The sequence below is a fragment of the Somniosus microcephalus genome, chromosome 1 (genome assembly GCF_052327205.1).
Source record: "Somniosus microcephalus isolate GS21.2 chromosome 1, FLI_Smic_1.0, whole genome shotgun sequence".
NCBI classification, from domain to species: domain Eukaryota; kingdom Metazoa; phylum Chordata; class Chondrichthyes; order Squaliformes; family Somniosidae; genus Somniosus; species Somniosus microcephalus.
Window position 1 is genome coordinate 356838309 of NC_140987.1, and position 72089 is coordinate 356910397.

Consider the following 72089-nt stretch of genomic DNA (forward strand, 5'->3'; position numbering starts at 1 on the left):
CACCACTACCTTCTCAAGGGCAGGTAGGGCTGGGCAATAAATACTGGCCTTGCCAACGACGCCCACATCCTGTGAATGAATATATAAAACAAAAATCTCACTTTCCAGCTTAGCTTAGGTGTACTTATTGATGATAAGATGACAGACAATGTGCACTTATATAGCTTCTTGATGAAGGAAATTATCCCAAGGCACTTCATAAGAGGTGTCAGAGGGGAAAATGATTGCTGAGTCAAAGGAGGAAGGGATTAGGAAGGGTAACCAAAAGTTTGGTCAAAGAGGTATGTTTTAAGGAGGGTCTTAAAGAGGAGAGGTGGAGAGGTTTAGGGAGGGAATTCCAGAGAATAGGACCTAAGTAGCTAAAGGCACAACCTCTAATGATGGGGTGAAGGGAGGAAAGAATGCACAAAAGGCCAGAGTCACATGGACAGATAATTGGGGGTGGGGGTGGTCGGGCTTCCAGAGGCAATGAAGATGGAAAGGTGGGAAAGGCCATGCAGAGATTTAAAGACAAGGGGAAGAACTTAAAGTTTGAGGTGTTGTGCACTAAGTGCCAGTGTCGGCCAGCGAGGACAGGTGTGATGGGGAAGTGGAATTTGGTGCAGGATAGGACACAAGACACATGGGTAACAATCTAACACTGGAGGCAGTGCAGCTATGAGGCTGATCCCTAGTGTCAAAGGTCTGAGTTATGAGGAAAGTCTGGAGAAACTTGTGCTTTTCAGCCTTAAAGATCTAAGAGGTGATCTCAAAAAGATATACAAGAAAAGGTAAATCTGCAATATTAATTTGAATTAAATTGTGAGAGTAGGACAAGGGTTCAAACTATAAAGATTTCAGGAATTTTCTTCACACAGAGACTGATCAATACATGGAATGAACTCCCAGATAGAGTAGTGGAGGTGAAAAACCTGGAATCATTTAAGAAAGGATTGGATGCTGCAATGGGAGAACTTCAGGGTCATTCTGGATGAATAAATTAAAATAGGCCAAATGGACTTCATCATCCATAATTATCTTGTGAACTTTTGATGAATCTTACTCCTTCCTGTTCAACCCCTCCCATAATTCATGAACTAAGGCAGAATCTACAAAGTGAATCCATGGATCTTAAAGAAATTGCATCCTAAAACCAGGTATCTATGATGCAAGACTCTAGGGGCTAGATTTTCAGTTGCTTGCGCCAGCAGTTAGCGCCTTAAGAGAAGTGATTTTCGGGCGCTATGCGTGTAGCGCCTGGGCGCAGCGCAGTTTGCGCCCCGCCCCAAATTAAGTTGCCCGTTAGCGCCGGCGCAAAGTTTAGCGGCCCGCCCGGATGCGCGCGCAGAAAATGACGTCACATCCTCGTGCAACGCCCTTTGGCCGCCCCGAATCCAAACTTCAGTCGGACCGCCCGATTGAGCGGCTGGCGTCCAGTGCGTTTGTAAAATGGAACGCAACACACCCTGGGGAGCAGCGTCGTCGTCGTCGTCGTCGTCGTCGTCGTCGTCGTCGTCGTCGTCGTCGTCGTCGTCGTCGTCGTCGTCGTCGTCGTCGTCGTCGTCGTCGTCGTCGTCGTCGTCGTCGTCGTCGTCTTTTCCCCCCCCCCCCCCCAGACTCTGCCTTTGCAAATAAACACATGCACCCTTCCCCTTTAAGAGCTCACTGGCACCAGAGTGTCTGCCGTGCGCTGCGCCCGAGCTCGGGTGTTGCGCTCTGCACCGCCGGCTTAGCGCCTAAAGATAGTAGTGGAACGCCTCTTTTAGCGCTCCACCAACCTCTTAGGGCGAAGCCACTGAATTTCCGGCAACGGGGCGCTACTTTGTGGCGGGCGCTAACTTCGGGCGGGCGCTAACCTTAGCGCCCCAAAACTGTCTATACTGAAAATCTAGCCCTTGTTCTTCTTGCCTCTCCTGGGTAATTTCTATGATCAGATATAGTATTAAATGCATCAAGGTCTTGGCTCACTGGTAGCACTCTCACCTCTGAGTCAGAAGGTCATGGGTTCAAGCCCAACTACAGAGACTTGAGCCCATAATCTAGTGAACTACTGAGGGAGTGCTGCACTGTCAGAGGTGCTGTCTTTCAGATGAGATGTTAAACTAAGGCCCCATCTGCCCTTGCGGGTGGATGTAAAAGATCCCATGGCATTATTCAAAAATTGGGGAGTTTTCCCAATTTCCTGGCCAACATTTATCCCTTAAAAAATACCAAAAAACAGATGATGTATTCATTTATTTTACTGCTGTTTGTGGGACCCTGCTGTGCGCAATTTGGCTGCTGCATTTCCTACAACAGTGACTATACTTGAAAAAGAACATCATTGGCTGTAAAGCACTTTGCGATGACCTAAGGTTGTGAAAGGCACTATATAAAGTTCTATCATTAAATTTAACAAGACCTGTTCACAATTTATAAGTTATTACACCATAGAATTATTTGAATAAATTTAAACTAATTTTGCCTAAGGGTTTTCATTATAATTTAGGCAGCATAGACTCATAATAAAATAACATTAGGCGGTTGGCATGTTCAGTCTTTTTCCTAAAACTGCATATGTTCCATAACAAAGTAACATTTCTTAGAACTGATATGCATACAATGGAGGGGAAATATGGAACTAATTTGCTATGGATTTTAAATACGTGTGTGGTAGAACCTGTTGATGTGTTTTGACAAAAATAATCAGTTTCTAAACAATAATTGGATTAAAATAACCTTTGTGCCCAGGGATCAGATTAAACTACAGGTACTTTCAGCTTGTTTTGGGAAGTAGCTTTTTGAATAATTTCCAATTACCTACTGCTGATAATAAGAAAAACAGGGGGAGGAGGGAGCAAGAATAATTAAAGCTAGTATTAAGTCAAAGAAGGAAGCTTATAGTTGCCAGAAAAAGCTGTCAGCCTGAGGATTGGGATCTTTTTAGAAATCAGCAAAGGGGGACCAAGAAATTGATAGAGAGGGAAAATGGAATATGAGCACAAACTAGCGAAAAATATAAAAACAGATTGTAAAAGCTTCTATAGGTATGTGAAAAGGAAAAGACCGGCGAAGGTAAATGTAGGTCCTTTACAGTCAGAGATGGGAAAATTTATAATGGGGAATGAGGAAATGGCAGAGAAATTAAATAAATACTTTGCTTCTGTCTTCACAGAGGAAGACACAAAAAACCTCCCAGAAATATGAGAAAACCAAGGGTGTGACAAGAATGAGGAACTTAAAGAAATTATTATTAGTAAAAAAACAGTACTAGCAAAATTAATGGGACTAAAAGTCGATAAATCCCAAGGACCGGATGACCTACATCCTAGGGTTTTGAAAGAGGTGGCCATTGGAATAGTGGACGCATTGGTTGTCATCTTCCAAAACTCTATAGATTCTGGAACGGTTCCTGCAGATTGGAGGATAGCAAATGTAACCCCACTATTTAAGAAAGGAGGGAGAGAGAAAACAGGGAACGACAGACCTGTTAGCCTCACATCAGTAGTTGGGAAAATGCTGGAATCTATTATAAAGGATGCAATAACTGGGTACCTAGAAACTAATAGTAAGATTGGGCAGAGTCAACATGGATTTATGAACGGGAAATCCTGTTTAACAAACCTATTGGAGTTCTTTGAAGGTGTAACTAGTGGAGTAGACAAAGGAGAACTGGTAAATGTGGTGTATCTGGATTGTCAGAAGGCCTTATAAAGTCCCACACAAGGGGTTGGTGAACAAAATTAGGGCACATGGAATTGGGGGTAATATACTGGCATGGATTGAGAATTGGTTAACAGACAGAAAACAAAGAGTAGGGATAAACAGGTCTTTTTCAGGATGGCAGGCTGTGACTAGTGGGGTACCGCAAGGATCGGTGCTTGGGCCCCAGCTATTCACAATTTATATCAATGATTTGGATGAGGGGATTAAATGTAACATTTCCAAATTTGCTGATGATACAAAGCTAGGTGGCAGTGTCAGTTGCGAAGAGGATGTGAAGAAACTTCAAGGGGATCTTGACAGGCTCAGTGAGTGGGCAAGAACATGGCAGATGGAATATAATGTGAATAAATGTGAAGTTATTCATTTTGGTAGAAAAAACAGAAAGGCAGAGTATTTCCTAAATGGTGAAAGATTGGGGAATGCAGATGCTCAAAGGGACCTGGGTGTTCTTGTACATGAATCACTGAAAGTGAATGTGCAGGTGTAGCAAGCCATTCGGAAGGCAAATGGTATGCTGGCCTTCATTATAAGAGGATTTGAGTACAGGAGTAAAGAAGTCTTACTCCAAATATATAAAGGGCCTTGGTGAGACCACACCTGGAGTACTGTGTATAATTTTGGTCTCCTTACCTAAGGAAGGATATACTTGCCATAGAGGGAGTGCAACGAAGGTTCACGGGATTGATTCCTGGGATGGTGGGACTGTCGTATGAGAAGAGATTGAGTAAACTAGGCCTGTAATCTCTTGAATTCAGAAGAATGACAGGGGATCTCATGGAAGCATACAAAATTATTACAGGGCTTGATAGGATGGATGCTGGGAGAATGTTCCCCTTGGCTGGGGAGTCTAGAACCAGGCAGCACAGTCTCAAGATAAAGGGTAGGCCATTCAGGACTGAGATGAGAAGAAATTTCTTCACACAGAGGGTGGTGAATCTTTGGAATTCTCTACCCCAGAGGGCTGTGGAGGCTCAGTCATTGGGTATATTCAAAACAGAAGCCGATAGATTTCTGACTAGTAAGGACATCAAGGGATATGGCGATAGGGCCGGTGAATGGAATTGAGGCAGAAGATCAGCCATGATCTCATTGAATGGCAGAGCAGGCTCGAAGGGCCAAATGGCCTACTCCTGCTCCTATTTCTTATGTTCTCATGGTCCCATCCTGTAGACCTATGCAGTGATTTGAAACCAATTTTTCCATCTCTTCTTTTTGATGTGACCTCACCATTTCTGATTTATGAGTAAGATCTTCTTGGTGATTCATATAAAGCAGATATCTCACCAAAACATACACACTCCTGCTTCATGGTATTTGCTAAATGTTTATGATGTTCAACTCATCGGCTCCCCCTTGGATAATGCTTACTCTATGCCAGCTCCAAAAGCAGATTTTCAATACAAGAGTTCTTGGGAAGCACTGAAGCCAACTAAAAATTAAACAACTAAAATTGGCAGTAGATAATGTTTAGCTCAATGTCACCAGTGCTATCTTGAAGTTAGCTTTGTTAACATTTTAAAGAATTTAAGCAATGTGCCATTTCTAGTTAACAATATGAAAACTGCATAATTGCCTGCTGCCTTGGGAGTTCCTGATGTGTTTGATGCAATATTCACTGCAGCATGTGCTCTAACCTTCCCGTTTTTGTAGCCATGACTCAGTGGCAGCACTCTCACCTTTGAGTCAGAAGGTTGTGGGTTCAAGTCCCACTCCAGAGACTTAAGCACATAATCCAGGCTGACACTTCAGTGTCGTACTGAAGGAGTGCTACACTGTTGAAGGTACTGTCTTTCAGATAAAATGAGGTTCTGTCTGCCCTTGCAGGAGGTCACAGAAGATTCCACGGCACTATTTCGAAGAAGAGCAGGAAATTTCTCCACGGTGTCCTGGTCAATATTTATCCCTCAACCAACCTGCTAAAACAGATTATCTGATTATTATCTTCTTGCTGTTTGTGGGTCCATGCTGTGTGCAACTTGGCTGCTACGTTTCCTACATTACAACAATGACTACACTTCAAAGCAAGTACTTCATTGGATGTAAAGCACTATGTGATGTCCTGAGGTCATGAAAGGTGCTACACAAATGCAAATCGTTCTTTCTTACTTTAGTCTCGCTTAAAACAGATGAATATATAAAAAATTCTAGCATCAAATCATTGAGTTGCCTTTTGTGCACAAGCAAGATGCCTTTCAAGAAATGTAACTGATGAAATAGTTAAATATAATTAAATATTTAATAGCCACAAGCTGTACATCATAGTTTGCACCAAAGAAACTCCAATTTAATTCTGACTTATGATGCTCAAAAAGAGTCTGGGGTTGGTTAGACCTGGAGTTTGCAAAATGTACTACCTGTAGAGAACCAAGAGATCTGGGATTCAATACCTGATCTATGCTGAGTGAACTGATTTTAGAGAGATGAAGCACTACAATTGTGCTAGTAAGTGGCGAGAACAAGTGAGTTCTAGTTCCTATTCCTGTTTGAGTCAGAAGGTTGTGGATTCAAATCTCACTCCAGAGACTTCAGCACTGAAGGACATGAAACAGTTAACCTCAATGTACAGAGGGAATGAGTTACCTGAAAACCCTGATTCATGATCGGTTTGGAGAACATTAACAACTGGGCAATGCCACAAGTTGACTGCAATTACGAACAACGATCAGTTCCTGACAAGAAAGGAAGGAGCATTAACACCTGAACAATGCTATGAGCTAAGCGCCCATCACCGTAAGGGGAATCACATTATCTTTCTGCTGTGTAAAAGGAGTTGTCTCTGACCTTGCAGTTCTGCATAGCTCAGGAGATTGGAAGAACAAGATAACGAGATGTGAAGACCAAGCATTCCTGTAGGCTGTTAGCTGAATCTACGCCTGAGGCCCAGGTGTGTGTGATAGCAGGACTGGGACACTATAAGAAAGGACAACATCGAAGCATGGGCACTGCAGTCAGGTGAAGAAGGACGGAGATCCGTCATCTCTGGGTCCAGCCTACAATCAACACTTGTAACGACCAGCCGCGTGGGTGATTGTCTCTCTCTTCTTAGGCAGTCCCTCGGAACCGAGGATGACTTGCGTCCACATTAAAAATGAGTTCTCAGGTGACTGATGAGTCCAATGTGGGTCCTACAGTCTCTGTCACAGGTGGGGCAGACAGAGGTTGAAGGGGCAGGTGGGTGGGGTGCTTGTGTTGACATGCGCCCCTTGTGCTGCTTGCGCTTGGCTTCTGCTTGCTCCCGGCGAAGAGACTCGAGGTGTTTGGCGCCTTCCCGGATGCTTCTCCTCCACTTTGTGCAGTCTTGGGCCAGGGATTCCCAGGTGCCGGTGGGGATGTTGCACTTTTTCAAGGAGGCTTTGAGGGTGACCTTGAAGCATTTCCTCTGCCCACCTGGGGCTCTCTTGCCGTGTCAGAGCAGCATTGGTGGTACCTCTCCAGTGCTTTGAGGTGCCTGCTGTACATGGTCCATGTCTCTGAGGCATACAGGAGGGCGGGTATTACTACTGCTCTGTAGACCATGAGCTTGGTGCCGGGTTTGAGGTCCTGGTACTCAAACACTCTCTTCCTCAGGTGACCGAAGGCTGCACTGGCACACTGAAGGCAGTGTTGGACTTCATCATCGATGTCTGCCCTTATTGACAGTAGGCTCCCGAGGTATGGAAAGTGGTCCATGTTGTCCAAGGCCACATCGTGTATTTTGATCATCGGGGGGGCAGTACTGTGTGGTGGGGGCAGGTTGGTAGAGGACCTTTGTCTTACAGATGTTTAGTGTAAGGCCTATGCTCTCGTGCGCTTCAGTGAAGGTGTTAACGATGGTTTGGAGTTTGACCTCCGAGTGTGCGCAGACGCAAGGTTCGTCTGCATACTGTAATTCGACGACAGAGGATGGGACGACCTTGGATCTGGACTGGAGGCAACAGAGGTTGAACAGTTTCCCGTTTGTTCTGTAAATTAGCTCCACTCCAGCGGGGAGCTTACTGAGGGTTTGATGGTAAGTTTCAGTCAAATCATAAAGGGGTTTGTACTTGTTTGTAATAATTAAGTTTCAGTCAAGTCAATCATAAAAGGGGTTTGTACTGTGGTTTTGTTGGTTTAATAAACTAACGAATTTAAGGTTGAGCCAAAACCTGTTTGTCGCGTGTATTCTGTTCTTGTAATTCCAGGGTCCAAGAAACATTGTAAGGAGGAAGGGAATGAACCCCCTTACAGCACGTAATGCAGGCTGATGCTCCAGTGCAGTGCTGAGGGAGTGCTCCACTGTCAGAGATGCCTTCCTTTGGATGAGATGTTAAACAGAGGCCTCGTCTGTCCTCTCAGGTGGACGGAAAAGATCTCATGGCACTAATTTGAAGAAGAGCAGGAGAGTTCTGTCCAGTATCCTGGTCAACATTTATTCCTCAACCAGAACCTAAAACAGAATAACTGGACATTATCTCATTGCTGTATGTGAGATCTTGCTGTGTGCACATTGGTTGCTGCATTTCCCTACTTTACAGCAGTGACTACATTTCAAAAGTATGTCATTAGTTGTGAAGTGCTTTGGGACGCACTGAGGTCATATAAATGCAAGTTTTTTTTTAACACCTGCTGGGAAGTGTATCTGTGTGGGTGTTACGAAGAAACGATTAAGTTTCATTGGCCACTTACAAGAAGTACGTGAGGTCTCTCTGCAGACTGTGTCACTAGTCCTGTACCACGATCACTATCATACCTGTATGTGCGTGCTTGTGGTATAGATCTGATTTTTATTGCAACTACAGGATAATGGGGCAGATTTTGTGATAGGTACGTCGCCAGCATCAGAATAAAATACGAACTTACCTGATGGGGATCCTTTCTCTGTCGCCGCGTACTCGAGGGCAGCGTAATGGCCCCCGAATCCCAGGGGCACAGAGTGTGCGGAAGTATACCTGGGATCACTTGGGCCTGATGCTCCAATCAGTGGAAGCGCCGAGTTTCCACTTGACAGAAAAGTGGGAACCAGCATCAGGCTTTTACAGCTAATTGTTCAGTGGGATACTGGTACACAGGGGAATAAAGTTACAGTTTAAAGGTAAAATCCTGTTCATAGAAGTCTGTCACTTCATTCACTGCGGTTACATTCAGAGACAAGAGTGTTGTAATGTATGTACCTTTAAGGGGAGAACTACTTTTTACAGCTCCTGTATACTGTAGTACCGGCAGTGACCACACCTGTATATAAACCCTGAGTAGTGATCTGTACGGTTAGTTCTAGAGTAACCCTCATTCAGTAAACACCTGTTGAATCGTTCCCTGCAGCCTGTTGTCTGATTATTGAAGGACACAACATTATGATACACGGACCTAACATTGGCGATGAGGCAGATTCGAACCTACCTGCAACTCTGCATCACCTCCCAGGGATTCACTCCTGGAGAACAGTGGAAGAAGGTCAAGTCCCGAAGCACGGGCGTCGATCACGGCAACCGCCCAGTCATCCAGCGGAGATTTGAGCATCGCAGGGGAGGCTGTCGAGAGCCAGGCTTGGCTTTCCAGTCACGGTGGTCCAGCGAAATGGGCTGGCAACAGGTACTGCGCAGACCCTTCCCGGACAGCGACGGGCTAGAGCCCGACTGAACGGCACAGAAAAAGGCCGAGCAGCGTCGACGGGGGAGAGAGAGAGGGCAGAGCGCACAGGGCGCAGCTGGTGTTCATGACCGAGCGGCGTCAACGGGGGAGAGAGACGAGAGAGAGCAGAGCGCAGCCGATGTTCAAGGGCCGAGCAGCATCAACGGGGGAGAGAGGCGCGCAGGAAAACGCGAGGCGCTGCCTTGCCACGAGGACCACAGAGAGCGGCATTGGCAGCAGCGCAGGAGCAGCGCACAAAACACACAGGGCGTCGCCATTTGCCACGAGGACCGCCGAGAGCGGCATTGGCAGCAGCATGGGAGACGCCATTTTAAGCCGCAGCGGGGAAGAAAGGAAAGGGTGGGAGACGCCATTTTAAGCCAGTCTAACCACACCCAAAAATGCCGAAGAGTGGCAGTATCACTGCGTTCGACAATGAAGTCGAAGATTGGACGACATATGTCGAACGCATAGAAGTATACTGCAAGGCAAATGAAGTGCCAGATGACAGGAAAGTGCTGGTATTGTTGAATTCAATGGGTGCAAAAACATATGGCTTACTACGAAACCTAGTAACCCAAGAGAAGCCAGTAGAAAAGGATTTTGAAAACATAGTGTCAATCCTACAGGACCACTTAAACCCCACACCGCTGCTGATAGCAGAAAGATTTAAGTTTCACAAAAGGAACCAGCATAAAGATGAAAGTAATGCTGAGTATTTAACGGAACTGTGCAAGCTATCGAAACACTACCAGTTTGGAACGGGACTAGCAGATACTTTAAGGGACAAGTTTGTGTGTGGGCTTCAAAGTGAAGGAACCCAGAAACGGCTTCTATCAGAAAAGGATCTTACACTGGACAAGGCTTTCAGCATTGCAGTATCACACGAAGCAGCAGCATGGGGCGCTGCAGAGATACAACGGAGACCGCAAGAATATGGCACAAATGAAATGTCATACGGAACAGTGAAGTGCCATCGCTGCGGCAGAACAACACACGACCATAATGATTGCTGGTTCAAGGACAAAGTGTGCAGACAGTGTGGAAAAGTAGGACACATAGCAAGAGTCTGCAGGTCGGGAAAGAAAACCAGCAGCAAGAAATCTCCACAGGAGAAGTACAAGAAGGTACATAAGGTAACGGAGAGTAGTTCAGATGAACAGAAGAGTGATACAGACTCCGGAAGCAAGGAGCTGGGTTGTCTGAAACTACATAATGTGATCAAAACGGAGGATCACCAAACTATCTGGGTCACGCTCAAGATAGCAGGAGTCCAAGTGAAAATGGAATTGGACACAGGATCAGCCCTAACAGTCATAAACCGACGGGACTACAAGCGGCTATTCTCACATATACCCTTGAGAGATACAAAGATTGTCTTGAAGACGTACACGGGGCAAAAAGTCTACCCCAAAGGAAAAATAAGGGTGAACGTTATGTATAACGGCAAGGAAACACCAAAAATGGACCTATATGTATTGCCAGATGGAGGACCACCACTACTAGGACGTGAATGGATCCAGAAGATACAGCTAGATTGGCATTCCATACAGGCACTGACTGTGGCTGACAAAAAGGATGACGACATCACACCTGGGTGACTGTCAAAGATCCTAACTGACGCGAAAGAAGTGTCCCAGCAAGGACTCGGAACACTAAAAGGCATGACAGCGATGATTAAAATTGAAGAAAACGCAAGCCCAAAATTTTTTAAGGCCAGACCGGTACCTTATGCGATCCGCCCAGCCGTCGAAGCAGAGCTGGAGAGTCTGGAACGTTCAGGTGTACTGTCCAAGGTAGACTGGAGCGAGTGGGCTACACCCATCGTCCCTGTGATGAAAAAGTCATTGAGCAGCACGCCTGGGGAACCAAGGAAGATTCGCATCTGTGGGGACTTTAAGGTAACAGTGAACCCGGTCCTTCACACCGTACAATATCCACTTCTGCGGATTGAAGATATTTTCGCCTCGCTATCTGGAGGGAAACGCTTCACTAAGATTGATCTGGCCCAGGCGTATCGGCAAATGGAGGTAGAAGAAGCATCAAAACAATACCTCACAATCAACACCCATAAAGGTCTCTACCAATACAACCGGCTGGTATTCGGGGTAGCATCAGCTCCGGCTATTTGGCAGAGGGCAATGGAACAAGTCCTGCAAGGGATCCCAGGGACCCAGTGTTATTTGGACGACATCCTGGTCACGGGCGAAAATGACAGTGATCACCTTGCCAACCTGGAGCAGGTGCTCACTAGATTGCAGGAATATGGGCTCCGAGCTAACCGCCCCAAATGCGAGTTTTTTAGAAAACAGATCTCATATTGTGGCCACGTTATCAATAAAGAGGGGTTCCATAAGTCCCCAGAGAAGTTGAGGCAGTAGTCAAGGCTCCAGCACCGGAAAATGTGTCACAACTGAGGTCGTTCCTCGGGCTGGTAAACTACTACCATAAGTTCTTGCCAAATTTGTCTACAATACTACACCCACTGAACACCCTACTGCAAACTGGGGTGCCATGGAAGTGGAATGACGAATGTAGACGAGCTTTCCAGAAGAGCAAAACACTAATCACATCGAAAGAGGTATTGGCCCATTACAACCCGGCATTACCAATTCGGTTGGCATGTGATGCGTCACCCTACGGCATTGGAGCGGTGCTGTCGCACAAATTCTCGGACGGCTCAGAGAGGCCAATAGCCTTTGCATCACGATCACTAACCTCAGCCGAGCGTAACTACGCCCAGATTGACAGGGAGGCCCTCAGCCTAGTGTGGGGAGTGAAAAAGTTCAATCACTATCTGCACGGGCAGAAGTTCACCTTGCTGACTGACCACCAACCACTTATCTCCATCTTTAATCCAAAGAAGGGCGTTCCAGTGATGACTGCGCAACGGCTACAAAGATGGTCCCTTTTTCTAGGGGCGCACCAATATGAAATCGAGTATAAGGGCACGAAACAGCATGGAAATGCTGATGGGCTATCACGCCTGCCACTGCCTACTGCGGATGAAGCACCAGCAGTGGATCCTGTCGAAATATTTCATTCGACTATAATTGAATGCTTGCCAGTAACTAACGCTGGTATAGAGAAGGAGACCCGAAATGACCCGACACTGTCTCGGGTATATGATTTGACGGTGAAGGGATGGCCAGCACATGGCGGCTCACTGTTGCCAGCATTCTCATCCAGAAGAGAACAGCTGTCAGTATGCCAGGGGAGCTTGATGTGTGGATCCCGAGTGGTAATTCCACCCAAGGGAGAGAGTGCTCAATGAGCTTCACGAAGGTCATCTGGAAGAGGTGAAAATGAAAAGCCTTGCTAGGGCTTATGTGTGGTGGCCGGGGATCAATCAGCAAATCGAGGACCTGACAAAGAGCTGCTCAGGATGCCAGAAGGTCCAAAATGCACCACCACATGCCCCTCTACACCCATGGGAGTGGCCCTCATCTCCATGGCAAAGGGTGCATATTGATTTTGCTGGTCCATTCATGGACTCAATGTTTTTAATAGCCGTGGATGCGCACTCGAAATGGCCTGAGATGATCAAAATGTCCTCCACCACCACGGAGAAAACTATTGCAGTCCGACGGACCATTTTTGCCAGGAACGGCTTGCCAGAGCAGATTTGCTCTGATAACGGACCACAATTTGTGTCCGAAGAGTTTCGAAGATTTATGAAAAGGAATGGGGTAAGGCATTACACATCCGCCCCGTATCATCCAGCCACAAATGGATTGGCTGAGAGGTTCGTACAAACCTTTAAGAAGGCAATAAAGGCTATGTACAATGACAACATTCCGCTGCAGCACAAGGTGGACAATTTCCTGTTCACCTACCGGAATGCGACACATGCAGTCACCAACCAGGCCCCAGCCATGATGTTCTTTAACCGAAGGTTAAGATCTCACCTGGATTTGCTCAGACCAAACGTACGAAGAGATGTTGAGAGTAAGCAATTCCAGCACATCCATGAGAAGCCAACAAGGAGCTTCAATGTAGGGCAACCAGTCTTGGCCCATGACTACCGAACAGAAAAATGGCAGCCAGGAACGATATGCACACGGCAGGGCCCACTAATGTACACAGTGGACGTTGGGGAGAGCATCGTGAGGCGCCATGCTGACCAGATCCTAGAGTCACAGGAACAAGTCAACCCCATGCCTTGCCCATACGTACCTGGTGATGAACCTGACGTACAGGTAGCATCTACCCCAGAAACAGTAGCATCAGAAGCTGATGACCCAACCGACGACAGGGGGCCAGAATCGCCTCCGCACCAAGAGCAAGACACTCGGGAAAGACGCTATCCAGAAAGGATCAGGAAGCCTCCCCAAAGACTGAATTTATAAATAGACTATTTTCAGCTAATGTTGCATGTTAAAAGTGTTAATTGTAATTAGTTTGATATTTAATTGTTAAATGAGTGTTATGGTACTGTTAATGTAAAAGGGGAGGAATTGTAATGTATGTACCTTTAAGGGGAGAACTACTTTTTACAGCTCATGTATACTGTAGTACCGGCAGTAACCACACCTGTATATAAACCCTGAGTAGTGATCTGTACAGTTAGTTCTAGAGTAACCCTCATTCAGTAAACACCTGTTGAATTGTTCCCTGCAGCGTTGTCTGATTATTGAAGGACACAACATTAAGATACGTGGACCTAACAAGTGTCTGCTCAGGTTGCTGCTGATTGTGACCGCGATGCTAGACATGATTCTCTTGTCATAAATCACTTGGTATGACCTTCCAGCGACCAAGTCGTTTTTGGTTAGATTTACCCAGGCTGGGACTTGGTCTCTGCTGCCAAATCAGGACATCCCCGGCCTGATCCAGGGTCTACCAGCCGACTTTGGAACTCCTTTCGGGGTTTAAACAGCTAGAGTACAGTCCCTTACGCAAGGGAGCCGAAGCCCTTGCCTTTGCCAGGCGTCAGGCTGCCAATTTTTGTACTAAGGTGACAGAGGAGAAAGGAGAGTGTTTTTACATAAATTGTAGCGTATTTATTCAAGATATCAAATTATATTACTGTCTGTCTAAAATGAAAAATTTTTGATAATTTTAAAAGATCCACTCCTTAAAGCATGTTAGCTGTTGCTGAAACACACTGGTTGGATGCAAACTCTTATTTATTTTCACCATTAACGCGGCTTAACCTGCAAAAGAATGGTGAGGTGGTTCCTTTCGCGGTGAAACAGGCTCCTGCGCCTGCTTTCACTAACCATAACATTTTCAGCTGTAAGTGCTAGGCAATTGGTGGGCAATTAGCCCAACTCTGCGCCAGCAATTAGTATTTTCCCCGTCGGTGCGGGTCAAGGCGTAACTTGACAGATTGCAAGTTCGGCATTTAGGTGCTATGACGGTGCACTCTCAGAGTACGCCATTATACCCACCACAAAATCTGCCTCAATATACACTGCAGGGAAGAAAATAAAACCAGAGAACAAAATAATCTCTGGATAGATATGGATCAATCGGCTTTCTGCAGTTTTTTTCATTCCAGATGTAAAGAACCAGAACAATGGAACTTTATAGTTTTGGATGAAGCTTTATCAACAACAGAATCCCCCCTTGCCCTTCACAGTTTAATAATTAGAATCATGCAGGTGTACTCTCTGACTAGCTCTGTTCCTATCATGCACATTTTAAAACATGGGAATTCAGGGGAAATTTCAATACCCAGTGAGTGGTTAGAATGTGGAACTTGCTACCATAAGCTGTATTTGAGGTGAATAATATCGATGCATTTAAAGGGAAGCTAGATAAGCACACAAGGGAGAATGAAATAGGAGGACATGTTGATAGGGTTAGGTGAAGAAGAGAGGGAAGAGGCTCGTGTGGAGCATAAACACTGGCATGGACCAGTTGGGCTGAATGGCCTGTTTCTGTGCTGTAAATACTTGGGTTGTTATTCCAATTTGCTTAGAATCATGCAGAATTTACAAACAAATTAACTGGCACACAAGGAAAGTCCCTGGATACCAGTCCCTTGGTCACTATAAATTAGGTCAGTCACAGGGCTAGCGGGAAGAATGCATGGTTAAAACTCGACCAATGACAACAAAGAAATTTGGCATTTATCCCTCCATTATTTTTCCCTATTAGAATAGTGCACTCAAAATTTATTCTCTTACCGCTGCAGTGCTGTGATAGCTGCTACATCTAGCTTGATATATTAGACTGGCCCGTATTTTCCGATTCTTATGGGTGTGTACGAGGTGTGCACGCACCCATAGGGACCTCGGAAGTGCCGGTTTCAGGCATGCGAAGCGCATGCGCTGAAAACCAGCACTTCCGATCTGTCAAGATCATCCGCCTGCCCTGGAGAAGGGCCTCCGCGGGCAGAGAGTTCCGCTTTCTGTACAACCTCCGCTCGCTGAAATCCCTTAAAAATCTTACTGGTAAAAAAAATTCACTCGTTTATAATCTTAAAATATTTTTAGCCCCATGAAATGCTTTAATTTTTTGAATTAAAATATTTAATTTAATGTAATTTTAACTCATTTGAAAAATGTGATTTAAAAAATATTTATTTAATGCTTTGATGTGTTTTTTGAGTGATCACCATTCATACTTTTGACGGGTCTAAGCTGAGAGACCTGTCAAAAGTATGAAGGGGGATTCCCTTTTCCCATTGGCTCCCCATGGCCCACGCGATCCCAGGGACGCTTGCGAAACACGTGCCCCTGGGATACATGGGCCCTGCGCATTTTGTAGTGGAGAGGCCCAGGAGCAGAAATGTCCAGACCTCTGGAGCCCTCAGGTAAGGGCGTAGATTTTTTTCCAGATCGGAGGCCTCCACACGCAGGAAGCCTCCGATCGGAAAATACGGGCCAATATTATATGGTTACATTCAAGTTTTTTGTTGTTGTCTTGTTCTCTATTTGATAACTATTTTATGGAATTCTGTCTCCTTTCCCATTTCTGCATCCAAATAAAACAGACTGAAAATGGTGCTCTTACAAAATATCAGACTTTGCATCATGAGACACAAGATCAAGCTCACAAAGTTCTTATTAATACAATTAGCCGATGTATTGAAGAAATATATTTTAATGGCAAAGCTTTATATCTGAATGGCGGACATATGAAATATTAATTTAAAAAATACAACTTTGCGGTGTCAATTAAGATTACTAAGACTTAGCACATTTATTTTTAAAACATTTTAATGCATTTTAAATGCTTTGGTTGAGACGTTAAACCACAGTCCCATCTGCCTGTTCTGGTCATTCAGGTTGATCCCATGGCACTACTTGAAGAGGAGCATGGAGGTTTCCTGGTGTCCTGTTCAACATTCCTCCATCACCAAAAACATTAACTGGCCATTCGTCTCATTGCTGTTTTGCGAGACCTTGATGTGCACAAAATGACTTCTGCATTTACCCACGTAACAGCAGCAGAATTGAATTCACTCCATGTGAAGCGACTTGAGATGTTTCTGAGAGACCCAATTGGGTGCTAGCCCTTTATTGTTTTTTCTCACTTTGCACTTATACAACACAGATGTTCAGCGCAGTATTGTGACCCTGTTAATTCATGAGGGAGACTGCACCAAATGATTTCACAGGGGGCCAGCAAACCTCCTGGAAGTTTTGGCTGCTAATGTTGGGCACACAAACATTCAGTATCTGAAATGTGTTGTGCGGCAAACTATTAACTCGGTACTACTAAACACAGGAGTTAAAAAATACATATACATAAACTGCATTACGGTGCAATTGTAATAATGGCTATAAAACCATAAACAGGAACCAATGATCATCTTCTTCACCTTTTTCTATTGCTTTTGAGCTATAAGACTTGTTACTCTGTTTACAGCAGAAATGATGTAATATATAAAACAGTAATACACAGTCACGAAAACAGTACTCGGTCTTTTTGAATCATAGATGCATTTCATAAATGACTAGCTAAAACTGCAAATAGTTTTCAAAAACTTAACCACAATTATCTATACATAAAAAAATGATTAAGCGCGTATTTCCTGCTAGTCATATTTCCCATTCAACACACTCATATTTATGTTCCACACTTAAAAAAACACATTTTAAAGAAACAAAGGCTTTGGTTTGATGTTACCTATATTTTTAAAAAACAGCCTGAGCAATTAAACTGACCTCAACCAGTGTTTACTTTATAGTAATAATATTTTGTGTCCTTAAAGCAACACAGCTTCATCTTAGGAGAATAGTGGTACATTCTGCATTATCTATATATATAAATGGATATGTCTGTCTGTCTGTCTCTCTGTCTGTCTCTCTGGCCGGCTATACAATCAAAAGTTATAGAGCGTACCTACACATATGTTATATCAAAAGAAAGCTCATCATTAGGGGACTCCTGTAGGCGTATTTACTTTTTGCTCGGACAAAAATTGTGCCAACAGTCGGACAAAAATTGTGCCGACGGTATCCAAAAAACGTTCAAAATTCCTCTCATTATCCGCTCATTTGCATCGAGTGGGGGCGGGTTCATTGTGTGTGCGGGCGGGCCATCCTACAGTTGAGTGACATGATGATTGACCAATCCTACAGTTCAGTGACCTGATGGTTGACCAATCGGTGAGTGTGTGGGCGGGCCTTATCATTCTGAACCGAGGTGAGTCGCCGCCATCTTGATTCCAAAATTTTCATTTCTTTTTCCCACTTTCTACGTGTTTCTTTTCAAATCTACATTTCCAGCAAAAAAAAAGTTGCTTTTAAAACACAAATTGTTTTTAAAAAAAGTTAATTAATTTGTAAATCTTTTCTCTAACATCTAGAATTTTCCTACCTTTCACCGTTTTTCCAGGCCTGTAAGCCTGGGCCTCTGTTGCCCAGCCACGCCTGAACTAGGCACCTCCCGTCGCGCTCAACAAGCGGCTCGCGATCGCCGCCATCTTTGTGAAGGCTGGAGGGGGCGAGTCTGAGCCGAGCATCACCACCGCCGCCATCTTAGTAAAGGCGGGTGGGGCAGGAGTCAGCGCACGCGACTTGAGTCCGGCTGGGCCTCACGCGATAGGTTGCGCGGCGGCATCTCTCTCTCTGCTCTTGAAGCCGGCTCGGATGGGGGGCGGGGCTTGGGAGATCGGGGTTCGGCAGATCGGGGCTCGCGGGAGGGCGGGGCTCGTGAGATCGGGCCTCGGGAGATCGGGGGGGGGGCCAGCCTCGGGAGATGGGGGTGCGGGGCTCAGGAGATCGGAGATCGGGCCTCGGGAGATCGGCGCTCGGGAGATCGGGGGGCGGGGCTCGGGAGATCGGGCCTCGTGAGATCGGGCCTCGGGAGGGCAGGGGGCGGGCCTCAGGAGGGTGGGGGGTGGGGGCTCAGGACATCGGGGGCAGGGCTCGGGAGATCGGGGGCGGGGCTCGGGGACTCCCCCCCTCCTTCCCCCCTCTCCCCCTCCTTCCCCCTTCCCCCCCATCGTTGGCAGAGGGGAGAGGGTCTGCTGGCTTCCCCATCCCTTTCTCCCCCCTCCTTCCCCCACCTCCCCCCCTCCTCTCCCCCTCCCCTCCCCCCTCTCCCCTCCCCTCCCCTCCCTTCCTCCTCCCCCCTTCCTCCCCCCTCCCCCTCCCCCCCTTCCTCCCCCCTCCCTCCCCCCTCCCCTTCCTCCCCCCTCCTCCTCCCCTTCCTCCCCCTCCTCCTCCCCCCTCCTCCCCTCCTCCTTTCCCCCCCTCCTTCCCCCCTCCCTTCCCCCCTCCCCTCCCCTTCCCCCCCTTCCCCCCCTTCCCCCCCAGTCGCGTTCTCTCTTCCCCCCAGTCGTGCTCTCTCTCCCCCCCAGTCGCTCTCTCTCTCTCTCTCTTCCAACAACAACATGCCATCAAAAATCCCTCGGCACCGCCGGGCTCTTCAGCTAGTATTGTATAAAATGATTCTTCTCAAAGAACATACCATCTGACTTATGACCAATATGGAAGATTGTGGTTATATACTTAAAAACATTCTTGGATGTAGCGCATCCTTCAGACATCACATTTTGTATAAAACACCAAAAAGATTCTTTTCAAAAAACAAAAACACAGAAAGAAACCCATTTGTTTTCTGACCTTGAGATAGTCTAGCACTCAACTTCCAATAACAAGATCAATTAGCTTCTAAATGACCTCACGATGTGCCCATTAAGACTACTTCGCCAATGGAGGACCTTAAAGAGACATCCTAGGATAAACACAGGTCATTCTTAGGAGCTGACCACTCCATGCATCATGTGGGGCAGGCTTGATGGACCAGCTGGTCTCTTCCTACCCATCATTTTTGTATGTTTATAACTGTGGTCAACAACTCAAACTATTCAAGAGCAATGGAATGTGAGCTGCACTAGTTTGTGTTCTAATTGGTTGAAGTAAAAAAAAATGGCTGCAGTATTCGCTCCTTGGAATATTCTCCCAATACTTGCAGGATGTGCCTGATAACATTTAAGGAGTTACTGAATTTTCATAGGCTGTTTGAATAAGTGAAAATGCAAGTTAAAAAAGGTATACATTTACTATGCAGTGATTGAGAACTATCAGTATTCAGCAATACTCATTCAGAAAGTATGAGCAATGCTTTAACAGTTAATGCTGCTGCTTTTTTCGATGTTCTTGGTGTAGTCATTGAGCAATATGTTATGCTTCTTTGAAATTGATCTGAGAGAGAAAAATAAAATAATCAAGCATCAGCAAAGTAGTAATTAGCACAAATGGTACAGCACTTTGAACGAGAGTTGCCTTCGATGTTAAGTTGGCATATTCGGATGGCTGGGCCTACATGTAGTTTTCTTTGGTCCTGGAGGGGACCGTTCGATTTGCTTGGTTTGCTACTGCTAGTTGTGATCTAAGATCACGTAACAGGATGGGCCGCGAAAAGGCTGTCATCATCCGCTAGGAGGAGCCTTGTGGAGAAGACTAATTTCACTGGAAAACATGGGCCCTGCTCCGTCAACCTGGCGGGGCAAACCCCACCTATAAACACAGGACGACCATCAGAGCGGACGCCATTGCATTCCACTTGATACAAACATCAGAGGCTCTGGTGGACAAAGTATTTCAACACCAGGTGAAGCGGCAGCTTTCAACAAACTTGATGGCGGCACCAAGATCGTCAACTATGTCTGATCTATTCACCTTGGATGAAGTAAACACAGCCCTGTCGACAACCAAATCTGGAAAAGCTGCTGGTCCAGATGGTGTTTACCCAGAATTCTTAAAAGCACTGGGACCCAAAGCGAAGTGATGGTTGACCTCCTTCTTCTCTGAGGTACTAGCAACTGGTAAAATTCCACCTATTTGGAGGGAGACTAAAATAATTGCCCTCCTGAAGCAGGGGAAGAATGCTTGTGAAGCCTTCAGCTACCACCTGATCTCCTTACTTTGCACTTGCTATAAAGTGCTGGAGAGGCTACTGCTCCACAAACTCGCCCCCATCATCAAGCCAACCATCCCTAAGGAGCAAGCAGGCATCCGGAGCAGCCGTAACTGCTGCGACCAAGTGGTAGCTTTAACAACGCACATCAAAGCAGGTTTCCAGCGCCAGCTCAAGACCGCGGTAGCACTCGTGGACCTGTCAGTGGTGTATGACAGTATGGAAGCATGGACTGCTTTTCAAGCTCTTCACCATTTTACCCTGCAGAACAATGATCCATCTTCTCAACTCCATGTTTAGCAACCGTTGCTTTCGTGTGTACTCTGGCACCCAAAAGAGCAGATATAGGACGTTGAACAACGGACTCCCACAGGGTTCTGTCCTGGCACCCATGCTATTCAACGTTTACACCAGTGACCTGCCCAAAACAGAGTTCCGCAAATTCGTATACGCTGATGACATTGCCTTGGCCACGCAAAACATGTATCTGTCCATCACCGAGGACACCCTGACCAGTGATTTACAGAGGATGGAGGCCAACTTCTGCCAATGGTGACTTCGGCCAAACCCGCAAAAGACTGTCACCTCGACATTCCACCTCAACACCCATCAAGCAAACCAAGCTTTGTAAGTCTCCTTTTGCGGCGCAGCGGTAAACCATGCCAAAAAACCCTCCTATTTAGGAGTCACGCTTGATCACACCCTGACATATAGACAATATCTCTAGAACCTTGGGAAGAATCTAAAGAGTAGGGTCAACTTGATCCAGAAACTTGCCGGATTCACATGGGGAGCAGATGCTCAAACCCTCCGTACAACAGCACTCGCTCTGGTGTACTCTACAGCGGAGTACTGCTCTCTGGCATGACTATCGAGTCCGCATGTCAAATCCGTTGATGTCCAGCTGAATTCTACTATGAGGCTTTTATTGACACCAACATCTTGGCTGCCTGTGCTTGCAAACCTCGCACCACCACACCTACACCGCAAATATGCAGTCTCCAGAGATTACAACCACTACACCAGCAAAGACATGCCGATCCAGGCCACCTTGAACAACCTACCATCAACCTATTTCAACACTAGAAGGCCATTTTGGACCGTCACCGAAGCCTTTCAGCAATCTCCCCTCAGCCTTGATGACCGATGGCGAAATGCTTGACATACAGAATGGATTCCTTATAGAGGACCCCACAGTACAACCTAAAGGATCAAACCTTCCTTGCAAACAGTGGACAACCATCAGCCGCCTCAGAACCGGTCATGGTAGATGTTGCCACCTTCTCCATAGATGGAAGATTAAAGTATCCCCATCATGCGACTGTGGCGCTCCTAAACAGACCCTGGAGCACATCATTGAGCACTGCCCTCAGAGGAAATTCGCAGGCAACATACAAGATATTCAATAGTAAAATACTGCAGATACTGGAAATCCGAAATAACAACAGAAAATGCTGGAAAAACTCAGCAGGCCAGGCAGCATCCGTGGAGAGAGAAACAGAGTTAACGTTTCAGGTCAAAGACCTTTCATCAGAACTGGAAAAAAAGCAGGAAATGGAAAGCAGGTTTAGGGGCTGGGAAAAGGGGGAGGGGATGGAAGAACAAAAGGGAAGGTCAGTGATAGGATAGAAAGCAGGAGAGATTAAGAGACATTGAGAGACATTAAGAGATATTCAAGGCAAGAGGAGGTGGTAATGGGACACGTTAAGAAACAAAGGATGGCTCTAGATGAAGTGTGAATTGCGCTGGCAGAATGAAGGACAGCTGCCATGTGGGAGGGAAGAAAAAAAGGCCAAACAAAAAGTGTGGATTAAAAAAAAAGGAAATATATATATGTGATAGGGGCCGAAGTTATGATCTGAAATTGTTGAACTCTATGTTACAAGATATTCACCCTGTTACACCGGAAGCTTTGACCTGGATATCTGACTTAGGTATTGACATTTGATTTGCTTTGCTACTACCATACGAAAGAAGAAGTAGTACTGCACTTCAATATGAAATGACTTAAACAGGATACACATCAGAGGTGTTCAAGTCATTTTGTGGTCAAGCATGATACCAATCTTTACTAGAATCAATGTGCTTATGAGATAATCACTTTGAATACATGACCTTCCCATTTCATGGTTTATTAGTTCTGCTTCCAGTAACTGACTGGAATTTGGTTATATGTGACACATTACAGCAGCAAAAAATATAATTAAATCACGTAGATATCTAAAAAAAACAAGTAGCTGTGCAGTGGGACAGCAATGATAATGAATATTAAAATTTATGATATTGCTAGCTTCTGAGATGATTATTGTAGAAATAAGTACATTTTACCATATTTTTGAACTCTTAAGGGTGATATTTTAAAAAGCATAACTAATTTGCTGTAAAACAGTAGGCACAGGCCATATTGCCATCGTATTAAACACTCTTACCTTTTCCATCTGATCCAGCAGTAGAGAGTACTCATACATAGTACCAACGTGAGTGATGCTAAAGTTATGAGGACAATCAGTTCTGCCAAGAAGTTAAGTTTGATGATCACATCTCCTCTGTCTGGACGTTCTGCAAGTTCAGAGGTCAAGCATCAGCTCTGTTTCATTTAACACAAGTCACAAGCAGCAGTTCTGACGAAGGGTCAGCGACCTGAAATGTTAACTATTTTTCTCTCTACAGATGCTGCCTGACCTGCTGAGTATTTCCAGCATTTTCTGTTTTTATTTCAGATTTCCTGTGCCATTTTACCACCAGTCTGCATTACTTATATAACCACCCTCTAAGTCCAAAGAACGCTCGATAAGTGTTGCCACCACCATTGTCTGCCTTCCTAAGATTAAGCCACCTGGCCAGTACAGAGAAACTGCAAATGGCTCATTAAATCAGTAATGGTTCCTCTGTCCAAACGTTTTTCCCACAATCTGAACTGTCAACAGCAAAAATATTTTGCCTCAATGGGTTTTAATTTAAAAACAATAAAGGGAAGAGACCTTCACATCTCCAAAGGGTTTGGACTTGAATCATTTTTGTACATTAGCCAGTGAATATAAAGTGATACAGTAATTTTATAGTTTGTTAAATTTGATTAAGGTATCCTTTCCCCCTAAGAATGCAATGATCTTCTTAGTATAATTTGAAATCACTGAAATAGTGGGGAAAATAGATAATTTCATATATTGAAATGAAAAGCTATTTTCTGCTGGAGTTCTTCATGTAACTGAAGTTATTACACAAGGATCTCTCTTAGTCTGGGAATTTAACATTTCCTAATTTCACAGTAACAATAACATAGCTTTCTAAATGAAGACACTACTCTCATCAATAAGTCAAGCAGTCAGAATGCTGACATCCTAGGCAGCAAGTCCCATGATTGCCACCTGGCCTATTTACATCGAAGCAGTCTTGTTCCCGGTGAATTTAAATATATTCTGACACTTTTGATAATTTAGTCCAATATCAGAATGCATTGCTGAAGAAACAAGTCAAATTAACCCAAGAATGTTATACTGGTACTGCAATGTAATATTTTATACTTAAGTGACAGCTGTGGCTCAGTTGGTCGCACTCTTGTCTCTGAGTCAGAAGGTTGTGGGTTCAAGTCCCAGAGACTTGAGCAGTACTGAGGGAGAGCTGCACTGTCGGAGGTGCCGTCTTTCGGATGAGATGTTAAACGTTAAACTGCTCTCTCAGGTGGATGTAAAAGATCTCATGGCACCATTTCAAGTTCTCCCTGGTGCCCTGGCCAATATCTGTCCCTCAGTCAACATCACAAAAACAGATTATCTGGTCTTTATCACATTGCTGTTTGTGGGAACTTGTTGTGTGCAAATTGGCTGGTGTGTTTGCTACATTACAACAGTGACTACACTTCAAAATTAACTAATTGGCTGTAAAGTGCTTTGTGGTGTCCTGAGGTCATGAAAGATGCTATATAAATGCAAGCCTTTCTTTATATAAACTAAATATGCAAAAAAAAATTAAAACTGTAAAGGTTTGTATTAATTTTTGTACAGTGTATTTATCGCAGAATTGTCACAAACATTTCTCATGCTAGACTCAAATTTTTGAGGAGCAGACATACCTGGCAAGCATTGGACAGAGCTCCAATCACTCCAAAAGCTATCATCAGCACAAAACATATTAACAGCGGCTCTCAAACGGACACAGTACATAGGTTTCACTGTCAGATTCAGAAAAGTAGAGGTGGCTCCCTCAGGAATTACTTTAGACTGCAAACAAAACACAGTTTAACAAAAAAGAAACTTCCAAGAATAGGAATTGCAGTATACAATTTAGAATCTTTCCAAGAACTTGTGGCAAAGTTATATTGCTACTTGTACATCTAGTGTGGAGATAAGTGAAGCACAATAAACTGATGCTATATTCCTGATCTGACAAAGGGTTTACAACTGAAATGTTAACCTGGCTTTTCCTTTCATAGGTTCTGGTGGATGTGTTGTGTATTTCCAGCAGTTTCTGTTTTTATTTTGTATTTACAGCATTACTGTTGATATTTATTAGATCGCCGGCAAAATGGCCACACCAGAAAACCGAATGTGTTCAAATGGTGATAACTTGATAACTGACAGCACCTTCCAGGACTTTAGAAAGCACCAATGCTAGCGCAATAGGCATTTCAGGGCAAGAGGAATGACCATTCTTAGGGATAGGGTGAACATTTCTAAAGAGAAGGAAAGGTGGAGAGGGAAGCAAGAAATATTGAAATGATACACAGGATGAGGTTAAATTAGGAGGCACACATCTTGAGGGTGATGCAAGGGAAACTTGTGGATCTTACTGGTGTCCAAAATGTAGAGCAACCAACAGAGCTAGTAGAGATGGAACTGAATATTGGGCAGAATGTTGGAACAGAATGTAGCAATGCAACAATCTTTTTCTCTTGCCAATTTTCTCCATCCCTTCCTCAAGGTTGATTGGGATTGGTCTAGTTCCATGGGTGCCATTTACCCTCCAGTAAATCACCCAAGTGGTCATTCTTCATGTGTGAGTCTTGACAAGCAACCAGTTCAGTCCTGGGGATATCATAGCTGAGCCCAGTCTCATCTTCATCTGATGTCTACAGGTGCACTGTCAGCATGCAAGCAACCAGAAGTGGGAACCCTAACTGATTTCCCTCTCCATAAACCAAGGGCACTGTGGTCAATTGAAGGGCACTTAGCACCATACCAGCTAACTTAATACAAATCAAGGATTGAACATGGACTCAATCACAGTGGAAACAAAGCAGAAAAGTGCACCAAAAAGATCAACTTTCTCAAAGAGAACATAACAGCTGAACCATTAGGGCAGGTGATGGATGGATTCATATAATCCAAGGGATAGCTTTGGCCAGGGACCAGAATGACCAGCTGCTAGAGGAGCAAGACAACAGCAATTGACACTTCTGTTCAATACAATTGCGAGCTGCAGTAGTGGATTTACAGAAGTTGGGAGTAGAGATGATATTGGCTCAGAATGCTTCACATTAATCAAGATGTCAGATGGAATGGCAGAATTTTTACTAGAGAAGAATGCCACACGAACCAAGATACAGTATCAGATCTGATGGGAGGGGAAGTGTGAGCTATGAAACCTTTCATTCCAACTAAAATAGCTTCACTGCCACACAGAGAATAATCAGAAGAGTGAAAGCAGCAGATGGGCCAGGGAGCAGCAAAAAATTCTTGAACATCTTTCCAGTGGCTAAGTGATTGGAGCAAATTTTGCAAGGTAATGCTAGATAAGTACATGAGGGAGAAAGGAATACAAGGATATGCTGATAGGGTGAAGTGTGGAGGGGTGGGAGGAGGCTGGTGTGGCGCATAAACGCCACCATAGACCAGTTGTGCCAAAAGGCTTGTTTCTGTGCTGTACATTTTATGTAAGTTGAGGCCTTTGGTCCAGTCTTGGTTGATGGGAGTGCCGATTGAAGAATCAGGGCACAAAGGTCAGTTTACCAGATTCACGATCATAATGATTGGGAGACTGGGGGCAATGGATCTCACACCTCATTCTTTGATCCATGCACACACTGGGTGAGACTTTATCACCAAAAGCCTTGCCTCAGAATATCTAACTTATTGTGTCAAGCAAGAAGGGACTGTACAGAGTTTTATGCCATTTGTTCAGGTGATTAATTTACCTACCTCCCAGTCAGAGTCTTTTCCTCGGAATTGAACTTCATATTCCAGACACTGAGGCTTGATTTTGCCAGCAGGCGGCTCCCATTGGACATAAATGGTATCTGTTCTTGATAAGGTCAAGTTGACCTCGTCTGGAGCTGCTGCCTTAACTGAAAATGCAACAATTGTACTTCATGAGTACAACCACAAGCGTCTATTCAATGCAAGTTAAACATCTATGAGGCCATTCAATATGACTGAATAAAGTTTGATGATGTTAAATTACATTCATTTAGTATTTAGCTTGTAGGAATCCTCACCCTCCCAACAGAACTTATTGACCCAGTATAACGTACCTGCAGTTCTGTGAGGAGCAGTGCATAAGGAAGCTGCGCTTCTTTAGGGAAGCTGTCACCTCCTGCAACAAGACCTACAACCAGCTGCCACAGCTAGCACAGTATTGCATGTTGTAGTCAAGGTCAAGATAGCTCCCAACTGTGCCTCCGGCTCCTTTCAGGCTTAGTAACATCCATAAGTCTGCAGTCCATGCTTGCACTAAGCAGGTGACTGATGCCATGTTTGCCAGGGCAAACACTTTCATCACTTTTTCTGTGGACAAACGGAAGCAGCAGGATAGGGCTCTGGGGTTCTCACAGATTACAGGCTTCCCCCAAGCCCAAGGCCTCATTGACTATTCCCATGTCATCCTCACACAATCCCACTGCCTTCATGAATTGCAAGAGCTTCCACTCAATTAATGTGCAACTGGTGTGTGCCTGCTTTACTGGCAGCTGTCACAATGCTTTTACCTTGTGCTAAACCTCCATCTCCCCACTCTTTACCCCTGTACACTTGGCTTATGATTTCTCCCAGAAACCAATGCTCGGTGGCCGAACTACAATAAGATCCACGGCTCATCTACAACCCTCACCGAACAGGCCTTTGGAGTCCTCAAGCAATGATTTCTCTACAGTCTGGTTGCTTCCTGCAATACAGCCATTGTGATTGGAGGAGACTCATGGGAAGCAGTTTGAACAATGCACCTCCCTTTAAGGGGCAGCCGTCCTCCACCAGATTTCTCCTACTCTCAATTGGCGAGCTGCCTTTAAGGAGCACAATTAGAGTGGGCAGCTCGCCTTTTCAATGTTAATGAAATCCAACCACAAAAATCAATTAGGCCTCCCTTTGAATTCATCAAGCAGGTAGAACAGACACTCACCCACATTCACCCAATATACGTCTGAAACGAAAATTACCCCCTACTTCTATAAATAATTATTGTTTTGGAGTTCCTGGTGTAAACAAGAGAGAACATCGATGTGATAAGCACCCCCTTTGCAACTAGAAGTGTTGGCTGAGGGATGAACGTTGGCCAGGACACCAGGAGAACTCTCTACTCCTCTTCAAGTAGTGCTTGGGTGACCTGCTGCAGATGGGAAATGCACTATTCGTAAAGTTTTTTCCAATATTAATGTAGATACATTTACATAATTTTCTGTAAAAAAAACCAATTTGGTTGCCCCAAAGATAAAGTGAGTAAATGCAGCACTTATATGTTGTACAGACCAGGAAAATTCTACGTTCATTTGCTGGTTCACACCAAGTTAGCTGATCTCACCCAGGGTGCCAGCTAAGGTTCAATAACTGGGTTTAGCAGCCCTGCACTAGGTCAAATCTCTCTGGATCAGTGTCAAATGATCCTTGAAATCATACATGAAGACATATGAGATGAGGCATAAGTGGTTATTTGGGTGTGGTGCTTAAGGCTTGTTTATACTTGCAGAAATGCAATCAGCATGAATCACTGCCTTCAAGATAGCAAATTGAAAAATAAAATGCTTTCATTAAAAGGTATAAGCTCATCTTACCTAGATCCTGAAGCTGTAACGTGTAGTATGCTGATCTCACCGGCCCCATTTCTGAGGAACCATTTATGTAGATGTTGAAATCACTGAACTCGATGAGGTTGTCACTGTGAAAATGGCAGCCAACACTACGCCCCTGATTTTTAATGTAACTATTACACTCCACTGCTTGCTCTAGCTCTTTATGCCTGTTAATATTGAAAAGTTTATTACTTACAGTAGAGTTCACTGCAATATAACAGTATACAATAATCCTACTAGTTTCCATGTGCACTATTTTCTGGCAAGCAGGCCTTTCTATAAAAATTTAAAATGGTAATTTTAATTCAAAACAGTGAGCTGCTTCCATATTTTGATTCTGTTGCATACATTTTTAATTAATCATTTCTGTTTGGCAATTTTAGCGGTGATCTACTAAGTACTGTGTACGTTCCTTCGGTTTTCTCAAATTGGCACATTAAACATCAACCAGACCACCCTTTCTAAAACAAAAGATGTTGCACCACTGAATTTGTTCATATTAGGTGAATAGTTAAAAATGTCCTTTTAATTTTAAAGTGGCTATTTTTAAATTGGTATATATTTTCTTATATTCCCCACAGCAACACAGGGGGAGCACTTTAACTCGCAAGATGTTGTCTCAGACACACTTCCTCTTTAATTATAAATGTCCATTGATATAATATAAGGTTAACAATATGGATTATATTTCATTTGGTATATTAATAAATGGAGTAATTCTGTGTTCCTTTTTGATGCCTGTGACATCTTGTGTCAGTATACTTCCCTTTACATGACGCTACTGTTTTATTGAGCTGTCAGTGTTGTCGTACATACCAATAATAGAGTGCGTAATTGACATCATGTGGACCACGAGTTCCATTCTGCCATATACAGTCCATATATTCCTGGTTGTAAAATATGCATTGTAACTCCCTAACTTTGGAGTCTGCATGTCCTTTGAGGAAAGAGAAAACATTATTCGCTATATCTAGCATGCAAAGGTATGCATTGACAGGGGAATTAAAAACAGTTCATTATTCTCTTTGAAATATGCCCAAGTGGCTCGCTACATTCTATTCACAGTATTAAGCTGCCTGGTAGATATAATAAGAGTTCACCCTCCTCCACATGGCTGAGCTTGTTCTCACATTGAACACAACTTATTTGAGTTAATTCACTTCCTCCAAATTAAAGGTGTTGCTATGGGAACCCGCATGGATCCTAGCTATGCCTGCCTTTTTGTGGGATATGTGAAATATTCTTTGACCAGTCCTACTTAGGTCCCTTCCCTCACCTCGCTCTCGCCCTTAACTAGAAAATTTCATTCACTTTGCTTCCAATTTCCACCCTGTCCTCACCTTCACATGGTCCATCTCCGACTCTTCTGTTTCCATTTCTGGGGATAGGCTATCGACAAACATCCACTATAAGTCCACTGACTCCCACAGCTACCTGGACTACACTTCCTCCCACCCATCTTCCTGCAAGGACTCGATTCCACTCTCCCAGTTTCTTTGTCTCCGTCGCATCTGTTCCAACAATGCCATCTTCCATACTAGTGCTTCCAACCTGTCTTCCTTTTTCCTCAACCGAGGATTCCCTCAACTGTGTCCGTTCCATTTCCCACACTTTTGCTCTAATCCCTTCCCCTCCCTCCCAGAACCACGATAGGGTTCCCCTTGTCCTCACCTTCCACCCCACCAGCCTCCACATTCAACAGGTCATCCTCCACCATTTCTGCCACCTCCAGCGTGATCCCACTGCCAAACACATCTTCCCCTCACTTCCCCTTTCAGCATTCTGAAGGGACCGCTCCCTCCGCAACACCCTGGTCTACTCCTCAATCACCCCAATGCCTCTTCCCCTTCCCATAACACCCTTCCCGTGCAAGCGCAGGAGATGCAACACCTGCCCTTTTACATCCTCCCTTCCCACTGTCCAGAGCCCCAAACACTCCTTCCAGGTAAAACAGCGATTTATTTGTACTTCTTGCAATTTAGTATACTGTATTCACTGCTCACGATGCGGTCTCCTCTACACTGGGGAGACCAAACACAGAATGGGTGACCGTTCTGCGAAACACCTCCATTCAGTCCGTAAGTGTGACCCCGAGCTTCCGATCGCCTGTCACTTTAATTCTCCACTTCGCTCCCACTCTGACCTCTCTGTCCTTGGCCTCTTACACTGTTCCAATGAAGCTCAACACAAGCTTGAGGAACAGCACCTCATCTTTCAATTAGGCACTTTACAGCCCTCTGGACTCAACATCAAGTTCAACAATTTCAGACCATAACCTCTGCCCCTATTTTTTTTTTTAACATGGCTGCTGTTGATGATTCTGCCATTCCCAGTTACACCTCTTCTAGACTCATCTATTGGTGAATGGTTGTTTATCGGACGGGAGGAAGGTATACAGTGGTGGTCCCCAGGGGTCGGTGCTAGGACCACTGCTTTTCTCGATATATATTAATGACTTGGACTTGGGTATAGAGGGCACAATTTCTGAATTTGCAGATGAGACACAACTTGGAAGTATAGTCAGCAGTGAGGAGGATAGTGATAGACTTCAAGAGGACATGAACAGGCTGGTGGAATGGGCGGACACGTATCAGATGAAATTTAATGCAGGAAGGTGCAAAGTGATACATTTTGGTAGGAAGAACAAGGAGAGGCAATTTAAACTAAAGGGTACAATTCTAAAGGGGGTGTATGAACAGAGACTGGGAGTATATGTGCACAAATTGTTGAAGGTGACAGGGCAGGTTGAGAACGTGGTTAAAAAAGCATACGGGATCCTGGGCTTTATAAATAGGGGCATGGAGTACAAAATCAAGAAAGTAATTATGAACTTTTATGAAACACTGGTTCGGCCTCAACTGGAGTATTGTGTCCAATTCTGGGCACCGCACCTTAGGAAGGATGTGAAGGCTTTAGAGAGGGTGCAGAGAAGTTTTACAAGAATGGTTCCAGGGATGAGGGACTTCAGTTACGTGGATAGACTGGAAAAGCTGGGGTTGTTCTCCTTAGAGCAGAGAAGGTTGAGAGGACATTTGATAAAGGTGTTCAAAATCAAGGGGGCTCTCGACAGAGAGAAACTGTTCCCATTGCCGGAAGGGTCGAGAACCAGAGGACACAGATTTAAGGTGATTGACAAAAGAACCAAAGGCAACATGAGGGGAAACTTTTTTATGCAGCGACTGGTTAGGATCTGGAATGCACTGCCTGAAAAAATGGAGGCAGATTCAATCATGGCTTTTAAAAGGGAATTAGAGAAGGAAAATTTTTTGCAGGGCTACAGGGAAAGGACAGGTGAGTGGGACTAGCTGAAGTGCTCTTGCAGAGAGCCGGCATGGGCTTGACGGGCCGAATGGCCTCCTTCTGTGCTGTAACCATTCTATGATTCTATTCTATGATTCTTTACTTGTCCCATTACCATCTCCTTTTGCTTTGTACTATCATCCCTTTTGTCATTTAACCTCTCCTGCGTTCCATCCTATCACAGACCTTCCTTTTTGTTCTTCCCTCCCCTCCACCCTCTCCCTGCCCCTGCACTTGCTTAAAAATCTGTTACATCTCTAACTTTTTCCAGTTCTGACGAAAGGTCATCGACCTGAAACGTTAACTCTGTTTCTTTTTCCACAGATGCTGCCTGACCAGCTGAGTATTTCCAGCATTTTCTGTTTTTATACTATATAATAGGATGTGCATTCTAAACAGTCTGGTTTCATTGGCTTTACTCAGTATGTCTATGGAAGCAGCAAGCAGAAATGAATGAAAGAAAGAACAACTGCATTTATACAGCGCCTTCATGACCTCAGGGCGCCCCAAAGCACTTTACAGCCAACAAAGTGCTTTTGAAGTGTAGTCACTGTTGTAATGTAGGAAACACGGTAGCCAATTTGCACACAGCAAGGTCTCACAATGAAATAAATGACCAGATAATCTGTTTTACTGGTGTTAGTTGAGGGATAAGTACCAGTTAGGGCACTGGGAGAACTCTCCTGCTCTTTTTGGAATATGGCCATAGGATCTTTTACATGCACCAGAGAGGGCAGATGGGGCCTCGGTTTAATGTCTCATCTAACAGACGGCACATCAGACAGTGGAACTTGGCCTCAGTACTGCACTGAAATGTCAGCCTGCATTATGCGTTCAAATTTCTGGAGTGGGACTTGAACCCCCAACCTTCTGACTCAGGCGAGACTGCAACCACTGAGTCAAGACTGACACCTTAAAGAATCACTTACTCCAAGGCATTCTGTGAGGGCAAGAAATTAAGAAAACAGGAAGTTAACTAGTGTTGCTTTTGATGAACCTTAGACAAGCAAAGAAGAGAACTAGGAGGGCCAGGATAGATAATATAGTAAAAAGCCTTGTTTCCCCATGACCAACCAAGTCTATAAACTTCTATTCCCTGCTCACTCCACCCTCATTTCAAACACTCAGAGCTGGATTTTACCATAGATCTGGAGGTCGAGGTGGGACTGCTGGTTTTCAGATTTCAGTCCCGCCCCCAGCGACGTCTGACGAACAGACACTATTTTGCCATGATTGGTCTTGTTAAGCCCGCCCTGCAGGCTTGCTGGCCAATTAAGGGAAAGCTGGTGTCAGATGATGTCAGTGCATGATGCTTCATCTGCCGGTTTTGTTAAAGTGACAGGCACCATAATTTTTTGACAGATGAATTGTCAGTGTTTGACAGCATTGAGGTGCTGTCAAACACTGACAATCAATGTCCAAAGGTGAGCCCTTGCAACCAGGCTCTCCAATGACTCTCTCCTTAGCAGAAAACAGATGGCAGCTGCATGTGAGATTGCAGAAACCATCTGTCAATTCTCCTGATAAGATGAGGCTTCACAGAAACATCAAATCTTGTCATCTGCAGATACATATAAACAGAATAAAAATATTTCTCACTACATTCTCTCACCTGTCATATTTACTTGTGCACAATTGCACCCATCACACTACCTCTGCAGCTGTCATTTGCACACTTACGCTGCAGCAGACCCACAGCTCGCCTCGCTGACCCGGGTGTGGAGTTTCCCACCGTCAGGAAGCCCACATCAGCAGGCAGAAAATGGGGAAAAGCCTCTAAACTGCCTGTTAACTACCTGTTGACAGGCAGTTAATTGGCTCTAATCCACTTCCTGCTGCTAGGAGATGGGTCCCTGCGCGAGTCGGGGACCCGCGTCCTGGGAAGATGGTTCGGAGGTGGGTTGGGAGCGGGGTTGGGACCCGCTCCCAATTTTTTCCATTTTCCCAGCAGTCCCGTCTTCAAATCCACCTCCTCAGGGCTGGGAAAATTCCCCCCTAAGTGTGAGGAGCTCATGATTTCTTTGAGACCAAGATCAAGGCCATCCATGCACCTGCCCCTGCTGTACTTCTCCCCTTCCTCTCCACTCAGGTCCCAGCTCCACTGAACTCGAGCCCTCTTCTGTCTTTCTGCAGTTTCTCCCACTTCCCCGCCTCCACCCTCTCCAAATTCATCTTGTCCACAAGACCAATGATGTCTTGACCCCTTCCCTACTCAACTCCTCTTCCTGGCTATGTTGATATCGTTAAAAGTTCCTTCTTCTTAATCACCAACTCTTTCCCCTTCAAAACTGTTGTTACCATCCCTTTTCTCAAAACTCCCACCCCAACCCTTCCGATCTCACCAATTGCCAGCGCCTCTCCAATCTCCCATCTCCCTTTTCTCTCTAAAGTCCTCAAATGCATCATCACCTCCCAGCCCCATGCCAACCTTCCCCAAAACTTCCTCTTTTAACTTCCAGTCTGGCTTCCATCCTTCTCCAAACACTGAACTGCCCCTAACCAAAGATACATTCAACATTCTTGAGATTGTGATCATGATACATTATCCCACCTCATCATCTCTACAGCATTCGACATGGGTAGCCAATTCATTGTCCTCCAACACCTTTGTCTCTTGGCTCCATGGAACTACCCTCACATGGTTCCAGTTCTACCTATGCAAAAACATGGCTATTACATCTCCAGCATCAGCTATTCTTCTCTCCTTTGCACCAAACCTTTAAAGTCCCCTAAGGATCTAACCTCGACCCTTCATCTTCCTCAATTACAAGGCTGTCTCTCAGTGATACCATAGACACAGGGTCAGCTTTCACCTGTTCGTTGATGACACCAAGCTCCATCACCTCTCTCAGCCCACAATTGTAACGTCAGACTGCTTATCCGATATCCAGTGTTGGATGAAGTCATAACTTCCTCCAGCTTCACATCGGGAAGACCAAAGCAATCTCTTGGCCCCCGTCACAAACTCTGCTCCCTTGTCATTGATTCCACCCCTCTCCCTGACCGCCATCAGCCCTATATTCCCCCCCCCCCCGACAAACATGACATTCTTCTGACTCCACCTTTTTGTGCAACCCCTCCCTTTGCCCCACCATTGCTATTCTGAGCTTTCAGCTGCCTGGGTCCTACTCTTTGAAATTCCCTCCTAACCTCTATGACTTGCCATCTTTGAAAAACGTCTTAAAACCCGCGGTGACAGCGGCGGACCTGCGAGGAATGCGGCGGCGGTGACTACAAGAGGCGGCGAGGACCAGGTAGGCCTCAGAGCGGCAGCGGACCTGCGAGGAACTCGGCAGCGGTGACTACAAGAAGCGGCAGAGACCAGGTAGGCTTACCAATCTCTGAGTGAGGGGGAGAAGTAAAAAGTAATCGAAGTGTGACGTCACCAGAAAGCAGGTAAGTGATTGGTTGGTGAGTATTTCTCTCTTTTTAAAGTTAAACTCTGTGGTCTATAGTTTAGAGGGTGTCTGTGGTGTAGCGTGGACTGCTGGTAAACCAGGGCCCTTAAGTATATCATTTAACTGCAGTGTAATTGGTGGGATTGATTTGATTTAATTTAATTGCAATTAATTAAAGGGTAAGTCATGGCAGGAGAGCTCGGCCCCATGGTATGCTCCTCCTGCACTATGTGGGAACTCAGGGACACTTCCTGTGTCCCTGACAACCATGTGTGCAGGAAGTGTGTCCAGCTGCAGCTACTGGTAGACCGCATTGCGGCGCTGGAGCTGCAATTGGATACATACTGGACCATTCATGATGCTGAGGATATCGTGGATATCACGTTTAAGCAGTTGGTCACAGGCAAAGGTTGCACAGGCAAAAAGGGAAGGGGTGACCAACAGACAGAGTAGTAGGCACAGGCAGGTAGTGCAGGAGTTCCCTGTGGACATCCCCCTCTCAAACAGATATACCACTTTGAAAACTGTTGAGGGGGATGGCTTATCAGAGGAAGGCAGCAGCAGCCAACTTCCTGGCACCAGGGGTGGCTCTGCTGCACAGGACGGGAGGAAAAAGAGGGGTAGAGCTATAGTAACAGGGGATTCTATTGTAAGGGGAATAGATAGGCATTTATGCAGCCGCAAACGAGACTCCAGGATGGTGTGTTGCCTCCCTGGTGCAAGGGTCAAGGATGTCACAGAGCGGCTGCAGAACATCTTGGAAGGGGATGGTAAACAGCCAGTTGTCATGGTGGATATAGGTACCAACGATATAGGTAAAAAATGGGATGAGGTTCTAAGAGCTGAATATAGGGAGTTAGGAGGTAAATTTAAAAAAAGGACCTCAAAGGTAGTAATCTCAGGATTGCTACCAGTGCCACATGCTAGTCAGAGTAGAAATAGAACGATATTTCAGATGATTACGTGGCTAGAGGAATGGTGCAAGGGGGAGGGATTCAAATTCCTGGGACATTGGAACCGGTTCTGGGGGAGGTGGGACCAGTACAAACCGGACAGTTTGCACCTGGGCAGGGCCGGGACCGATGTCCTAGGGGGAGTGTTTGCTAGTGCTCTGGGGGAGGGTTTAAACTAAAATGGCAGGGGGTTGGGAACCTGAGCAGGGAGACAGAGGAAAGGGAAACAAGGATAAAAGCAAAAGATAGGAAGGAGAAAAACAAAAGTGGCAGTCAGAGAAATCAACGGTTTAAATGAAACATGGCCACAGTAAATAATAATTCTGATAGGTCTAAGAGCGTTAAAAAAACAAGCCTGAAGGCTTTGTGTCTTAATGCGAGGAGCATTCGTAATAAGGTGGATTAATTAGCTGTGCAAATAGAGGTAAACGAATATGATTTGATTGGGATTACGGAAACATGGCTCCAGGGTGGCCAAGGCTGGGAACTCAACATCTAGGGGTATTCAATATTCAGGAAAGATAGGCAAAAAGGAAAGGGAGGTGGGGTAGCATTGCTGGTTAAAGAGGGGATTAACACAATTGTAAGGAAGGATATTAGCTCTGATGATGTGGAATCTGTATGGGTAGAACTGAGAAATACCAAGGGGCAGAAAACATTAGTGGGAGTGGTATATAGACCTCCAAACAGTAATGCGGAGGTTGGGGATGGCATTAAAAGGGAAATTAGAGAAGCGTGCAATAACGGCACAGCAGTCATCATGGGTGACTTTAATCTACATATAGATTGGGCTAACCAAATTAGTAACAATACTGTGGAGGAGGAATTCCTGGAGAGTTTACGGGATGGTTTCCTGGACCAATATGTCGAGGAACCAAACAGAGACCAGGCCATCTTAGACTGGGTATTATGTAATGAGAAAGGATTAATTAGCAATCTTGTTGTACGAGGCCCCTTGGGTCGGAGCAATCATAATATGATAGAATTCTTCATTAAGATGCAGAGTGAAGTAGTTGACTCAGAGACTAGGGTGCTGAATTTAAATAAAGGAAACTACGACGGTATGAAGCACGAGTTGGGTAGGATTGATTGGGGAATGTCACTCAAAGGGTTGACAGTGGATAGGCAATGGCAAACATTCAAAGACCGCATGGAAGAACTACAGAATTTGTTCATCCCAGTTTGGCATAAAAATAAAACACAACAGGTGATTCAACCGTGGCTAACAAGGGAAATTAGGGATAGCATAAGATCCACGGAGAGGACATATAAATTGGCCAGAAAAAGCAGTAAACCTGAGGATTGGGAGCAGTTTAGGATTCAACAAAGGAGGGCAAAGGGTTAATTAAGAAAGGGAAAATAGAATATGAGAGTAAGCTTGCGGGAACATAAAAACTGACTGTAAAAGCTTTTATAGATATGTGAAGAGAAAAAGATTGGTGAAGTCAAGCATAGGTCCCTTGCAGTCAGAATCAGGGGAATTTATAATGGGGAACAAAGAAATGGCAGACCAATTAAATACATATTTTGGTTCTGTCTTCACAACGGAGGACACAAATAACCTCCCAGAGACGTCGGGGATCATAGGGTCTGTTGGAAGGGAGGAATTGAAAGAAATCAGTATTTGTAGGGAAATGGTGTTAGGGAAATTTACGGGATTGAAGGCCGATAAATCCCCAGGGCCTGATAATCTACATCCTAGGGTACTTAAGGAAGTGGCCCTAGAAATAGTAGATGCATTGCTGATCATCTTCCAACATTCAATGGAATCTGGAACAGTACCCATGGATTGGAGGGTAGCTAATGTTACCCCACTATTCAAAAAAGGTGGTAGAGAGAAAACGGGGAATTACAGACCGTTAAGCCTGACATTGGTAGTGGAGAAAATGCTAGAGTCCATTATAAAAGATGTAATAGCAGAGCACTTGGAAAACAGTGACAGGATCGGACAAAGTCAACATGGATTTACAAAAGGTAAATCGTGCTTGACTAATCTACTGGAATTTTTTGAGGATGTAACTGGTAAAATAGATAAGGGAGAACCCAAGGATGTGGTGTATTTGGACTTTCAAAAGGCTTTCGATAAGGTCCCTCATAAGAGATTAGCGTGTAAAGCTAAGACACATGGGATTGGGGGCAAGGTATTGACTTGGATAGAGAACTGGTTGGCAGACAGAAAGCAAAGAGTTGGAATAAACGGGTCTTTTTCCAAGTGGCAGGCAGTGACTAGTGCAGTACCGCAGGGATCAGTCCTTGGACCCCAGCTATTCACAATATATATTAATGATCTAGACAATGGAACTAGATGCAATATCTCCAAGTTTGCAGACGACACAAAGCTGGGTGGGCATGTGTGCTGTGAGGAGGATGCTGAGAAACTACAGGATGATTTGGACAGGTTGGGTGATTGGGCAGAAGCATGGCAGATGCAATATAACATGGATAAATGCAAGGTTATCCACTTTGGTGTCAAAAACAGGAAGGCAGATTATTATCTGAATGGCAATAGATTGGGAGAAGGGGAAGTGCAACGAGACCTGAGTGTCCTTGTGCACCAGTCGCTGAAGGTAAGCATGCAGGTGCAGCAGGCGGTTAAGAGGGCAAATGGTATGTTGGCCTTCGTAGCGAGAGGGTTTGAGTACAGGAACAAGGGTGTCTTGCTGCAGTTGTACAGGGCTTTGGTGAGACCACATCTTGAGTATTGTGTGCAGTTTTGGTCACCTTATCTGAGGAAGGATGTTCTTGCCATGGAAGGAGTTCAGCGAAGATTCACCAGGCTGATACCTGGGATGGCAGGAATGACGTATGAGGAGAGATTGGGTCGATTGGGCTTATACTCGCTGGAGTTCAGAAGAATGAGAGGGGATCTCATTGAAACGTATAAAATTCTGACAGGACTGGACAGACTAGATGCAGGAAGGATGTTCCCGATGGTCGGGGAGTCCAGAACCAGGGGTCACAGTCTAAGGATAAGGGGTAAGCCATTTAGGACAGAAGTGAGGAGGAATTTCTTCACCCAGAGAGTGGTGAACCTGTGGAATTCTCTACCGCAGAAGGCAGTAGAGGCCAATCCATTAAATATATTCAAGAAGGAGTTGGATATATTTCTTAAGGCTAAAGGGATCAAGGGATATGGGGAGAAAGCAGGGACAGGGTACTGAGTTTGCATGATCAGCCATGATCGCATTGAATGGCGGAGCAGGCTCGAGGGGCCGAATGGCCTACTCCTGCTCCTATCTTCCATGTTTCTATGGTTCTATGTTTCTTTCCTTTAGCGAGAGATAACCTGGACCTTTAGGCCCAATTAAGCATCTTATAGAATTCGGCTATCTCTAACTTTATTTAAAGGTGAACGTCTGGGGAATACGCCTGATCTGGGGTAGCCCGAAAAGGGCTAGGACTAGTAATTATCCCTTCACCTGCAATATCATGTCATTCCACCCTCTGCGTACCAGTTGCAACTCATTTGCAAATTTGTTCTCGAAAGCTTTCAAAACACAAAAAGGTAAGGGAGTTACATGTGTCAGTATTTGAGCGTTTGACAAGCCATTTTCAAAAAGAGTTCTTTAGCATGACAGCTCAACATTTCTGCTGAGCATAAGCTTGATCTCAAAGCAGTTTTACAGAACTGTTACAAAGCCAGATGTGCTGTTTAATGTCATTTATATTCTGCCTTTTTCAACCAGGGTCTGGCAGTTATAATTTAAACAAGCAATCATTATTTTTCATCCACTGTTGATGTCTTTATTGCTGTCTCTAATTTATAAAGAGCCAAAAGGTCATATTTTATGCTTCATAAGTTGCAGGACTGTGGAAATATTTATACATAAGTGTGTAAAATATTTTAGCAAATTTTACATGTTTCTATGTATCTCTTTGACCAAGCAATTCTTCCGAACTGGCTGGGGCATCAGCTTTCCTTGGGCTTATCGGTGATGTGCCTAGGGTCATTTTTAACGTTAAAGTGCTATATAAATGCAAGTTGTATGTAACAAAGCTAGATTTTAACCATAAGATGAGAGTACGGATAACTGGGACAGGTAATTCAAACTCACATCAATGAGTTATAAGTAGAGAAAGTAGAAGTGCTGGGCTGGAACCGAGGTTTAAAGGAGAATTACAAAGCTTTAAACCTAGCATAACCAGCCAAGGTTTAAAACTTTGTGGCATTTTAGTTGGTGCATCTCTATAGACTCATTTGGTGCCACATTCACATCAATGATCACAAATGTTACACTAACATTCGAATAAAGACCTCAGACACACCACACTTGTCCCTGTTCTATCTGGAGTGTCTGGCAGTGAATGCTGCATTAGTTTCAGTCTAACATCAGGAGTTGACAATGCTGCACAGATGCAGAAACCACTGTGTGCTACATCATTTCAATGACACAACACATATTAGCACAACTTTTCTCCTATTCCATTTACTCACCAGTGCATCTCCAACTTCTGCGGTGTTCGTCTTTCCTTGACCTAGTCGTACTGATTGACCACACTCAATGCTCCAATCTCTGTCTATAATTGGAACCACCATGACCAATAATTGCACAAGAATGACACTAATCATGGGAATATGTTTATATGTTTACATCAGTTTGTGGTGATCCTTTCTCTTCTGGAAGGAGTCAGAGTGTCTGGGCAGTTTAAGCAGCCATCTTCAAAATCTATCCATCAGAGGAGGTGGCTTGTGCCAGTTAGTAGATACTGAGGAATATAAATTGACCTATATACAGATGCTAGATCTATGTTAGTCCATAATATTTACCAGTTTGGTTAGAACAGACTCCTGAATGAATACATTCAAAGTACAGCAGGTCATCTATCTTGGCGGAATGCAAAAGCAGTTGGGGTTCATAATTTGAAAAAAAAATATTCTTGGGACATGGGTGTCACTGGCAAGGGCAGAATTTATTGCCCATCCCTCGTTGACCTTGAGAAGGTGGTGGTGAGCCACCTTCTTGAACCGCTGCAGTCCATACGATGAAGGTATTTGTTTATTTCACTTATTTATTAAGGAGATTGGAAAAACTGATATATCCAGTATTTCCTGTTATTTATCTATAAATATAATTACATATTTTATAACTAATAAATATCATTAGCATTTATCACTTCACAAAGCAACAGGCGAGAATTGAAACATGATTTCTTGTAGATGCAGCAGTTTACCTTCCATGGGTGGCCAGTATACTATTTCAACCCAATTACTGTGCAGCTCAGTCCCATTTATACATTGTTCTTTTACTAATGTCTGGATTTTCACATTTATTCCCTTGTTGAGGTTAAATCCATCAGTGCACTCCAGTTGCCTAGTGATTACACGCTGTCAAAAGAAACAAATCTATCACAGTTTAAAAGAAAAAAATATTCCCCATTCAACCCTTCTCAAGAATGGTAGAAGACATTTGAATTTACTGTTCCCATAAATGCAGTTCGTTGTTTAAACCAGAATGGCTGTGAGATTATCTCTTGGGGGAGGAAGGATCCAAAACAAATGGAGGATTTTTTTCATTTTTCAAGATGAAGAACATCAGTGATAGGGAATGAAAGATTTTCTTTTCCAATTTGGTCACCCAATGTCACTACCAAACACTCCTATGTGAGGTATGACACAGTCAGCTTCCTTTACCCTGTTCTAACTAGCCTAACTAGTTCCTTAGCTCCAACCTCAGAAGAGAACCCTTTATTGCACTAATGTGAATATCTAAACTTCACACATTAGCCATCCTTTGAGATGAGTTGCCAATTAGTTATCTCCCTCTGAACTTGCAGCACTCCATTCTCCAAGATCCAATCCTAACCTTGTCATTAAACCTGCTGACAAGGGTGCCGGTATTGTTGTTTGGCGAACCAACCTCTACCTTGCGGAGGTTGAACACCAACTCCCTGACACCTCCTCCTACCGCCCCCTGGACCATGACCCCAATCACCAAACATCAATCCATCGTTTCCAAGACTGTCACTCACCTCATCTCCACTGGAGATCTTCCCTCCACAGCTTCCAACCTCATAGTCCCCCAACCTCGCACATCCTGCTTCTACCTCCTTCCCAAGATCCACCAACAGGACTGCCCTGGTAGACCCATTGTTTCAGCCTGTTCTTGCCCCACGGAACTGATTTCTTCCTATCTCGACTCTATTTTTTTCTCTCCTTATCCAATCTCTCCCTACCTACACCCGCAACTCTTACAATGCCCTCTGCCACTTTAACAGTTTCCAGTTTCCTGGCCCTAACCTTCTCCTTTTCACCATGGACATCCAATCCCTCTACACTTCAATCCCCCACCAGGACAGCCTGATTGCTCTCCGCTTCTTCCTTGAACAGAGGCCCAACTGTCCTCATCCACCACCAACCTCCTCCGCCTGGCTGAACTTGTTCTCACATTGAACAACTTCTCCTTTGACTCCACTCACGTCCTCCATCTAAAAGGTGTTGCTATGGGAATCCATTTGTGTCCTAGCTATGCCTGCCTTTTTGTGGAATATGTGGAACATTCTTTGTTCCAGTCCTACTCAGGTCCCCTCCCTCACCTCTTTTTCCAGTACATTGATGAATGTATCGGTGCCATTTCCTGCTCTCGCCACAAACTGGAAAATTTCATCAGCTTTGTGTCCAATTTCCACTCTTACCTCACCTGCACATGGTCCCTCTCCGACTTTTCCCTTCATTGACTTTTCTGTCTCCATCTCTGGGGATAGGCTATCGACAAACATCCACTATAAGCCCACTGACTCCCACAGCTACCTGGACTACACTTCTTCCCACCCCGCTTCCTGTAAGGAGTCTATTCCATTCTCCCAGTTTCTCCATCTCTGCCACATCTGTTCCGAAGATGCCCCCTTTCATACCAGTGCTTCCGATATGTCTTCCTTTTTCTTCAACCGAGGATTCCCCTCCACCATGTTTGACAGGGCCCTCTACCATGTCCGATCTATTTCCTGCACTTCTTCTCTCAGCCCTTCCCCTCCCTCCCAGAACCACGATAGGGTTCCCCTTGTCCTCACCTTCCACCCCACCAGTCTTCACATTCAACGGATCATCCTTCATCATTTCTGCCACCTCCAGCGTGATCCCACCACCAAACACACCTTCTCCTCCCATCCCCTTTCAGCATTCCGAAAGGACCATTTCCTCTGTGACACCCTGGTCCACTCCTCTATCACTCCCATCATCCACTCCCCTTCCCACAACACCTTCCCGTGCAAGCGCAGGAGAAGCAACACCTGCGCTTTTACCTCTTCCCTTCCCACCATCCAGAATCCCAAACACTCCTTCCAGGTGTAACAGTGATTTACTTGTACTTCTTGCAATTTAGTATACTGTACTCACTGCTCATGATGCGGTCTCCTCTACATTGAGGAGACCAAATGCAGCTTGGGTGACTGCTTTGCAGAACACCTGCATTCAATCCATAAGCATAACCCCGAGCTTCTGGTCGTCTGTCATTTTAATTCTCCGCCCCACTTCCACTCTGACCTCTCTGTCCTTGGCCTTCTACACTGTTCCAATGAAGCTCAACATAAGCTCAAGGAACAGCACCTCATCTTTCTATTAGGCACTTTACAGCCTTCCAGACTCAACATTGAGTTCAACAATTTCATAACCTTTGCCTCTATTTTTTCAGACAGCAGCTGTTGATAATGATTCTGATATTTCCATTTTCACCTCCTCTAGTCCCATCTTTTTGTTTCTTTACTTGTCCCATCACCATCTCCTTTTGCCTTGCACCATCATCCCTTTTGTCATTTAATCTCTCCTGCCTTACACCCTATCACCGACCTTTCCTTTTGTTCTTTCCTCCCCTCCCCCTTTCTCTGCCTCTGTACTTGCTTAAAACCTGTTTCTTCTCTAACTTTTTCCTATTCTGACAAAAGGTCATCGACCTGAAACGTTAATTCTCTTTCTCTCTCCATAGACGCTGCCTGACCTGCTGAGTAGTTCCAGCATTTTCTGTTGTTATTTCAGACTTCCAGCATCTGCAGTATTTTGCTTTTGTATTAGTGTCAGTTTTGTACTATGGGCTCATGCGCACTAGAATATGGGTTGACAGTACTCGCATTCATTTCACACAGGACATTACAGCAGACAGAAAGAGAAGGTTTTCATTCCATCATCACTTGGCCAGTGCTGGGACTAGAATCCTGGTGAATCGAATAACTAGGGCTGTAGAGAGGACTTTAAACTAATTAGTGGGGGGGAGGTTTCAAGAGAGCGAAAAATAAAAATGTCAGCAGAGAAGGCAATAGAGCAAAGTAGCAGTGGGGAAATTAAAAACCAGAGCGTGTCAGGAAGGGACAGAATATATAAAGATAAAGGTAAAGTAGTAAAGGGGGTAAAAGCAGGAATAAATTGTCACAAAACATATTTAAAAGTTCTTTATCTGAATGCACGCAGCATTTGTAAAAAAAAATAGACGAGTTGACGGTACAAATAACTACACATGGGTATGATCTGGTGGCCATTAGAGAAACATGGCTGCGAGGTGACCATGACTGGGAACTAAACATCCAGGTGTATTTGACTATTAGGAAGGACAGACAGGAAGGAAAGGGAGGTGGGGTGGCTATGTTAATAAAGGATGGAATCACTGCAATAGTGAGAAATGATATTGGGTCAAAGGATCAGGATAGTGAAACAGTTTGGGTGGAGATAAGGAATAATAAGGGGAAAAAGTCACTAGTGGGCGTAGTCTATAGGCCTCCTAACAGTTGCAACTCTATTGGTTGGAGTATAAATCAGGAAATAATTGGGGCTTGTAATAAGGGAACAGCTATAATCATGGGAGATTTTACCTTTCATATTGACTGGACAAATCAAATTGGGCAGGGCAGCCTTGAGGAAGAGTTCATAGAGTGCATTAGGGATGGGTTCCTTGAGCAGTATGTTACTGAACCAACCAGGGGGCAGGCAATCTTAGATCTGGTCCTGTGTAATGAGACAGGATTAATAAAAAATGTTCTAGTAAAGGATCCCCTTGGTATGAGTGACCATAACATGGTTGAATTCCAAATTCAGTTGGAGGGTGAGAGAGTTGGATCTCAAACCAGCGTACTAAGCTTAAATAAAGGAGACTATGAAGGTATGAGAGCAGAGTTGACTAAAGTGGACTGGGGAAATAGATTACGGTGTAAGACGGTACAGGAGCAGTGGTGTACATTCAAGGAGATATTTCACAACTTTCAAGAAAAACATATTCCACTGAGGAACAAGGGGCATAAAAGAAAAGACAGCCATCCGTGGCTAAGTAAAGTAATAAAGGATAGTATCCGACTGAAAACAAGGACATATAAAGTAGCCAAAACTAGTGGGAGGATAGAAGATTGGGAAGCATTTAAAAGCCAGCAAAGAATAACTAAAAGATTAATTAAGAAAGGGAAGATAGATTATGAAAGTAAACTAGCAAAAAATATAAAAACAGATAGCAAGAGTTTCTACAGTTATATAAAAAGAAAAAGGGTGGCTAAAGTGAATGTTGGTCCCTTAGAGGACGAGACCAGGAAATTAGTAGTGGGGAACATGGAGATGGCAAATACGCTGAACAAATATTTTGTATCAGTCTTTACAGTAGAGGACACTAAAAATATCCCAACACTGGACAAACAGGGGGCTATAGGGGGGAGGAGCTAAACACGATTAAAATCACTAAGGAGATGGTGCTCGGTAAGATAATGGGACTTAAGGCAGATAAATCCCCTGGACCTGATGGCTTACATCCTAGGGTCTTGAGAGAAGTAGCGGTAGGGATTGCGAATGCATTGGTGGTAATTTTCCAAAACTCCCTGGATTCAGGAAAGGTCCCAGCAGATTGGAAAACTGCTAATGTAACGCCCTTATTTAAAAAGGGAGGTAGACAAAAGGCTGGAAACTATAGACCAGTTAGCCTAACATCTGTGGTTGGTAAAATGTTGGAGTCCATTATTAAGGAAGCAGTAACAGGACATTTGGATAAGCATAATTTAATTGGACAGATTCAGCATGGTTTTATGAAGGGGAAGTCATGTTTGACAAATTTGCTCGAATTCTTTGAGGACGTAACAAACAGGGTGAATAAAGGGGAACCAGTGGATGTGGTGTATTTGGACTTCCAAAAGGCATTTGACAAGGTGCCACACAAAAGATTACTGCACAAGATAAAAAATCACGGGATTGGGGGTAATATACTGGCATGGGTGGAAGATTGGCTATCTAACAGAAAACAGAGAGTTGGGATAAATGGTTCATTCTCGGGTTGGCAATCAGTAACTAGTGGTGTTCCGCAGGGGTCAGTGCTGGGACCCCAACACTTTACAATCTATATTAACGATTTGGAGGAGGGGACCAAGTGCAACGTATCCAAGTTTGCCGATGATACAAAGATGGGAGGGAAAGCAGTGAGTGAGGAGGACATAAATAACCTGCAAAAGGACACAGACAGGCTAAGTGAGTGGGCAGAAATTTGGCAGATGGAATATAATGTTGGAAAGTGTGAGGTTATGCACTTTGGCAGAAAAAATCAAAGAGCAAGTTATTATCTAAATGGAAAGAAACTGCAAAGTGCTACAGTACAAAGGGATCTGGGGGTCCTGGTGCATGAAACACAGAAGGTTATTATGCAGGTACAGCAGGTGATCAGGAAGGCCAATGGAATCTTGGCTTTTACTGCAAGGGGGATGGAGTATAAAAGCAGGGAAGTCTTGCTTCAGTTATACAGGGTACTGGTGAGGCCACACCTGGAATACTGCGTACAGTTTTGGTTTCCATATTTAAGAAAAGATATACTTGCTCTCGAGGCAGTTCAGAGAAGGTTCACTCGGTTGATTCCGGAGATGAGGGGGTTGACTTATGAGGAAAGGTTGAGTAGGTTGGGCCTCTACTCATTGGAATTCAGAAGAATGAGAGGCGATCTTATCGAAACACATAAGATTGTGAGGGGGCTTGATTGGGTGGATGCGGGGAGGATGTTTCCACTGATGGGTGAGACTAGAACTAGGGGGCATAATCTTAGAATAAGGGGCTGCCGTTTCAAAACTGAGATGAGGAGAAACTTCTTCACTCAGAGGGTAGTAAATCTATGGAATTTGCTACCTCAGAGAGCTGTGGAAGCTGCGACATTAAATAAATTTAAAACGGAGATAGACAGTTTCCTAGCTGATAAGGGAATTAAGGGTTATGGGGAGCGGGCAGGGATGTGGACGTGAGTCTAGGTTCGGATCAGCCATGATCCTATTGAATGGCGGAGCAGGCCCGAGGGGCCGTATGGCCTACTCCTGCTCCTACTTCTTATGTTCTTATGTTATGTTCTTATGTTGACTATTCACCCAGAAGTGAAAGTGCTGTGTGTTAACTCACTGCACCACCCTGTCTCGAAGTGATTTTAGAAAAGGATAGATAAATAAGTGACTTGTGCCAATCTTCCATATGTCCTAGTGGACTGTCACAAAATGGCCTGCAAAAAGAACTGTGAGCCCACTGTTGATTAGAGAAATCTGTAATGACAGCGAACGAGCCAATACAGAAGCAGGAAATCTTTTGTTATGGTGGGCAATGCAGAAGTAGAAACAAAAATGTACTTCAAATATACTTTAAACCAGTTAGGGACTGTTCTGTTTTGTTGTTCACAATTTTTCAGATATATTTCCTACCACGTCAAAATGATTTGATTTTTCAACTCATATACCTTTGCGAATCAAATGTTGCATGCAAGACACTCTGATATTGCTGAGGGCATTCCATTAATTTAAGGATGTCATCAATGGTCCAGTGAGATAAAAAAAAGGGACACTTAGCTTCCTATCCAAGTTATTATGTTGGTACTGAATGAACAGAATAATATTTGTCTGCAGGCTTTTCCAGGCATAAGTTTCATTAACCTCAGCTGGCCTTGGGAGAATAAGAAAAACTGATGAGGTAATTCCTGCCTACACTTCTCAAAGACGGTTCCTGATGGATCAACCAATTAGTGGCACTGATGTCCTCCATGGAGATATACCATCCTTATCAATGGTATCTATGATAACTCTTGCTGGGCTGGGCAATCATATCCTCCTAACTGTACAGGGTAGTGCAGATGTGAGAAAATTACCATAGAAGATTTCTTTTAAACAGTTAACACACAGCGGGAACTTCTGGCTGGTTGCCCCCATTTCTTTTTAAACTGCTCCTGATTTAGATCACTTTGGGTTTTTTTACACGGATCTAAGTTTACCTTCTTGTACATGGAAATAGTAACTGTATTCTAAAATTATATGTCTGGAAAAGTCACGCTTCATATTCAATGAGTTTCATTTACCTTGCAATTGGTTGAATCTACATTGCAATACCACAACATGTATCGGACCACACACAATTTCTTGCTGGTTAAACTGAGTGGAGCTTTCCAACGTATATGAAGTGGACCCAGATGGCCAGTGTCTGTGATCTGCAGGTCAGTAGGTGGATCAACTGAAACAAGATAACATCTTTTTAAAGAAAGGGGAATTCTGAATTAAAAGATTTTGAAAAGTTACATAATTAAAGAACACGTTTTAGTAATTGTACAGCATCCCATTCTTGTGGTCATACCTGATGTCAGCATCTCTGATCTAACACTTGGCCATAAAATTATAGCAAGAAGAAAAACAGCAGTACTGTTCAGATCCATGGTTCTCAGCTGGCTGATCAATGTTGTGCCCACAAGAACAACTCAATTACCTTGAACAAGAAAATATACATAAATCCATACATATACATATAGCCAGTTAACTATGCAGTATACCACAATTAGGTATGGCTAGATTGAACTATCCATTCCCAATGTCCACATTAGTTACACACTAACATGCTGCTATCTTTGTTTTTAGAGTAAAATATTAAAATATTACAAAAATAATATTTAGGATTGTTTATACAATTGTGCAATGTGAAATGGACATTATATAAATCTGCTTTTGCTCACGTTGAAGTGAAGGTCTTTATTGCACAAATCAAAGTGAATTTGCCCTGATAGTTTCAACTTTTCCTCTCCATTTTATACAATGCCAGTTTGAATTTTGCCTGTGTTCAGACTTGGGATATGCATCCATAATATCCAAATTTGCATCTATTTTGATTTGAAATACTTGGAAAGTGAGATAACCCACCAGCAAAAACATTACACCGGCCACCGCAAGCTTTACTGAACCTGCTAGTTCCTTTGTTCCAACTTTAGTTGTATGATGTATCTGCCAGTTCAAACACCTTCAGCTTGGTTCGGCGCTCTCTCCCTCCTGTCCTGTCCGATCCGTAGCAAAATCAAAATCTTCTGGGGATATTATGGATGCATATCCCAAGTCTGAACACTGACAAAATTCAAAGTGGCATTGTATAAAAAATGGAGAGGAAGTTTAACCACTGTGAGGGAAGAGGGGAATAATTTTCTGACCAAGCCTTCTGTACAACCCGCCCGATTTTTAACTCAGTAATTACCATCCGGGATAACAACAGAAAATGCTGGAAATACTCAGCAGGCCAGGCAGCATCCGTGGGGAGAGAAACAGAGTTAACGTTTCAGGTCTGGGACCCTTCATCAGAACTGGAAAAAGCTGGAGATGTAACAGATATTAAGCAGGTGCAGAGACAGGGCGGGGGGGGGGGGTTAGGAGGGGAGGAAGAAATAGAAAGAACATCCTGTACTTTTGTAAGAGGCAGGAAAGATAAAATGTTGCACATGGGAATGGCAAAAATCATACTGCATGAAAAATGGGGGCAGGGATTGATGTGCCATCAATAACTCAAAGACAAGGAATTAAAGGATTCAACTGAAGGCTTTTAATCACTAAGAACATTGCATGTCTTTCCACATCGGATTCGTCTGGCAGAAATGACTCATACAGCTCTTGAGACCTTTATATGACAAAAGACAGGGGCGGAGCCAATACACACAATAGGAAAAAGGGGGCGGTACACACAATACAATGCAGGTAAAACACAGGGGCTGATGAAGGCATATATTTCATCACAGGGATAATTATCTGAAATTGTTGAACTCAATGTTGAGTCCGGCAGGCTGCAAAGTGCCCGACTCGTGGCTATCCCCTTCGACAGCAGGTATTGGCGCAGTTCGTCGCTCATGAACGACGCCCCCGTCAGTGTGGATGTAGTTAGGCATGCCGAACGTGCAAAACAGGCTGCCGAGGCACTTGATGACCATGGCACTGGTCATGTCTGGGCAGGGGTAGGTGAATGGGAAGCGGGAGTACTCGTCCACAATGTTGAGAAAGAACACATTGCGGTCGGTGGAGGGGAGTGGTCCCTTGAAATCTAAGCTCAGGCGCTCGAATGGCCGTGTAGCTTTGATCAGGTGGGCTCGGTCGGGCCTGAAAAAACGGGGCTTGCATCCCGCACAGGTGCGGCAGTCCCTGGTCATAGACCGGACCTCCTCGATGGAATAGGGCAGGTTACGGGATTTTATAAAGTGGAATAGCCGGGTGACCCCCGGGTGGCAGAGGCCATTGTGGAGGCCCTGTAGCCTGTCCCCCTGGATGCTGGCATACATCTCTCGTGATAGGGCGTCGGGGGATTCGTTGAGGGCCCCCGGCCTATATATTATGTCGTACTCAAACGTGGAGAGTTCGATCCGCCACCTGAGAATTTTGTCGTTCTTGATCTTCCCCCTCTGTTTGTTGTTAAACATGAAGGCTACCGACCGCTGGTCGGTAAGCAGGGTGAAGCGTTTGCCGGCTAGGTAGTGCCTCCAGTGCCGCACTGCCTCCACTATGGCCTGGGCCTCCTTCTCTACCGAGGAGTGCCTGATCTCGGGCCCTTGGAGGGTTCTTGAGAAAAAGGCTACGGGCCGCCCATCCTGGTTGAGGGTGGCTGCTAAAGCGAAGTCGGACGCATCGCTTTCGACCTGGAAAGGGATGTTTTCGTCCACTGCCTGCAGCGCGGCCTTCTCAATGTCGTGTTTAATGCTGTTGAAGGCGGCGTGGGCCTCGGCCGTGAGCGGGAAGGACGTTGATTTCAGGAGGGGACGGGCCTTGTCGGAATAATTGGGGACCCATTGGGCGTAATAGGAGAAAAACCCCAGGCACTTTTTCAGGGCCTTGGGAGTGTTTGGTAGGGGTAGCTCCCGTAGGGGGCGCAATCGGTCGGGGTCCGGACAGATTTCCCTGTTTTCCACCACGCAGCCCAGGATACAGAGGCGTGTGGTGCTAAAGACACACTTATCCTCGTTGTAGGTGAGATTGAGTCTGAGGGCGGTTTTCAGAAATCTCGCGAGGTTCGAGTCGTGGTCTTGCTGGTCATGGCCGCAGATGGTGACGTTGTCTAGGTATGGTTAGGTGGCTGTTAACTGGTTCTCATCGACCATGCGGTCCATCTCCCGCTGGAAGACCGAGACCCCATTCGTTACCCCAAAGGGGACTCTGAGGAAGTGGTAGAGGCGTCCGTTCGCCTCGAAGGCGGTGTATGGATGGTCCTCCGGCCTAATGGGGAGCTGGTGGTATGCCGATTTTAGGTCGATGGTGGAAAACACCCGGTATTGCGCGATTTGGTTAACCATATCCGCTATGCGGGGCAGAGGGTAGGCGTCTAGCTGGGTGTATAGATTAACTGTCTGGTTATAATCTATCACCATCCGCTTCTTTTCGCTACCCTTAACTACTACTACCTGGGTGCGCCACGGGCTGGTACTGCATTCAATGATACCCTCCCGCTTGAGTCTTTCTACTTCCGACGCAATGAACTGTCTGTCCTCCCAGCTGTACCGCCTACTCTTGGTCGCTATGGGTCGACAGTTGGGTGCGAGGTTGGCGAACAGAGAGGGCGGCTTGACCTTCAGGGTAGCCAGACCGCACACTGTGAGGGGCGGCTGGGACCCACCGTAGGTGAGCGTGATACTTTGGTGGTGGCACTGGAAGTCCAGACCCAAGATCACGCTCACACAGAGATCTGGCATTATCAATAGTTTAAAATCTCTGTAATCAGTGCCTTTTACCAACAACATAACCGCGCAGAAACCTGTAATTTTTGAGGTATGGGTCTTATCAGCCATGGCGATTTTGCCCTGTGTAGGGACTATCGTTAGTGAAAGTCGTTTTACCAGGCTAGGATGAATAAAGCTTTCGGTGCTCCCGCAGTCAATCAAGCATTTAACCTTGTTCCCGTTGACCTCTATGTCCATCATCGATCTTGACAACGGATGCGGCCTGGATTGATCCACCGTGATCGAGGCCACCAGTGGGTCCTGGAGGTCCGTGTAGTCGGTGGACTCCATGAGGGTGGACAAGATGGCGTCCAAGATGGCCACCCCCACGGCGCGCACGCGGCGGTGGCAGAGTTGGAGGCGGGGTTCCCTCTGCAGACTTTGCTGAAATGTCCTTTCTTCCCGCATTTAAAACAGAGGGTGCCCTTCGCTGGGCACAGATGCCTGGAGTGTTTGTCCTGGCCGCAGAAGGAGCATTTCGGGCCCCGATGCATCGCGGCAGTAGTGGGGCTCCTGGGTGGAGGCTGGGGCTCCGATGGTGCTGGGCTGGCCTGAGACCTGGGAGGTGAAGATGGCTTCCAAGATGGCGGCCCCCACGGCGTGCACGAGGCGGAGTGGGCCGCGTGGCCTGAGGAACAGGATTCAGAGTTCCTCTGGGCCATATCCAGCGATCGCGCTATGCCCATAGCCTGTTTTAAGTCCAGTCTCTCCTTTTCAAACAGTTTCTGCCGAATGTAATTTGAACTGAGGCCCGCAATAAAGGAGTCTCGGATCAGCTCCTCCGTGTACACAATGGCAGACACGGCCTTACAGTTACAGTCTCTGCCCAGTACTTTTAGGCTTAGCATGAAGTCCTCTAGTGACTCACCATGCCGCTGCGTGCGAGTAGTCAGAAGATGCCTGGCGTACACCTCGTTTATTGGCCGCACGTAGTGGGCCTTCAGAATGGCGCAGGCATCCCCGTAGCTGGTGGCATCTCGGATGAGAGGGGAGACCCGATGACTCACCCAGTTTCGCAGGATTCCCAGTTTCACGTCTCCGGTGGCGGTCGCGGCTGCGATGGCGGTGGCTGAGCTTTCGATGAAAAATTCGAAGCATTGGAACCAGTGTCCGAACTGTGTGGCTGCGCCTGAGGCATGGGGGTCCAGATCCAAGCACTCTGGTTTCAGGAGTCGATCCATCTTGGTGTTTTAGTGATTAAAATTGATGTGCCATCAATAACTCAAAGACAAGGAATTAAAGGATTCAACTGAAGGCTTTTAATCACTAAGAACATTGCATGTCTTTCCATATCGGATTCGTCTGGCAGAAATGACTCATACAGCTCTTGAGACCTTTATATGACAAAAGACAGGGGCGGAGCCAATACACACAATAGGAAAAAGGGGGTGGTACACACAATACAATGCAGGTAAAACACAGGGGCTGATGAAGGCATATATTTCATCACAGGGATAATTATCTGAAATTGTTGAACTCAATGTTGAGTCCGGCAGGCTGCAAAGTGCCCAATCGAAAGATGAGGTGCTGTTCCTCGAGCTTACGTTGAGCTTCATTGGAACAATGCAATAGCCCGAGGACAGAGAGATCAGAGTGGGAGTGAAGCGGTGAATTAAAGTGACAGGCGACCGGAAGCTCAGGGTCACCCGTACGGACTGAACAGAGGTGTTCCGCAAAGCGGTCGCCCAATCTGCGTTTGGTCTCCCCAATGTAGAGGAGACCGCATCGTGAGCAGCGAATACAGTATATTGTATTTAGCCCCGCTGCACCTCACCTGGGAACCTGACACCAATAGATTGCGAGTGCTCAACGGAAGAATATGCCAGTCGTCAGCTCTTTGATAAGAACAGACATTCACAATTCGAAAGAAAAAGTATAAATAGTATAAACAACCAATTGTCCTTTCATGGGTGTAGTCCAGCATTGTTTCGCACACCTTTGGATACAGAGATGTGAAGAGGATTACATCTGTTTTGTTTAATTGTATAAACTGAAGGAAACGTTATCTGGCACGTCTGAATACTAAGATTATCCAGAAGCTCACCTTTCAGCCAAAAGCAAGCCAACGCAGCAAGAAGCCAATTCCTTTCGACACGCAATAGTCCTTCCACCCTACATATCACACAACAATCGTTTTATTTGAATTATTTAATTAAATGATACAGCACCAACAGTACTTGTTGAACACGCTGGAAAAGCCCGATTACACTATCAATATACACCTAACTTTAAACATCAGAGCCGCAAATATTTGACTGGAAAGCGATAAAGGATTTTTTATTGGGCTTCAGAAATTGTTAGGAATACTTTAGGCTGATAAACTACTTACTGCACTAGTGCATTCATGTATCTATCTGCACCGTAGTTATAATGCATGAATCAGTTAACTCGCTGGCGTAATATTCAGTTCGCATGCACTTAACTATTTCAGATACAAAGGAAGACAATATTATGATGAAAAACGTGCTGATCGAAGTGATTCCGCAGAAGATACATATACTGCACGTAATAAACTATAAAGGGGGCAAAGTACTGAACATTGGTTAGTATCAAGTTATAGACCCAAGTTCCATTTATATCTCATCAGAGACTGAGAAACAAAAAAACACTCAATATTCAAAAGGTACTAATACACTGCAGATTCACTGCTTTGATGTTTCATGTAAGATATCACACAACACCAGGTTATAGTCCAACAGCTTTATTTGAAATCACAAGCTTTCGGAGCGCTGCTCCTTCGCGAAAGCTTGTGATTTCAAATAAAGCTGTTGGACTATAACCTGGTGTTGTGTGACTTCTTACATTTGTCCACCCCAGTCCAACTCCGGCATCTCCACACCATTGATGTTTCATTACAGTCCAACTTGATCGATAGAAAAAATAAGTCAACATATTTACAATTCAGACAGCTATTGCACCGATTCTGCTTCACGGAATATATGGGAGAGAAAATAAAGAGTAGAAATGAATTACCACGCGAATCCGTTAAAATTCACAACGTGCCAAATGCGAATCGTGAGCACCCTCGCCTTTTCTGCTCCTGGTTCCGCGATGCAGGTCCCTCTGCCGAGCTGTCAGTCAGTCTATCTAACTGAGCAGAGACAGGATGTGAACAGTTGGGCAGGGCTACCCCCTCCCTCTCTGCTTTTAACTTGAACTGCAAACAGTATCTCTCGTCAAGCCTAAAACAATGGTCCACTTATTTTTTACGTAACTGGTTACGAAATGTATTAACCCGTTTGGAAACATTGTCGCTTTATCAGTTGTTCACTATCTTCCGTGGCTTTATAATATGGGCGGCCTATTTAACAATAAGTTGTCCTAAAATCACCCCCCTCTCCTCCTCTTCTCCTCCCTCCCCGCTCTTCCTCCACTTCCCTTCCCTCCCCCTTCCACCCCTCCATCTCCGCCCCCTCCCTTCCTTCCCCTTCCCTTCCTTTCCCTCTCCCCTTCCTCCCTCCCTCTCCCCTTCCCCTCACAGAATCACAGAAACCCCACAGTGCAGATAGAGGCCATTTCGGCCCATCGAGCCTGCACCGACACATAGCCCACCCAATCCCCGTAACTCCTACACCAACACATATCCCACCCTATCCCCGTAACCCCACGTATTTAATCCCCCTAACACTAAGGGTCAATTTATCATAACCAATCAACCTAAACCCGCACATCTTTGGACTGTGGGAGGAAACCGGAGCACCCGGAAGAAACCCACGCAAACACGGGGAGAATGTGCAAACTCCACACAGACAGTCACCCGAGGCCGGATTTGAACCCGGGTCCCTGGCGCTGTGAGGCAACAGTGCTAACCATTATGCCACCGTGCTGCCCCTCCCTCTCCCCTTCCCTCCCCTTTCTCCCTCCCCCTCCCCATTTCCCTCCCTCTCCCCTCTTCCCCTTCCCTCCCTTACACTTCCCCCCTTTCCCCTTCCTCATCCCCCCTTTCCCCTTCCCCCTTCCTCCTCCCTTCCCTTCCCTCTCTCCCCCTCCCCTCTTCCCCTCCCCCTCCCCTCTTCCCCTTCCCTCCCTTACACTTCCCCTCTTTCCCCTTCCTCATCCCCCCTTTCCCCTTCCCCTTCCCTCCCCTTCCGTCCTTCCCCCCTCCTCCCCTTCCCCCCTCCTTCACCTCCCCCTTCCCCCCTCCTCCCCCTCCCCCTTCCTCCCCTTCCTCCCTCCTCCCCCTCCTTCCGTCCCTCTCCTTCCGCCCCCTTCCCCCTCTCCTCCCTTCCCCTTCCCCACCTCTCCCCTCTTCCCCCTCCCACTTCACCTTCCCCATCTCCCCCTCCCCCTCCCCATCTCCCCCTCCCCCTCCCCCCTCCCCTTACCCCTCCTTCCCCTTCCCCCTCTCCTTCCTCCCATTCCCTCCTTCCCCTGGCCCCTTCCCCTCCCCCTCTCCTTCCTCCCCTTCCCCCCTTTCCCTGCCATCCTCTCCTTCCTTCCCTTACCCCTTACCCCCTTTCCCCCTCCTCCTCACGTTCCCCTCTACACCCTCTCCTCCTCCCCTCCCCCTCCCCCTCCCCTCCTCCTCTCCTCCCTCCACCTTCCTCCTCCTCCTTCCTCCCTCCCACTCCCTCCTCCCCCTCTCCCCCACCTCTTCCCCCCTTTCCCTACTCTCCCCACCCCACTCTCCCCCTCTCTCTCCCTCTCCCCCACTCTCCCTCTCCCCCCTCCCCCCTCTCCCCACTCTCCCTCTCTCCCTCTCCCCACTCTCCCTCTCCCCTCAACACCCCCTCCCCACTCTCCCCCTCCCCTCTCCCCCTCCTCCATCTCTACCTCTCCCCTCCACTCTCCCTCTCCCCCTACACTCGCCCTCTCCCCCCTCCACTCTCCCTCTCCCCAATCCCCCTACTCCCCCTACCGCCTCTCCTCCTCCACTCTCTCCCCACCTCTCTTCCCCCTCCCCTTCCCCCACTCTCCCGAACCTCCTCCCTCTCTCTTCCCCTCCTCCCTCTCTCTTCCCCCTCCCCCTCTCCTCCTCCACTCTCCCCCTCCTCCCTCTCTCTTCCCCCTCCCCCCTCTCCTCCTCCACTCTCCCCCTCCTCCCTCTCTCTCCTCCCTCTACCCACTCTCCCTCTCCCTCCTCACTATCCCCCCTCCGCTGCCCTCCTCCTTCTCCCCCTCTCCTCCCTCTCTCTCCTCCCTCTACCCACTCTCCCTCTCCCCCTTCTCCCTCGCCCCCCTCCACCTGCCCTCCTCCCTCTCCCCCTCTCCTCCCTCTCCTCCCATCTTCCTCCTTCTCCCTCCTCCTCTCCCCCTCCTCTCCCCCTCTCCCCCTCTTCTCCCCTCTCCACCACCTCTTCTCCCCATCCCTCTCCCCACTCTCCCCCCACTCTCCCTCTCCACCTCATCCTCTCCACTCCCCACTCTCCCACTCTCCCTACCCCTGCTCCCATCTCCCTCTCCACCCCTTCCCCTCCTCTCTCCCCACTCTCCCCTCCTCTCCCCCTCCCCACTCTCCCCTCCCCTCTCCCTCTCCCCCTCGCCCCCTTTCCCAAACTTCCCTTCCACCCTCCCCCATCTCTCCCCCTCCTCCCACTCTCAATTCAATTCAGTTCAATTCAAATCGCTTTATTGGCATGACAAGTTACATCTTATGTTGCCAAAGCATCGAAAAACATTCATGTTTGTTCACAAAAATACAGATCTATCCATACAGTGTATAAACAGATATATCCCTGAGTGTATAAATATACATTCATATAATTTATATATACTCTTTTCTTATATTTAGTGGTTGTCCCTCTGTTTATGGCAAGCTGTAACATAGTGTGCCGCTAGTGTTACACAATTTCTCTCTTCCCCTTGTAGGTATGGGAGTTTTTGGTCGTCATTCAAATTTCTGAATTCCGGGCATATTTTTGTGAATTTTGGGTAGAAATTCTCCCTTATGCCCTGATATTTTCTACAAGCTGTGAGGAAGTGCATCTCTGTCTCCACCACTCCCTGACTGCAGTGAGAGCATATCCTGTCCTCTCTTGGTAGCCGGGTCTGCCTGTGTCTACCTTTTTCGATCGCCAGGCTATGTTCACTAAGTCTGTACATTGTCAAGGTTTTTCTCAGTTTGCTATCCTTTACCATGGTCAGGTAATCAGCCATGTTGTATTGTCTGTTTAGGGCCAAGTAGCAATTGAGTTTGCTTTGGGTTTTTGTTGTTTCTGCCCAATATGACAGATATTTTTCCTTTTGCTTAGCGACGATTGTGTTGGGTCGAATTCTTTGTGTTACGCTGTCACTGTCCTGGGGCTGGTTATTGTTAGTAGTATTAGTAGTTACTTCACTGAGTCCCAGGACTAGTTGACTGAGGGTATTCTTCTTTATGGTCCTCTCTTGGCATTTCAGGGCTTTGTAATGATAGCATTGGGGGTTGCTCATTTCTAGGTGTTTCCAAAATTTGGTGGCTCTTTTTTGGATAGTGATTATTAATGGATATTGGCCTAGTTCTGCCCTGCATGCATTGTTTATGGTTTTCCTTTGAGTCCGGAGGATACTTTTACAGAATTCTGCATGTAGGATCTCAATTGGGTGTTTGTCCCATTTTGCAAATTCTTGTTGTGTTAGTGGTCCCCACACCTCACTGCCATAGAGTGCAATTGGTTCAATTACTGATTTGAAAATTTTGAGCCAAATGCTAATTGGGATTTCTATTTGGATTGATTTTTTAATGGCATAGAAAGCCCTTCTTGCTTTCTCTTTCAGTTCATTCACAGCCAGATGGAAATTTCCCGTAGAACTGATTTTTAAGCCCAAGTATGTGTAGTTAGTGGTTTGTTCAATTTTGTTTGTTCCTAGTGTGAAATTTATTTTGGGTCCCTGATGTCTGCATCTTTGCTGGAACACAAGGACTTTGGTTTTTTGGGGATTTATTGTCAGGGCCCAAGTCTGGCAGTACGACTCCAGCAGATCCAGGTTCTGCTGTAGACCCTCCTTAGTTGGTGACAGCAGAACCAGGTCATCTGCATAGAGGAGGAATTTAACCTTGGATTCATATAGGGTGAGGCCGGGTGCTGTAGATTGTTCAAGTAGTTTTGCCAATACATTTATGTAAATATTAAAGAGTGTCGGGGAGATTGGCGAGCCCTGCGTCACCCCCCGCCCCTGTGGGAAGTATTTTGTTTGTTTGTCTCCAATTTTAACTGCACATTTGTTGTTTGTATACATTGATTTAATTACATCATATGTTTTTCCCCCTACCCCGCTTTCGATAAGTTTCAGGAATAGACCGTCGTGCCAGATGGAATCGAAAGCCTTCTGGAAATCTATAAAGCATGCGTAGATTTTGATTTTGTTTTGATGAACATGTTTGTCAATTAGGGTCTGTAGGGTGAAGATATGATCTGATGTTCTATAGTTTGGTAGGAATCCAATTTGGCTTTTACTCAAGACATTGTGCTCCTCAAGGAAGTTTATAAGTCTTTTGTTTATGATACTACAGAATACCTTCCCCAGGTTACTGTTTACACAGATACCTCGATAGTTATTTGGGTCGACTTTGTCCCCACTTTTGTATATGGGCGTTATGAGTCCTTTGTTCCAGATATCAGGGAAGTAACCAACACTCAGAACCAAGTTGAACAGTTTTAGGATAGCCAGTTTCATTTTATCGTCTGTGTGTTTAATCATCTCGCTTAGTGTGCCGTCTGCACCGCAAGCTTTTCCTGGTCGCAGGTCCTTAAGTTTTTCAAAGAGTTCTTTTTCTGTTATTATGGGGTCTAGCGGGTTTTGGTTATCTTTTATGACCATTTCGAGCTTTTCCAGTTTTTTGCATATTTGGTGTTGCTCTGGCCTTAGTGTGTTTTTCTGGTATAATTTTTCAAAGTGGTTTTCCCATGTGTCTCCATTTTGAATGGCCAATTCGTCGTGTTGTTTTTTGTGTAATGTATTCCAGTTGTCCCAGAAACAATTGGAATCAATGGATTCCTCAATGGAGCTGAGTGTATTCTTAATATACTGCTCTTTTTTGGTTCTGAGTGTGTTTCTGTATTGTGTTAGTGTCTGACAATAAGTAAGGCGTAATTCCTCGTTTTCTGGCTGTCTGTGTTTTTGGTTTGATATTTTTCTAAGTTTTTTCCTCATGTTATGGCAATCTGGGTCAAACCATTTTTCATAGTTTTTTGTTTTGGGTTTGTTCTTGCGAGCTTTCAAGTTTGACCTTGTTGCCAAATTATCAAAAATATTATTTAAGTTATTCACTGCCCGGTTTACGCCTTCTTTATTGTGAGTGTATATATTATCCAGAAAGGTGTCCAAGAGAGCTTGAGTTGATTGATTGCTAATTGCTTTCTGGTATTTTTCCGTGCTGTTTTTGGCCCATCTGTACGAATTTTTGGTGTTGTACAGCTTACTGGGTTGTGTTTCTGTGTTGGTTGTTTCTGCCTTTTTAAGATACATAGGCCTAGAAATTCATTAAGGCGCTGCCAGCTTTGCGGCCAGTTACCGCCTAAAGAGGGCTTCTGTGCCAAAAATGAGTTTGCGCTGATATTCAGCGCAGCAGTATTGGCGGCGGTAGCCGTTAGCGCTGCGCCGGCACCGATGATGTCATCGGTGTGCGCAGTGCCCCGGTTCCACCCCGAAACCGGCCCGATCCCCATATTTAGTAGCGGCCGCCTCCTCCGAAGCGGCCGCAAACAGCGACCAGAAAACGGGGCCGTGCTGTAGCCTTAGTGGGGCGCTTTAAAGGGGAAGGTGCGGCCGGCCGCTTTTTCGGCGGCCGCCTGCCCGCACCTCCTTCCCCGGCCTCCTCCACCCCCACCCCCGCGGCATTGCCGGCTGCTTTCCGCGAACCCGGCACTTCTCCGTGGTGCCGGGCTCATTTGCCGGCACTCTCCAGCGGCGATCTCCCCATTGCAGGCAGCTCCCCCTTAAGAGAAGGAGGAGGCCTGCAGTACCGCAGCCTGCCGCTCCGCAGCGGCTGGCGCAGCGGCGCCAAGAGCGCTGAAATTCAGTGTCAGCGCCCCAAGCGGAGGCGGGCACACCCTGGTATAGCGCCCGGTTCCAAATTGGGGCGCAAACACTGAATATCTGACAATCGCTAATGGCTCCCCGCCCAGCGCTAACTTTTGGGCGCGAGCGAGCTGGCCGCCCCAAAGTGAATTTCTAGTCCATAGTAATTTGACTGTGGTCTGACAGTGTTGCTTGTGGGTTGACTGTGAATGCTCTGAAAGAGGATGGGCCCAAATCCGTAATCATATAGTCTACGGTGCTACAGCCAAGAGGTGAGCAATAGGTCGATCTTCCTAGGAGGTCTCCCATGAACCTACCATTGACAATGTACAGACCCAGGCTTCGACAGAGCTGCAGGAGCTGTTTTCCGTTAGTATTTGTCTGTTTGTCGCAGTTATGCCTGTATGGATGGGAAGGGATATCGAAGTGGTTATTCCCGAATATGTAATTGTTTCCCTGATTATTGGTGAAGTCTGGTTCTTCGCCAGTTCTTGAATTGAGGTCACCACAGATTAACACGTTCCCCTGGGCCTGGAATTGGGTAATCTCCCTCTCAATGTTGGAGAAGGTGTCCTCTTTAAAGTACAGGGATTCCATTGGGGGGATATAGAGTGCGCAAATGAAAACATCTTGAGTGTTAGAGATAATCCCCCCCTCAATTTTGAGCCACATGTGGTTTTCGCCCTTTTTTATAAATTTGATGCAATTCTTAAGCTCTGTTTTAAACCAAATCAGTATGCCTCCAGAGTCTCTGCCTTGGGTTACTCCTGGCAATTTATTGGAGGGGACCACCAGTTGTGTGTACCCTTGGGGACGGCCAGTGTGTCCTTCTCCTCTATACCAAGTTTCCTGTAAAATGATAATATCCAGATCTTTAGTTTCATCTATGAACTCTGGGGTCCCACTCTTCACGTCGAGCACCGAAGAGCGTAGACCTTGGATATTCCAGGTCGAAATATATAAGGATTTCATGTTAAGTTTGATCTTTTACTATGATAGGTTAAAGAATGATATGTGTTTGTCGTGTCTAAATGGGGGGGAAAAAATCATCTCAATTGTCTATAAATGCAAATACTATTTGGTTACAACTCTTTCTAGTAATTAGTCCTTAATTTTTTTTTCATTTTCTGATCCATAAGGCGGAAGTAGATGCTGCTGCACGTCTGCCTAGTGTCTCTTAATGGATTGTCTCTGCCTGAGGTATTGCGTACGCCCTGTGCATCTCTCCCTCTGTCTGGCTGGGGGCGGTCCTGTTCCCCTGTAGGACAGGAGTGGTGCAGGTCTGATATTGTTGTTGTGAATGGGGATCCTCTCTGGTCCCAGTTGGTGTGGTGGTGGTCTCTGTAGTAGTCCTGGTATGTACCCCGCTGATCTCTGGTGGTCGGGGGGGGTCCTCTTGGAGTCTGGGTATGGACCCGGTTAAAAGTGACGTCCTTCAGGGCTTTAGCAAAGATCGACATTCGTTTCCTGTGGATATGGACGCGGTCGTGAAGACATTCCACATCGAGGGTGGGGTGTTGGGCCAGGTGCACGTTGTGTTTTAATTCACAGTCTCTTGCTATGCTGGCATTTATCTCACGAATTGTTTTGTTGTTAAAGCCTGTTCTCGGCAATATTGTGGAAACAGTGATTCTAGTGTTTGGGAATGTATTGCTTGCCTTCTCAATCACTGCTCTGAGCGATGTTGCTACCCCTTTCTGCTGGGCCTTTAGGTCACTTGTGCCAGTGTGTTGGGGGGAGCCTAATCGGGTTTTGGTCAGCCATTCCAGGACTCTGTCTGTTGTTGGGCACCGGATCTTTTTTACTATATGTCTAGGGAAGAGCTTTTTCTCCCATTGAAATTTCCCATTTGAGTCTATGAGTATTACGATGTCAGCCTTGTTGGTGTTAACTGTCTGGTGGCTTTTGCCTGGATTCATAGGGTGTGTGTTGGACTGGTGTGGTCGTGTCTGGTGTGTGCGCTCCTCTTGTGAGCGGCTCGCTTGTGGTTCCACAGTGGTGGGGGAAGACTGAGCTTCAGTATGCTGGTCGGTCTGTGTGGCACCCCTTGTATTGTGTGTCTGCTGCTGTTGTTCAGTGTGGGAGTGCAGCTGTTCAGTCGGGCTCTGTATTGTCTTACCTCTAGCCTCTGGCTGCTGGTCTAATGGTGCTATCTCTCCTCTATGGCTCTCTTTGTTTTTCTGCAGCTCTTTCACCTGATTCCCAAGTAGATGCAGCTCTCTCCTGTATCTCTCCCTCTCTTGCTTTTGTTCATGTTTCAGTTTAAGGACCTCCTCTCTAAGTTTAACCAGCTCTGTCTCCAACTGGTTAAATTTATCCTTTAGTTGTATCTGGCTGTGTGATCCCGGGGTGTTTGTCCGGTTGGCACTGGAGGGCTCACTCACTTCCTGGCTAGGCTGCTCTTCTCTTGGTGAGCTGGAAGTGGTAGGGGGAGTATGTGTGGCTTCCTCCCTGGTAATTACGCTGGGGTTGGTCAGCTGTACCATGTGGCTGTGGGGCCCCGGGGTGAGTGTCTGGTTAGAACTGTGTGGCTCGTTCACCTCCTGACCAAGCTGATTTACTCCTGGTGACTTGTCAATGGTGGGGGGAGTGTGAGTCACTTTTCCCCTGTTAGCCACTCTGGGGCTGTTCCTTCCCGTCTCAGTTATTTCTTTCAGTGTCTTGAAGGCCGTTTCAAGGTCATCGAGGTTGCCTTGCACCAATATTGTTCCGTTATCGTACATGTTGACAGTCGTGGTTGCACTGTCCGGGTCCCCTGGTTTCTTAATTTTCAGTTTGGACCCATTAGCGGTTCTTTCCTGCTTAACCCTGGTATAGTGTGATTTTATTGCTGTGATTCAAGCCGCTGACTGATCTGAGTAAAAAATTAGATTCCACTTTTTCCCAGTGCTGTACCAGTCAGCAAACATAGTTTCTGGTTTTTCTCTCAGCTGCTCATGCTTGAGCGATTTTTTAGCATTTTTTTTGGTGTTGGGGGAAATCTGGAAGAGGTTGCTCTCAGTGTGCCTCGGGAGCTGCTGTGGCTCCTCCGATTCGCTCATTTTTAGTATTGTTGAGATAGAAATTATTGTTGACCTTAGAATATGCTTTTCTGGGGCCCCGGGTTTGGTGTTTCCCTCTCCCAGCTCGCGAACTTTCCCAGGCTCTGGACTCGCTCGCTCTCCAGGCCCACCCCAGGCCCCGTACTCACTGTCATAGAGTCATAGAGTTTTACAGCACAGAAAGAGGCCCTTCGGCCCATCGTGTCCGCGCCGCCCATCCACCCCTGTCCTGTCTAATCCCATTTTCCAGTATTTGGTCCATAGCCTTGTATGCAATGGCATTTCAAGTGCTCATCCAAATGCTTCTTGAATGTTGTGAGGGTTCCTGCCTCTACCACCCTTTCAGGCAGTGAGTTCCAGATTCCAACCACCCTCTGGGTGAAAAAGTTCCTCCTCAAATCCCCTCTAAATCTCCTGCCCCTTACCCTGAATCTATGCCCCCTTGTTATTGACCCCCCTACTAAGGGGAAAAGTTCCTCTTTATCTACCCTATCTATGCCCCTCATCATTTTGTACACCTCAATCAGGTCCCCCCTCAGCCTTCTTTGCTCCAAGGAAAACAACCCCAGCCTGTTTAGTCTTTCTTCATAGCTGAGGCGCTCCATCCCAGGTAACATCCTGGTGAATCTTCTCTGCACCCTCTCCAAAGCAATCACATCCTTCCTATAGTGAGGCGACCAGAACTGCACACAGTACTCCAGCTGTGGCCTCACCAGCGTTTTGTACAGCTCCGTCATAACCTCCCTGCTCTTACATTCTATGCCTCGGCTAATGAAGGCAAGTATCCCATATGCCTTTTTAACCACCTTATCTACCTGTTCCGCTGCCTTCAGAGATCTATGTACATGTACACCAAGGTCCCTCTGACCCTCTGTACTTCCTAGGGTCCTACCACTCATTGTGTATTCCCTTGCCTTATTTGTCCGTCCAAAATGCATCACCTCGCACTTTTCAGGGTTAAATTCCATTTGCCACTTTTCCGCCCATCTGACCAACCCGTTTATATCGTCCTGTAGCCTGAGGCTTTCCTCCTCGCAATTTACCACCCCACCAATTTTCGTGTCATCTGCGAACTTACTGATCATACCTTTTACATTCTCATCCAAATCATTTATGTAGATCACAAACAACAAGGGACCCAGCACCGATCCCTGAGGTACCCCACTGGACACAGGCTTCCAGTCACAAAAGCATCCTTCGACCATCACCCTCTGCCTCCTGCCACTCAGCCAGTTTAGGATCCAACGCGCCAAGGCACCCTGGATCCCATGGGCTCTTACCTTCTTGACCAGTCTCCTATGCGGGACTTTGTCAAAAGCTTTACTGAAGTCCATGTAAACCACATCCACAGCATTTCCCTCATCCACCCCCCTAGTCACCCCCTCGAAAAATTCAATCAGATTTGTCAGACATGATTTACCCTTGACAAAGCCATGCTGACTATCCCCGATTAATCCTTGCCTCTCCAAGTGGAGATTAATTTTGTCCCTCAGAATTTTTTCCAATAATTTCCCTACCACAGATGTTAGGCTCACTGGCCTGTAATTCCCTGGTTTATCCCTGCTACCCTTCTTGTATAGTGGTACTACATTAGCTGTTCTCCAGTCCTCTGGTACATCCCCTGTGGCCAGAGAGGTTCTGAAAATTTGTGTCAGAGCCCCTGCAATCTCCTCCTTTGCCTCCCACAGCAGCCTGGGATACATCTCGTCCGGGCCTGGGGATTTATCCACTTTTTGGCCTGCTAAAACCGCTAGCACCTCCTCCCTCTCGATGCTAATATGTTCAAGTATGTCACAGTCCCCTTGCCCGATTTCTATGTCTGCATCGTCTCTCTCCATAGTGAACACAGATGCAAAAAATTCATTTAAAACCCCGCCTACATCATCTGGCTCTACACACAGATTGCCACTTTGGTCCCTAATGGGCCCTACCCTTTCCCTGGTTATCCTCTTGCCCTTAATATACTTATAAAACATCTTAGGATTTTCCTTTATTTTGCTCGCCAGTGTTATTTCATGGCCCCTCCTCGCCCTCCTAATTTCTTTTTTAAGTATGCCCCTGCACTTTTTATACTCCTCTAGGGCTTCTTCCGTCTTTAGTCTTTTGTAACTGCCAAAAGCCCCCCTTTTATTTCTAATGCATTTTTGTATATCCCTTGTCATCCAAGGTTCCCTTTGCTTGTTGGTCCCACCCTTGACCTTTACAGGAACATGTTGGCGTTGTACTCTCTCTATTTCCCTTCTGAAAGTCTCCCACTGTCTTGATGTGGATTTTCCTATAAGTAGCTGCTCCCAGTCCACTTTGGCCAGATCCTGCCTTATCATATTAAAATCGGCCTTCCCCCAATTTAGAACCCTTATTTCCGGGCCGTCTTTGTCTTTTTCCATGACCACCTTAAATCTCACCGAATTATGGTCACTATCGCCAAAATGCTCTCCTACTGACACTTCCACCACTTGCCCGGCTACATTCCCCAGAATTAGGTCCAGTATCGCCCCCTCTCTTGTAGGACTTTCTACATGTTGGCTCAAAAAGCTCTCCTGGATGCACTTTAAGAATTCTGCACCCTCTAAGCCTTTCACACTCTGACTATCCCAATTTATATTGGGGAAGTTGAAATCCCCCACTATTATTACCCTATTATTTTCGCACTTTTCTGAGATTTGCCTACATATCTGTTCCTCTATCTCCCCCTGGCTGTTTGGGGGCCTATAGTACACTCCCAGCAAAGTGCTTGCCCCCTTTTTGTTTTTAAGTTCTACCCATATGGCCTCATTAGAGGAACCCGCTAATATATCATCCCTCCTTACAGCAGTAATTGACTCCTTAATTAATATTGCAACACCCCCTCCCCTTTTACACCCCCCTCTGTCTCGCCTGAAGATTCTATACCCCGGAATATTGAGCTGCCAGTCCTGACCCTCCCTCAACCATGTCTCCGTGATAGCAACAATATCGTACTCCCATGTATTCAACAACAACTTCAGTTCGTCCACCTTATTTGCAAGACTCCTTGCATTAAAATAAATGCCTTCCAGCCCTGCCATATTCCCTTTTGCCTTCGCATATTTGCTCTGCCTTGTTTTTTTCTCTGTATTTGGCTGTAAATCACCCCCTGCTATAGCTCCACTCTGTACCCCATCCCCCTGCCAAGTTAGTTTAAACCCCCCCCCAGCAGTGCTAGCAAACCTCCCCGCAAGGATATTGGTTCCCCTCTGGTTCAGGTGTAAACCGTCCGACTTGTACAAGTCCCACCTTTCCCAGAAGCAGACCCAGTGATCCAGGAAACTAAAGCCCTCCCTCCTGCACCATCCCTTTAGCCACGCATTCATCTGTTCTATCTTCCCATTCCTATACTCACTAGCACGTGGCACCGGGAGTAATCCAGAGATTACAACCCTTGAGGTCCTGCTCTTTAATCCTTCACCTAGCTCCCTAAATTCTTGCTGCAGGACCTCATCCCTCTTTTTACCTATGTCGTTGGTACCAATGTGGACCACGACCTCTGGCTGTTCACCCTCCCCCTCCAGAATGCCCTGCAGCCGCTCAGTGATATCCTTGACCCTGGCACCAGGGAGGTAACAAACCATCCTGGATTCACGTCTACGGCCACAGAAACGCCTATCTGTTCCCCTTACTATAGAATCCCCTACCACTATTGCTCTCCCACTCTTTTTCCCCCCTTCCTGGGCAGCAGGAGCATCCCCAGTGCCAGGAAGTTGGCTGCTGCTGCCTTCCCCTGGTGAGTCATCCCCCTCAACAGTATCCAAAGCGGCATACCTGTTTGAGAGGGGAATGGTCACAGGGGTCTCCTGCACTACCTGCCTGCTTCTATTGCTCCTCCTGGTGGTCACCCATTTCCTATCTTCCTGTGCAGCCCTTCCCTGCGGTGTGACCAACTCACTAAACGTGTTATCCACGAACCTCTCAGCATCGTGAATGCTCAACAACCCATCCACCCGCAGCTCCAGCACCTCAATGCGGTTTGCTAGTAGCTGCAGATGGATGCATCTCTGGCACACTGTCCTGCTCTGCGTCTGGGATTTGCCGTTTCCTGGTGTCTCCCGGCTGCTCCCCTCCTCCTCAGAGGTCTCTGAGCCTCTGTCTTGGCCCGGCTCCTCGGGCCTTTCCCTGGCTTCAGGCTCCCTCCCCAGGACCCGTACTCACTGTCTGCGTCTGGGAGCCGCTGCCTCACGGTGCCTTCGGGATGCTCCCCTCTCCCTCAGAGGTCTCCAGGCCTCTGTCTCGGCCCGGCTTCTCTGGCCTTTCCCTGGTTTACGGTCCTGTGTTCCGGCCGCCGTTGAGGAGTCGCGCTCCGACCTCCGTTCTGGCCCTGTGCGGCCGCTGTTGAGGAGTCGCGCTCCGGTTGTTGCTTTGGCCCCGTGCGGCCGCTGTTGAGGAGTCGCGCTCCGGTTGTTGCTTTGGCCCCGTGCGGCCGCTGTTGAGAAGTCGCGCTCCGGATGTTGCTTTGGCCCCGTGCGGCCGCTGTTGAGGAGTCGCGCTCCGGTTGTTGCTTTGGCCCCGTGCGGCCGCTGTTCAGATCTCGCGCTCCGGCCTCCGTTCTGGCCCCGTGCGGCCTCCATTCAGATTCTTCCCTGGTCTGTATATTCCTCTCCTTCTTCTGTCTTTTTGCTTTGGCTTTTCTTTCTGTTTTCTACTTTCCTCTGTTTTTTTTTTTTTCGGGTCCCGTCTTTGGCGCTCTTTTTTTTTTGCAGGCTTTTTCTTCTTTTTTTTCTGTGCTTAAACTAAGTTAAACTAACCTTAAACTTAAACTAGATTAAACTAAGCTAAACTGAACTAACTTAGCTAGAATTTATACCTCTTAAAACTTGAAATATAACTTTTTTCCCCCCTTTAAACACTAAAAAACATTAAAACTCAGCAGCTCATCTTTCGTGCGACCTCCCTCCCTGTAGCTCCTCCCTCTCCCCTCCCTCTCTACCCCTCCCTCTCTCTCTCCCCGTCTCTCTCCCGCTCCCTCTCTCTCTCCCCTCCCTCTCTCTCTCCACTCACTCTCTCACTCTATCCACCTCTCCCTCCCACTCCCTTCACCTCCCTCCCTCGCCCTCCCTCCCTCCGTCTCTCACCCCATCCCTCCCTCTCTCCCCCATTCCTTCCTCTCTCACTCCTTCCCTCTCTCCACTCTCGCTCCCTCTCTCCCCCCTCACTCCCTCTCTCCTCCCTCCCTCTCTCTCTCCTCCCTCCCTCTCTCTCTCCCCTCCCTCCCCCTCTCTCTCCACTCCCTCCCTCTCTCTCTTCGCACCTCCCTCTCACTCTTCCACTCCTCCCTCCCTCTATCTCCCCTCCTCCCTGCCTCCCTCTCTCTCCCTCCCTCTCTCTCTCCCTCCCACTCATTCTCTCCCACCCTCTCTCTCTGCCCACCTCCCTCTCTCTCTCTCTCCTGCCCTCTCTCTCTTCCCCTCTCATTCTCTCTCTCTGCCCTCCCTCCCTCTCTCTCTCCCCCTTCCTTCCCTATCTCTCCCCTCCTCCCTCCCTCCGTCTATCACCCCCGTCCCCACTCTCTCCCCATCCCTCCCTTTCTCCCTTCCTCTGTCCTCCCTCCCTCTCTCTCTCTCCTCCCTCTCTCCCTCTCTCACCTCCTTCCCTCTCCCTCTGCCCTCCCTCCCTCCTCTCTCCCCTCCCTCTCTCCCTCTCTCACCTCCTTCCCTCTCCCTCTGCCCTCCTCTCTCCCCTCCCTCTCTCCCTCTCTCACCTCCTTCCCTCTCCCTCTGCCCTCCCTCCCTGTCTCTCCCCTCCCTCTCTCCCTCTCTCACCTCCTTCCCTCTCCCTCTGCCCTCCCTCCCTCCTCTCTCCCCTCCCTCTCTCCCTCTCTCACCTCCTTCCCTCTCCCTCTGCCCTCCTCTCTCCCCTCCCTCTCTCTCTCTCACCTCCTTCCCTCTCCCTCTGCCCTCCCTCCCTGTCTCTCCCCTCCCTCTCTCCCTCTCTCACCTCCTTCCCTCTCCCTCTGCCCTCCCTCCCTGTCTCTCTCCCCACCTCCCTCTCACTCTTCCCCTCCTCCCTCCCTCTCTCTCCTCTCCTCCTTCCCTCTCTCTCCGTCCCTCCCTCTCTCTCTCCCTCCCAATCTCTCTCTATCGCCCTCCCTCCCTCTCTCTCTTCCCCCTCCCTCCCGCTCTATCTCCCCCCTCCCTCGCTCTCTCTCTCCCCCTCCCTCCCTCACACTCTTCCCCCTCCCTCCCTCTCTCACTCCCCCTCTCGCCCCTCCATCCCTCTCTCCCCGTCGCTCCCTCTCTTTCTCCCCCTCCCTCCCTCTCGCTCTCCCCCATCCTCCCTCTCTCTCACACTCCCTCTCTCTGTCTCTCCCTCCCTGCCTCTCTCTCTCCCCCTCCTTCTCTATCCCGCTCCCTCCCTCTCTCACTTCCCCCTCCCTCCCGCTCTATCTCCCCCCTCTCTCCCTCCCCCTCCCTCCCTCTCTCTCTTCCCTCCCTCTCTCTCCCCTCCCTCTCTCCCCCTCCCTCTCTCCCACTCCCTCTCTCTCTCCCCGTCTCTCTCCCCCCTCCCTCTCTCTCTCCCCTCCATCTCTCTCTCGCCACTCCCTCCCTCATCTCTCTCCCACTCTCCCTCCCACTCTCTCCCCCTCCCTCCCTCGCCCTCCCTCCCTCTGTCTCTCACCCCATCCCTCCCTCTCTCCCCCATTCCTCCTTCTTTCACTCCCTCCCTCTCTCCACTCTCCCTCCCTCTCTCCTCCATCCCTCCCTCTTTCCTCCCTCACTCTCCTCCCTCCCTCTCTCCCCTCTCTCCCTCTCTCACCACCTCCCTCTCACGCTTCCCCTCCTCCCTCCCTCTCTCTTGCCTCCTCCCTGCCATCCTCTCTATCTCTCTACCGCCCTCTCTCTCTCCCCTCCCTCCCTCTCTCTCTCCCCTCCCTCCCTCTCTATCCCCCTCCCTCACTCCGCTCTCCCTCTCTATCCCTCCCTCTCTCTCTCCCCCTCCCCCTCCCTCCCTCTCTCTCTCCGCCCTCCCTCCTTACCACTCACTCCCTCTCTCCCCCTCCCTCCCTCTCCCACCTCTCCCTCCCTCCCTCTCCCACCTCTCTCTTCCACCTTCCTCCCTCTCTCTCTTCCCACTCCCTCCCTCTCTCTCTCCCCCTCGCACCCTCTCTTCTCCCTCCCTTTCTCTCTCCCTGTAGTGTATGTACCCGTCTACCTTTAAGGGAACTATTGAATGTAACTGTTCACCTTTAAGAGGACTACTTTCGGGTGGCACTATTTTGTTTGGCTTCTGTATACTGTAATACCGATAGTGACCACACCAGTATATAAGTGTTGTGGCATGATTGCTGGGGCAGATTCGCCCGGACCTTCGAATAGTAAAGACCTGTTTGTTTGTTACTTCTGAAGTCTGTGTATTTATTAACTGCACAACCCACAGACTTTACAGTGGCGACGAGTCCGATCGTACCCTGCGGCAAGACTACCAAAAGCAACGAAGAGCGTCGAAGAGAGACAACCGCCCTCGTCGTGCTACCAAAAGAAAACACGAGGCTGCAACATCAGAAAGCAGGAAGGCTAACAACAAAAGCGGATCAGCAACAGGCACTGACTACCCTTCTGCCACGGTGCGGAGTGAGCCGACCAGCAAGAAACAAGGCGGCCGAAGAGACTGTGAGTAGGGGAAGGTGTAGAAGTATCCGGAGGATAAGGGCAGAGCACTCGACCTCGGTCGAGGGGGAGCTGTGCCGGCCAAAAGTCGGATCCAACGGCGTCGGGTGACAGCCGGACCGCGATCGGCGGGAAAAATCCGGGCAGCGACCGCAGCCACGAAGCGCTGAGCCTGCGAGTAGGCGCGGGAAGAGAAACCCAGCCGCAGCCGGGGAGGGAAACACCGGTCTGCGAGAGGGCTGGGGAGGCGAACGGGAACCGTGCAGGTGAGAGCCGGGTGCGGAGAGAGAGAGACTGCGAGGAGCCAGTCCAGCGGCTGAGCTG

At 46.6% G+C, this 72089-nt stretch overlaps 1 protein-coding gene across 1 annotated transcript; it reads right to left on the reverse strand.

Annotated features, from left to right (window-relative positions):
• Positions 1 to 19035: 19035 nt before the first annotated feature.
• On the reverse strand, positions 19036 to 48910 carry LOC147124988 (interleukin-13 receptor subunit alpha-2-like). Its single transcript, XM_085995691.1, has 9 exons — positions 48787 to 48910; positions 48515 to 48666; positions 41415 to 41568; positions 29408 to 29528; positions 28574 to 28758; positions 26730 to 26875; positions 24665 to 24812; positions 23022 to 23151; positions 19036 to 19877 (listed from the first exon to the last, which is right to left on the reverse strand). Exons 1-9 carry the CDS (start codon positions 48863 to 48865, stop codon positions 19799 to 19801), a joined length of 1194 nt encoding a protein of 397 aa, XP_085851817.1. The 5' UTR covers positions 48866 to 48910; the 3' UTR covers positions 19036 to 19798.
• Positions 48911 to 72089: the final 23179 nt, after the last annotated feature.

Bases quoted from the DNA above. Each gene is read 5' to 3' on its own strand.
- LOC147124988 (XM_085995691.1), bottom strand. From the start codon at position 48,865: ATGGATCTGAACAGTACTGCTGTTTTTCTTCTTGCTATAATTTTATGG. The intron at 28,759-29,407 runs GTATGTACGACA...CAATATTAACAG, and splicing joins AATTACGCACTCTATTATTG to GCATAAAGAGCTAGAGCAAG. The intron at 19,878-23,021 runs GTAAGAGTGTTT...TTTCTCTCTCAG, and splicing joins TGCTGGATCAGATGGAAAAG to ATCAATTTCAAAGAAGCATA.